The sequence below is a fragment of the Manis javanica genome, chromosome 3 (assembly GCF_040802235.1).
Source record: "Manis javanica isolate MJ-LG chromosome 3, MJ_LKY, whole genome shotgun sequence".
Classification (NCBI taxonomy): domain Eukaryota; kingdom Metazoa; phylum Chordata; class Mammalia; order Pholidota; family Manidae; genus Manis; species Manis javanica.
This window is the reverse complement of record NC_133158.1, coordinates 149,009,088-149,078,404: the sequence shown is the minus strand read 5'-3', so window position 1 is coordinate 149,078,404 and position 69,317 is coordinate 149,009,088. Positions and strand designations below refer to the sequence as shown.

At 35.1% G+C, this 69,317-nt stretch overlaps 1 protein-coding gene across 1 annotated transcript; it reads right to left on the bottom strand.

Annotated features, from left to right (window-relative positions):
* Positions 1–8,570: 8,570 nt before the first annotated feature.
* GPR149 (G protein-coupled receptor 149) lies at positions 8,571–64,376 on the bottom strand. Its single transcript, XM_017650195.3, has 4 exons — positions 62,825–64,376; positions 61,706–61,898; positions 56,223–56,680; positions 8,571–10,256 (listed from the first exon to the last, which is right to left on the bottom strand). Exons 1-4 carry the CDS (start codon positions 63,815–63,817, stop codon positions 9,684–9,686), a joined length of 2,217 nt encoding a protein of 738 aa, XP_017505684.3. The 5' UTR covers positions 63,818–64,376; the 3' UTR covers positions 8,571–9,683.
* Positions 64,377–69,317: the final 4,941 nt, after the last annotated feature.

The following is a 69,317-nucleotide window of genomic DNA, read 5'->3' as shown; positions in this document are numbered from 1 at the left end:
ATTTTTTTTTCTAGGTTTTGAGGAGGGTTGAGTTAATGTGTTTTGTTAATATATACAGAGCTTGAGGAGCCTATGAAACATACAGATTGAGATGTTTAGAAAGCAGTTGGTTATATGAGTTAAAAACAGAGCAGGCTGAGGTTATACATTTTGGTGGTCTTTGGCAAATAAAATAAAGAAGATAAGAATGAATAGGTCCAATATGTATATGTTGGGCACACCTGATATGACAAATATGTGAATTGTTCAATAGGTAAGATGTGGTACACATATTGCAGATAGTAGGAGCAACTTGAGAAGGCAGTAGTGTGGACTGTTAACTGTGAGAGTGTTATGGATTGACTGATTTCTCAAAATTCCTATGTTGAAGCCCTAACTCCAAGAGTGTTTGTGTTTCTCACGGGACCTCTAAGAAAGTAATTCCATGAGGTCATGCAGGCAGGACCCTAATCCAATAGAAGTAGTGTCTTCATAAGAAAAGACACCAGAGAGCTCACTCTCTCTTTCCCCAGAAGAAAGGCCATGCGAGGACGCACAGATGTCTACAAGCCAGGAGGAGAGGTCTCACCAAGAACTGAATCGGCCAGCACCTTGATCTTGGAGTTCCTACCCTCCAAAACTGTGAGAAATAAATTTCTCTTGTTTAAGCCATTGAGGCTTTTTGTTATGGCAGTAGACTAATACAGAGAGAATAATGGGGAAGAGGACTAACACTTACCTGTCACTTAGCATTTACTGGATAATTGGGTTAGGTGATTCACATTTGTGGTCAGCAGAATAATGATCCCCAAAAATGTCTGAATTGTAATCTCTGGAACCTGTGAATATGTTACATTACATGACCAAGGGAAATTTAGGTTGCTAGTTAGCTGACCTTAATTAAAATGGTGAGATTATCCTAAATTATCTGGATGAGCCCACTGTAATTCTGAGGGTCCTTCACAGTGGAAGAAGGAGGCAGAAGAGAGTTCACAGAAATGTGATAAGAGGTCTCAACCATCTGCTGCTGGCTTTGAAAATGGAGGAGGGGCCATAGCCAAGGAATGCAGGCAACCTCTAAACTAGAAAAGAAAGTGGATTCTCCCCAGAGCCTCTAGGAAGGAATGCATCCTGCCAGTTTTAGCTTGGTTATTTTAGCTTGGTGAGGACCCTTGTTGTAACTTCTCTACTACGGAATTGTAAGGTAGTAAATTTATGTTAATTAAGACACTGAGTTTGTGATAATTTATTATAGTAGCAATAGGAAAGTAGTATGATATTCCGTATTTCACAGAATCCTCATGATGATTCCAGAGAAGTAGCATTATTTCTATTTTCTGATGAGTTGCACTGTTTCTCTTCACCTTATGCTTGTTGATCCTAAGCAGAATCTTCATTACATATGTAAAATACTAATTGTCCCTGACTTCAGTATGAAGTAGTATTGCTTGAGGCTATTGCTTTAGGCAGACACTTATAACAAATGTGACTGTAGTAAAAATCTGTACGAAAGGAAGATTTTCAAGGAAAGACCTATATTGGTGGGAAGAAAAATGTCAGTTGTTACTTGGGTTTTGGGGTTTTTTTTTTCTTTCCTTGGTTGGAGCCATAAGAATTCTTAAGTCACCAAATGCCAGAAAACAGAGTGACAAGTTTTTTATAATTACCGTTGTTACTCTTACTGGGGCTCTGTTGTGTGCTGTGCTCTGGGTGGATTAAAAGATGTCTCTCTCAAATGTCCTCTCCATTGATCATGGACTGGGCCCAGAATGCAAAACTGTTACTTTGAAACCTACAGCACTGCCATCTAACCTACATGAGTATCCACCTGCCAGTTTAACCACCTCTGGAATGCAGGAACGGTGAGCCACACAAGACCACACCACTTTGGAGAGCAATCACATTTTTGCCATTCTCAGGGAATGTTATTTTCATCTTCTTTCCCCCATTCCTGTGAAATCACTATAGCGTAAATTTTCATGAATCTAATCTTCATGAAGGCCTGGGTGGGGATTTGTTTTTCAATATTCAGCTTAGGAAATGGAATGCTTAACTGACTCCTACTTCCAAAGATTCAGCTGTTTGGGGAAAGTGGAGGAGGGAAAATGGAGAAAATGTGTTTTTTCCCCTTTCCTTTTATCAGGAAAAATACAGAAGAACTTATTAAATAACTCAATAGAGTATCTTGTCATATAAAATTTTGGAACTCAAAATGGGAAATCTTAGTTACATTGAAAATTAATTTGTAGGGAACAGCTCTTCTTGACTATAACTGATGTAGTAAAATCGTAAATTTACTTCAAGTACAACTCAGGTGGACAAAGAAATGTAGGGTTTTGTTTATTATTATTTTTTATTATCATTATTACTCTTATTTACTTCTTATCTAAATTACTGTCTAAATTCTCGCCTTGCTGGGCAATAAGGGAATAGAGGGAACATCTTAGCATTACCAGCTGATTTTCCTTGCTTCAGGTAGTTATCAAGTTTCATTCTCTGTTAGCCCTTTTTCTCTTTTTCTTTTCTCTTTCTGATGAGAATACTTAATAGCTGGGGGCTGGAATCATTTGGAGACATCTTCACTCAAACATCTGGCTGTTAATGCTGGTTTTTGACTAGAACAGTGCTTGGCTATGGGCTGGAACATCTACACATAGCCTCACAGTTTGGTTTCTCTGTGTGGTCTAGTTTTAGCCTCCTTACAGCATGGCAGGTAGGTTCTGAAAGCATGTGTCACAAGGCAAGGTGGAAGTACAATGGCATTTTTGTTAACTAGACTCGTAAGTCACATAATATCACTCTACTGTGCTTTCTTAGTGGGAATGGTTACAGATGTCCACCAGGTTGAAGAGCATTTAGGACCCACCACACTGTGCAAGGAGAGCCAAGGTCACATAAGAAGAGCATGTGGGATGGGAGGTATTCTGCCCATCTTTGAAAGATACAGTCTGCAGTAAGTGCTATAAGTCAGGCTCTCTCCAAAGCCAAACTGTACCACCATTTTGGCAGTTTTACAGACTTCTCATGTTGCATCAGACATGACTGCTCCTGTCCTTATAAGAACTAGAAATAGGGAAAGGGATTATAGCACTGTAAGTAACTTATTGGGTGCGTATTATATGTCAGGTACTATAAGTAGGCATTATTTTCTGTTTATTTTAGTACGGTAAGACCAAGAAACTCAAGGAAAGGAAGGATTAAAAAGAATGAGGCCTGCGAGGAAAGGATACTGCTGTTACTGATACAGTTAATGAACAATAATGCATTCTTAATGAAAGTTAAAAGAAAACTAGGTGTCTGCAGCATTACTTATACATCCTTGCTTTATAAAGCTCTCATTCTCAATCACTGGAACATCACTTATCTGTTTATTAGAGGTATTTTAAAATACCAAATTGACGTATTTTCAGTCATCTCCCCTATACGTCATGGTCCCTAGTAGACATTTCACATTGTAATTTCAGAGAAGGGAGGGAGAGAAGTCTGTCATGGGAAGGATGATATGAAGAAGTGGAAATTCCTGACGCACACAAAGTAGAAGAACCAGGAAGCCTTACTATAGGAGAACGTGGGGGGAGTGTGAGGGAGAAGGAAGGGAAGAAGTGTGTTTGTATTTTGACCTCCTTCTGCCATCTCAGCTTTTTCAGCTTTTGCCACACTTCCTGCTTAGAGCTCTGAAAGCAGATCATATTTCAAAATAGATGTTTTTCAAAAGTCTCTAGTTACAACCTTCAGTATAGCCATTATTTGTGCTAACATTACTTATTGAAGCCTTGTACTCCCCTGGAATTCTAGGAGGTTTACTTTTTCATTTTCTCAGGTTCATCTGTCTTTATACCAGTTTTGTCGGTTCCTACCACCAACTTCTGCTGCTTCATAACCTTTGGGGAATCTTTTAGACAAATAAGCATTTTCTGCTGGTCTTTATCCTAAAATTAGTAAATACTGAGGTCTCTTGATCCAGAATAACAAAGGTGTGCTCTACCCTAATCCATCAAGAGTATTCTTCTTGAATCAAGAATTAGAATCATATCTTCATCAGTGTATGGTTTCTGTAAAACACAGAAGGCACTGAATCCATAATATTCATTTAGTATTTTACAGATATATATACATATAAAATGCTATGGCTAAAAGGTTTTAGAGATAATCTAATTTACCGGGGCTCACCTCATTCCTAATCTTTCTAACATCCACTCTATTATAACTGAGTTGAGAGAGTTTAAGCATAGACCAAACAGTGGTAGAGTCCAAATCAGAATCAGATTGAAACTAAGCCTTCTGATTCCTAGCCCAGTGCTCTAGGCTCTAAGGTAGTCATTCACTAGGAAAGTTTATAAATTGTGAATATATCAGTTAGGGTCCTTAAAGAAAATAGATAGCAAGCTTAAAAGAGGATAACTCAAGGAGCATTTGTATACATACATATAAAGACACTATAAAATATTTCAGTAAACTGGGGTTAGTAGCAACATTGGGCCTATATCTAGACCCAAATGAATGAAGAAAGGGATTAAATGTTGGCATCCTGAAAGAAAGCTACATAGAGTCAGCTACTTAGAAAGAACAGTGACTGTTGATACAGGGCAGATCCAGTCCAAGGTGCAGAAAGAGAGAGATAAATAGCCTGATCTCGCTCTCTGATCTTTTACTGGAAGTCCTTGTTGGCCAGACCTCATGAGAAGCAGAGGGCATTTGCTTCTATCTATTGCTTCCTGCTTAGAGCTCTGAAAGCAAAGTTGTTGCCTGTTACGGTGCTGAAAGTGGGGTCAAGAAGAGTGAAGTAATCTGCAGGAGAAACTTAAGATAACCCACACTCTGGTCTGGAGCATACTTTGGTGCTTTTAGTTACAATGAACTATATATATTCCACCAAGAGGCAGAGATCAATCAAAGAACCCTGGGCCTTTATTATAGCAAGTGCAGATATTTCCTACTTTTAGCCTCCTGTTTGAATTTAATTGACAGAACATTCAATGGTTCCAGAAGACATTCATTTCTTTGTGATTTGAGGGCATTTTACAGTTAGGAGTGGGAGTGGTGGTGTCCTCACCTTTAAGTTAAATTTCTGAAGGCATGAGTTGTTCGTCCTCCTTTTATTACCTTCTCTCAGGGTAGATCCTTAATGATACCCGATCTTATTTTCTTGTTTCACTCAAAATACTGAGAGGGAAATTCTTTTTATTCTCTAATAGAAACATGAAAAGCAAATAAGAGATACTTTCAGCAGGGGAATTGCAGATGCTACTTAGTATCCTTTTTAGTTGTAATATGTATCCTATGTTGGGAGAAAAGAGCATATAGGTATCACTTGCTTCAGAAATGTAAATAGAGTGACCATATAATTCATTGTCCAAACTGTGACACTTTAATACTGAAAGAGGACAATGTTATTATGCCAAGAAAACAACTGTAAACTGGGACTATCCCAGGCAAACCAGATATTTTGTCATCGTAATGTGAACAGTTGCTGCTAGCTACTGATGTCATTTGTTTCTCACAGAAAGGAGAACAATATATGACTTGGTTATTCCAGGATCCATGTTAAAGATCTTGAGTATCTCCCATAATATACTTTCCCTTGAAAACTACAAATCTCATCAAATTAGTAATTTTCCTCAGCTCAATTTAAACACACAATCTTAGAACTTAGAAAAAATATAGTATGAATGAGTACTTAGAAAAAATTTTTAATCAGTAATTTTTTCCAAAATTAAGAAAAGATAATGAAAGTAAAAAGTCTTAAAGGCTTCAGTTAGTATATAGATATATATCTTTATTACTATAACCAGGTGACCGTGTATTTACTGAAACCCTAATATTTTTTGACTCTAACATTTTGAAGTTTCTAGTCGTATTTTTGTGAAGTGGTGGAGACTGAAATTTGCCTCTGAGACAGTTTTTTCTTTTTTTGGAAAAATTAGTCTGTAATTATTGGAATTATGCTTACTAAAGGTTGTGTGAAGATCCTCCTCTGTAACAAAGTATTTCCACTTAATGTCTTCCAGGAATCTAAATTGTTCCATATAATATAGCAAGAGATTATCATCATGGTTGTTCTATATTTGGAGTTTTATTGCTCAATGCCAACAAATTGCTGCTTATTCTTGAGAATAGTATGTATTTTTGTATATGTGAGTCTTTGTATATGTGTTTCCTTTATGCATTTGAAGTTGAGATCCTAAGACAGTAGGGGAGATGTATAAATATGATTTTCTTTGCATCATAAGCTGGAGAAGAGATTGTATAAACAGACTGATGTAGGTATGTTGATGTCCAGAATTCAGAATCAAGACCAGGTAATTCCAACTTGGAAAAATGTACCACTGTTCAATTATTGTGTGCTGCATCTATGCATCATATGACACCAGGGAGTGGGCACTATTCACATTCTATTATCATATGGTTTATGATCATCTCGTTGGAGTCATAGCATGTGGCAGAGACTGGCTAGCGAGCTGTTCATCAAAGTTGGGTATCTTCTTCCTGGGCACATGAGAAGATCTATTTCTTAGCCTCTTCTGGAGTTAGGTGTGGTTGTATACTGAGCTGTAACAATGTAGCAGAAGCTGCAGGGACTGAGTTGCTGTTCTTCTAGGCCATTCCCACTGAGTGCCAGTACAGGATCTTCTATGCCCTTTGCCCTTCTGCTAGCTTAATGCAGATGAGCATAATGATTATAAAAAATGAAAATGTGAAACTACAAGATGGAAAGAGCCTAGTTTCCTGAACCATGTCTGAGAAGAGAAAGGCTTGCTGGTAAGGAACCTTGCTCCTTCTCTTCAAAACTGTGTGTTCTAAATCTTGTGCATATGCCTTTCATTGGCAGATGCTAAACATGAACCTTCCTGGCAAAGGCCTTGAAAATATTCAGCCCTCTAGCTTCTGTGATGCATGGGAGACTTCAGAAACACTGGGCTATTCCAGAATATTAACAGGACATAGATGCCAGAGGTAATTTTTCCCTCAAGTTATAGATTCCATAGACATTTAAGAAATATGTAATTTATTTATTTTACCAAGGAAATCCTCCTATTTATGGAGTCAAAGTATAATACTATCATCACCTCCACTCTTACCACCCTAATCCTAGCTAACATCCTCTCTGACCCAGACAATTAAAATAGCTTCCTGTTCCTTCAGTAACCATATTTGTACCTATTTAGTCTTTTTGCACCTGAGACTAGATAGTGATTTTGTAATCAGATTAGCCATGTTTACCATTACCAATACTCTGACCATGATGGACCCCCAGTAAACACCCTGGACAGCAAGATTTGGATGAGTTTTCCTCATTGGCAGGACTCCATGCATGTTGTCACACACTGATGCCAGGAAGGTAATGAGGTAATGCTGAGGAAAGGACAACAGAAGTTCCACATTTAGACTTTTCCTAGACTTTGCTGTATGTGCTTCTTTTCTTGGCTTATTTTAATCTGTATCCTTTCCCTGGGAGTTCTGTGAGTCCTTCTAATGAACTTTTGCTACTGATAGTGGTTTTCAGAACACTCTGAACTTGTAATTGGGATCCAAAGTGAGAGAAGTCTTGTGTGGACTGTTCTCTAAACAGTATATATATTTGTTTCGTTTTGTTCACTGTTATAATTCTCAGTACCTACAACAACTTCTAGCATATAGTAGGTATTTATTAAATATTATAATGATAAGTGAATGAAAGTAACTGAATAGTATAAGAAATTAACAGTAAATATATTTATGAAATCCAATACTAAAGATCCATGTTGAGAAAAGCTTCCAAATAAGGCATAACCAAATCATTTTCTTTGTATTCTGAGTAACACAGTGATCTTTGCTGTCTTCAAAATGGTTGCCTCTGTCAGTCACACCTCTTGGACATGTTTGGTTTATAAATTATATATTTATATTAATTGGGAGTTTTAGAGAATATGTCTTTTCACTTTATAGTAGTCACCACCAGATGGTGATATTTTTATTAGGTAACAAGTAATTTTTATCTCCAGATAAGTCAATTTAGAGAGAAAAGAAACAAGCTACATGAATATAGTATTTATTAATAATAGGAACAATACAGCAATATAAGGGTAAGATATTTAAATATAGTATAAGATACATACAAAGATATTTCCTATACCAAAAACGCATTTTTTAATCATAGTCACTTTAAAGAGTAAGTAGACTTTATACTGGTGTAGCTTAACCTTCCTCTCTCAACAAAGATTGGGAGGAGCCAGTCATGCTTAGGCACAGCCCCTGCAGAGTTTTCTTTCAGATTCAACTACTGTTGGCTTGAAGTTTGAAGTGGTACACTTATTAATGTAATAATGATTAGTCTCTCAAACTATAGCTTTGGGCTAAATAATCCTGGTATTGTGTCAACATAGCAGCCCTTTTAAGTGTATCCATTGTATATAGGAATAGGACATAAGATATGTTGTATAAAGTGGGGTTGCATTAAGTTAAAAACAATGTAAAATATCAACTCAGTAACTTTGGAAAATAAACATTTAAGTAATACATTTAATTTATATTTGTAGAAATTTGTAGCAATTTGACAAAAATTCGCAACATAATTTTTGAAGTATATATTACTAATATTATGACAAGGTGATTCCTGCATTTTTGCTGTGTAACGCATTTTGAAATTAATCTTGAAATATATACCTTACAATCATTTAATAACATATATTCAATTGTTTTTTATACTTAAAAAGCACTTAAACTTGGAACAAGATTTGAACTAAAATTTTCTATGCTTCAAGAATGGCTAAGTTTGCCAAATCTGCAGCTTTAGAAATAGACACTTTATTTTGGACTTAGAGAATTTTCATCTGCTTTACCCAGAAGTCTCTTACTTGGGTGCACATCACAGAACTTAATCTGGCAGTGTTTTCCCCCAGTTTCCATTCAAATAAATAAAACAATTCTGGAAATCATGATAGATATACACTTACAGCCTTTTCCATTAATATATGAGTTAAGGACTACTTTTAAGTCCACTTTTAACATACAATGTACTTGTTTTAAGGGCAGCCTTGACATAGTGAAAAGATAAAAGGAAAACACTGTTACATTCAAGAAAAATAAAAAAAATTCTGTGAACAGTTTGTATGTTATAGAAATGAAGGAAACAACTATTTACAGACTGGGCACATGCGTGTTTTGAAGTTTGAAGCTAGCTAATTTGCTATTTTACACAAGAATATATTTCCTAGGCATCAGTGTAAAGCTAACACAGTAATAATAATAAGCTTATTTTGCTAGCTGCATGTAGGCAACTCTCTTCAAATACAATTCAGAATTTTGCTACATTTCTTCCATTCCTAAAATCTTTTTTACTGCTTGCAGTAAAGGACAACATCATGTGTAGAAACATGTATAGGAAGAGTATATTGAGTTTATGCAACTTTCTGCCTACTCTGAAGTTGACAAACACAGACAAAAACATTAGTAAACTAGGTCAAGATTTGATATAGAAAATATTTTAGAAATTGACTAAGAAGTAACATTTTTAAATTACCACAGTGTGTGACCTATAGGTAATACATCAAAAGCACTTGAGTGTTTGCACAAGTTCCAGCTGTTTGCACTAAAAATAATTAGCTGCTAAATCTGTATAAAGGGTATGTAAAACAACAAATAAAAAACAAAATAGCCTCAGAACAAAAGTGTTCAGCAGTTTGAAGTTGCAGAGCCATTCTTGCCTCCATTAGATCAAATCATCACTAGTTACCCTTGCTTTCTTCCTCTCTTTTTCTATAAGCTTTATTTAATAACTGGATTTCCTCCTGGTAGCCATCCTTTTCTTGATGCTGCCGTTTGCTGTTCTGCCTATGTGCTTCAACGGTGTCTGGAATTGATATGTTGATATCACCATCAGGATTACTCATGGGTAAAAAGAGTGAGTATGAGGCTGTTTCCCCTAAATCACATGAAACAAATCTGTTTTCTTTTCGTGAGTAGCGTAGAGATGGAGACCTGACCTGGGTGGAGGACTGACTGATGTTGCTAATGATTGACACAGTGTCCAGGGCTTCTTCATTATCACAGATCTCAAGAACTTCCAAGTGTATTTTCACACTGGTGTCCGCAAATGTAGAGGGAGAATCCTCTGTGTTTGGTTCATGGCCAACACTTTTGGATCGATAGACTTCTATTTTTTTGGAGGCTGGGGTTATTTTTTGTCCTTCTGCACTTACCTCATAGGTAGAAAGAGAGAGGGTTTTCCCTGTAGGCGCCTGGAGAGACACAGTGCCCTGGAATGCACACAAGGGAATGGCGAGGGCACCACCAGAGCGCTGCAGACAAAGACACAATTATTACTAATGAATACTGGTTTCTGAGATTGGGCCATTTAGAAGTTCATTTTATTCATCAAAATGGTTAAAGTTTTTCTGTTTCACACCCATTTCCCTAGAAACCTTCTAAATATGGAATTTAAATTCAGCCATCAAAGTCCTGTACCTCAGTTTCTCTTATAACATTTAAATGAAGGCAATCAGGAACCTTTCTTAGAGGATAAGGGACCTATCATTATTGTTATTGTTTAAGGCAACATTTGTGTATGGATGGATAGCAGTAGATGTTCCAAGAATTTGGGCAGAATTTGGGCACAAAACTGAATGCATACTTATACATGTTCATTTACACTAAAAAGTTTGCATAGGATGAAGGAAGTGCAACTGTGTTATCAAAATATACTTTTTTCCCCTGTTTAGTATGTCAGAAAGAATGGTAATTGTGAAACTATGATTCAGATTGAGTACAAAGAATATTCCAACTGTTGGGTTTGAGCAAGCAGGAGAGGAACCAAATGGCACCAGAACTGGGCAACAGTGTACTTACTTTTCCACAGAGAAATCCATCATTAAAGTAAATCCTATTATAGAGAACTCCCCCACATCTCTGCAAAAACTTGCCTGGAAGTTTAACCTTTTATATTATATTTAAAACTTTGAATGTTAAGATTTTTTGAAAAGCTGTTCTCACCATTGGGAAGTGCTTAGGAAATGAAGAAAATAAGGCCAATTATTATAATAGTCTGCATTTTGTTGATTTCATGCCTTCATTCTTTCAGTCGACTCTGTTTATGTTAATTTCAGAAGATAGTAGTATGCCAGACTTGTAGAGCAGTGGTTCTTAGACCAACATCATCAGTGTCACCTGATAACTTGTTAGAAATGCAGATTTTTGAGCCCTACCTCAGACCTACTGGATTAAAACCTCTAGCAATTTGTGTTTTAACAAGTCCTTCAGGTGATTCTGGTACATGTAAGGTTTGATACCCATTGCTATCCAACTAATAAAATATAGTCCAGAAAAAGAAAGGAAGGGAAGATGTGGTTAACAGACACTTTTTATACAGTGCCTACCACCTATAAAGCCAAGAGTTATTAAGTTGGCTTAAATATGTCTTTCCACTAGGGGAGTTGGCCAGTTTGGGATGATCAACCTTCCTAGCATGCCTGCGAGTTTGTGTGTTTAAGAACTGAAATTTCTGCATCCCAAAAACCTTTGTCCCAGGGAAGCCAGGATGGCTGGTTACCCTATTGGCCATTGACATTTATTTATCTGGATTTAATTGTGGCTAAAGGAAGACCAGGACCAGAGTCCCATTGTTGCAGAGCAGTTTGGATTCTCTGATACTTAGAAAAAATTTTAAGTGGGTATGTATCATGAGCTTCATTCAGGTGCCTTAATGCCCCACTGTTTGATTTAGGACCACAGAAAATACAGTTGAGAATGTGTGAGACATGTCACCGGTCTTTCCATTATTCCCTATGTAGAAGTCTTGAATTCTGTTTTTCCATAAGGGAACCTGGAAATCTCACTTAGGGCCTTGTAACCTAAAAGAATGGAAACTTCGAAAACTTACACTGTGAAGTTCACTTTACCCTTCTGCAGAGGGAAAGAACTTCATCAACTTCCCATGTGTGATGTTGACTGAAGCAGGAGAGATGGGGACTGTACTTAGGTTCACTCTACCACCATTATTTGAATGGTGATAACTTTTGGCAAAGGCGAAGTGGCCTTCAATTTGTGCCTTATTCATCTGTTTGTTAAACAGTTGTTTAGTGCTTATTATAGCTGCTCTCCATTCTCTGTGGTTTCGCTTTCTGCAGTTTCAGTTGTCCATAGCCACAATGCTCTGGAATCCAGTGACCCTCTGTAGGCAGAGAGGGTATAGAGGAAATGAGGTAGAGATAGTTCTATGGCATCCAAGGAATGACTACCTCTGGTAGAGGGATTCCATATCAGAGTGGTGTTTGATATGGATCTTAGAAAATACTTAGTTTTAAAAATCTTGCTTTTCTGAGTGGTCAGAAAGCAAAGGGCCAGAAAGTTAAAAGATTAAAGTAAAAGCTTCCCATTCTGTTATCAGAGAGGGAAACTTTTATTTCTTTTTTAAATAAAAATTGACTGAAATATTTAATCAGAAAATTTGACCATCATTTAATGTTAATTATAAATATAGCCTTAGTTTCTAAGAGTTAGTTTATATGAAAGCTGAACTACCTTATTTTCAAGAAAAAAAAACACCTTATCTTTGTGCTTTTAAAGTTTTTATATTTTCTCTTTGACATGGTACAGTGTATAAACAAACTACTATGGAGCATACTCATTTAAAAAAGAAAAATATGATAAGAAGACTGAGTTATCAAACAGCAGTTTTGGCATGTCTGTCTTGAAGGAACCTTCACTAGAGTATTGGCAGCATAACCATGTCTTTATATGTACCAACTTGCTTCACTGATGAGCAGTTAATATAAAAGTAAATGTGATAGAGGGTTTTTATTTTTGCATCTGATATTATACATCCGCATAATGCAGATTTTAGTAACTCCCCCTCTGTTAACCTTATGTTCAAATGAACAGACAAGCTTTACTGAGTTATCAAATGACAGTTCATTAAAATTGGCATTTGAGAACTGCACAGTGCCAGAGTTTAGCTAAGTATGAAGTCTGATATTCTGAAATAACACACAAAGTCTTGAGTTATCACAATTATTATGTGAAATATTATTATTCAAAAGGGTAGTCTCTATTTGAGTCACAAGTAAAAACATAGAGATGGATTATATAAAAACAGATTTGGGTATGTATCTTTATACTATTAATCTAAAATTAACAAGTTAGTTTCCACAAGTTGGTTTCCACTGATAGTACTATCAGTTTAAATAGATTTAGTAATTTTATTGATTATGAAAGTAATGTATAAATTTGCCTTGGTTTTAGATTTGTATAAGAACTGTATGTAAGTGCAAGGAGTTTATACCCAGTACTGTATATATGTCTTTAAGCAAAATCATAAAAATTTGATTTGACAGTGAGATTCATATAATTTTTTTTAAAGAAACTTGTTTATTATTCAAGTTAGAGAAGCATTGCACTAGTTGTGGGAAAGTGGGAGCTTAGTGAAGGGAGCAATATTAGGGCTAGAGACTTGGGGAAGCTGACAGAATTTGAGTAAAATCAACAGAATTTTCTGTTTCTTGTAGCATATGGAGGGAAGGCAAATGGAAAGAGACTGGAAGCTAGGAGAACAGACTAATTGAACTGCTGTTACATACTAGGACTGGGTTAGTTGGTAGTTCTGTAGCAATGAAGATGCCTTCATGCTTCAAGAGCCTATAGAATACACAAATACCAAGTTCATAAATAATTGCATTTCCATGTGACTTGGGCTATAATAGACCCAGGATGGAGTATGATAACAATATGGACTAAGAGCGCCTAGCCTAGTAGAGTGAGGCAAAAGGAGACCTGTGAATCCTTCCAAAGCAGGGTTCCATTTCTACAGATGGGAAATACCTGATATCAGTGATATAGGTTGGCATTGTTCTAGAGCTCCTACCTGGCAAAAATCAAGGAAAAGGAATAAGAAATACAAACATTGAACAGGAAGAGACAAAATAACAATTTTTAAATATTGTCTACCTAGACATTATGCAGAAGTAAATCTAAAAGAAGACTAATTTGCGAGTTGAGTAAGGTGGCAGAATTCTAGGTAATGTTTAAGACATCAATAGCAGTTACTAAGCAAAAATATATTTGTAAAAGGTCTCATTCAAAATAGAAACAAAACTATTAAAATGTGTGAACGCTCTATGAGGAAAGCACTAATAGAAGAAGTCTGAGTAAATAGGAAACAAAAGAATGTTTTCACATGGAAAAGAAAACTCTCCATTGTAAATATGGCAATCTTCTTCTACTTTATTGATTTAATACAATTTAAATAAAAATCCTAATGGAATACCAGGGAATTGTATTTTGGAACTTGAAAAGGTCCTTCCAAGATTTATTTGCAAGAATAAATCCTTGTGAATTACTAAGAAATTTTGGAAACAGGCTAATGAGTTGGATTTGCAAACATAATATGAAGCTCAGTAATTAATACAGGTTGTTAATGGCAAGTTGATAAATCAGTGTCAACAAACCTGATATAATATTTTACAAAAATGGCAGTACAAAATCAGTTATGATTTAAATGAGCTTTTACATTATTACTGGCTATCCATTAAAAAATTAGATTCCTTTTCATGTTATATGTAAAAATAATTTCTTGAGCCTTAATAATTCTTTTAAAATCCTGGGTGAAGATCTTTCCAAAGCTGGGATGAAAATCAGAAATGACCAAGTGAAATATGGACATGTTTGACTGCAGAAAAATTTGAATGTCTGTATAGAAAAATATGTGCCAAAAGCAAAGGTAAAAGACAAATGTCAGCTCAGAAGAAAGTATTTGTAGCATACCTAAGACAAAATTTAATAGTCATAATATAAAGAGTTTCCCCAAATCAATAAACATCTCAGCAGAAGAGTAGAAAGAGAAGTAGGCAAAGCAACTGGAAAAATACAAGTGGAGAATAAACAAGTGAAAAGATAATCAATTTCACTAACAATAAAAAAATTATATAAAAACAATAGATCATTTTTCACATTTTAGATTACCTTACACCAAAAAAAAAGAGAAGATGAAGAAATAAAAAGAAAGATACCATCTTTGAGTTACCGTTGGGTTATATTTGACTGTAAAAAAAAAACACCTGTACTTAACCAGCAATCCTATTACTGTGAGTCATTTTATTATTGAATATCAGCAGATAGTGTTTCTTTCAGCAGTTCAAAATTGAAAAATGTCCATCATTTGGAAAATAGTTGAATATACTTATGTACTGGAAAACTATCTTGCAAGAATGAAGTAAAGCTGTAAATTCTGCCTGGGTAAAGTGATTTCAATATATTTTAAATTATAATAGTAAACTGCAGAACAATATGTATTGTGTGATACAGTTTTCTTGTAGAAACCGCCCCCCCAGAAAATAACCCAGCATATTAAACATTTATACGAATAAATATACATACAGAAAAATATTTCAAAGGTTACAAACCAATTATTTTCTCTGGGAGCAGATAGGGGGAGGATTTCACTGTTTATATTTTAAATCTTTAAATTGTTTCATGATGAAGATGATTTTCTTTATGGACATTTATTAGGTCATAGAGAAGTAAGAGTGTACAAAATATTACCACAAGAGCATCCAGGATGTGAGTGTGTGATGGTAGTTAGCCTCAGAGTTCAACTTGGTAGTCAGGTTGGAGTTTGTGCTGCACTTGGAGTTTGTGAATCAATAGTCCACATTTAGGGTTCATGCCATTTTTAGATTGGAAGAGGAGACAAGCTGGATGGAGAACACTGCCTAATAGCTTGCCCTAATAGTTTGGTTGATTTGAATGAGAGCCCCAGTTTTCCATTCACATTTTAAAAGAGTAGAGAATGGCACTTCTGACAAGAAAAAAAATTTCAATTTTCAGAAAGTAAAAGGGTCCTCTGGTTCTGGCAGACAGAAATTTATAGCGTTCTCTAAGTAGCCAGGGTTGGTAATAAGCCAGAGTCTCCTCACTAATTTGGAAAAACTATTACAAACATTTGAGTCCAACAAGCTGTCAATGTAAACATTAAACTCAAATAAACACAGAATCCCATTTCAGAAAAAAAATAAAAAATGATATACTATTGAATATCAATCAATAGTTGAACTTGAATTGCAATCCACAAATGTAGCTCACAGATTTGCAAAACATTCAAGAGGTTCAAGAATAATTTCAGAAAGAGACTAACAGTAAAAAGCAATAAAATCTTAGGAGAAACTAACAGTTATGAGGAGGAGATAATACAAAAGACTATCAATATTATTTTAATTTATCTTTTGTGCTGGATTGAATAGTGTTCCCTGTATCCTCCAAATATGACCTTATTTAGATTTATGGTCATTGCAAAAATAATCAAATTACGATGAGATCATACTAGATCAGGGCAGGCCTAAATCAATAACTGGTTCCTTAAAAAAAAAAAGTGTGAGTTTGGACATAGACTCATGTAAAGGGAAGATGAGCATGTGAAGAAGGAGACAGCCGTTGGACCATTGGAGTTACGCTGTCCCAAACCAAGTAGAAAGGAGCCTTCTCTGTAGCCTCAGCGTAGCATGGCCCTGCTGATACCTTGATTTTGGACTTCTGGCCTCCCAAACTATGAACAGATTTTTGTTGTTTTAAGCTATGCAAGTTTGTAGTAATTTGTTGCAGCAACCTTGGGAAACGTAATAGAATGTTTTATGCAAACAGGTAAAAAATACATATGTAAATAAACATTTTGTAAGTCTACAACTGCCCACTTTATTCTGGAGACTGGATCTTTTTTCAAGTCTGCATCGAATGAAATCTCCTCAAGGGCAAGGAACATTTCCTTGTTGATTTTTGTTTTATCTGCCATGTATAACAGGACCTGGCACATAGCAGGCCCTCAAAAATATTTGTTGAATGAACAAATGTGTACATGAATGAATGAATCTGGAACAGTGACCTTGTAGGCTTTTTAGGTTCCATATTTTAACTTTCCTAATATGCAAAAAATAAAATCATTTAAAAAAATATTACTGTTTTAAATTTATTTTTTATATTTTAACAACCCTAAATGATGATAGTTTTAAGTGCATCAGGTCATATTAGGACATAGTCTTTTTATAAAAATAGAATATTATGGAACTGGATTTTATGTTAAAGTTTATTGCATGGTAAAAAATGATAGAGAACTAAAAGTAGTCATTTCATAGTCTGAGCCTTTTTTCCATTTAAAAGTCTGTGGATTAGCATTTGCTGTCAGGAATAATAATAATCCATTATTGTTGTATTCCTTAGTACAGGTGCTGGGAGCTTTTTCATTTGGAAATGAAAAGCAGTTTTCTAAACCTCATAAATGCTTCAGAAGGAGAGAATATGCTCTGCAAACACATTAGCACAAATAATCTGTTGTGATAATTGATTTAGACTTACTGACCTTGGATATATTGAACTTTTTATTTCTTCACTACAAGCCTCTAGGTGAATTCAAGGTGAAATCACAATATGAAACATATTCCAAATTTCTCTCCTAACAAGTGCAGTATTTTGTTGATTACCTTAAATGCTCAGTTTAAGAAGGACATATTGCAGTGTATAAGATCATAGCACTTACCAGGACCATGGAGTTCTAATTTCTCATTTTATAAAGGGAGAACTGGCAGCCAGAGGGGTTTAACTACTTTCCCAGCATCACATAAGTAATGGTAGTAGGACTCAGATTCTTAACTCCCAGTTTAAAAGAAATCTACTATAACCAGGAGTGGATCATGGGTTTTCTGCCCTGGAAGCTAGAATTCTATCACTGACTCATGAATAATTCAAGTGACTAACAATTTTATTCTAATTTAAATCATTTAGAGGATCTTTAGGTGATTTATGTGACTTTTATGCATCTAAAAGTACAGACATTGAGGAATTAAGTCCAGCTGACTATCTAAGATTGTTTGAGGGAGATGAGGGACACTAAAAAAACAGGTGTGCTTGAGAATTTTGTGAGGAAAACAATTGATTTTAATAACTTACTTTTTAATTATTTTAAGCTATGTGACTACTATATTTTCATATATTCAACTCCCAAAATATCCCTGTGTCATTCTGTCACCTTCATTTAAATATTTAGTAAACCAAAATGAAAAGACATGAATTGCTCAAGGAAAAGAGAGGAGGGCAAGAAAATAAGGACCTTTATAAAGAACCTACTGTATGGCATGGAAAGTGCTAGGTATCAACACATTTCCTACTTAATCTTAAAGACTTTTGAGCTATCAATTAAGCTTTTTCTTTTAATGTGCGATGAAAACTCCCACAAATTAATAACAGATTTAGGATTGATACTTATCACAACAAATGTTTATTGACTAATGAACACAAGCCATGTATTAGATTTCTTACTAACCACTTTACATACATTTTCTTACTTAATTTTCACATCAATCTTACTAATAGAGGCACTAATCATCCTTATTTTATGATAACAGAATTGAGTCATGGGGAGATAATTGAAGTTAGAAAATGGCATAGTCAAATCCAAGAGCAGGATTATCTATCTCAAACCCTCTTTTCTTACCCATTTTGCTAATTCAAGGCATACTGTTAGGGGATAAAATATGAACTAACACCTCACTCTGCTAATCTACAAGAAACCATAATATCCTGTGGGAACAAGGTGGGTGAGGAGAGGGATTTATTCATATTAGGAAGTGAAGGGAGTGTATAGAGAAGATAGTTAAGAAAATGGCTCCTAAATAGGGCCCTGAAAGACAGTTTCAGTAGACCAAAAAACAGGAAAAATGTACTCCAGGATGAGGGAATAGTAAGAAAAAAGACAAGCCCAATTTTGATGCGATGAAATAGTAGAGAAAAATGAGAGTAGAAAGAGAGGTTGGGCCCAGGACTAAGAGACCTGTACATCAGGATAACAAATTTTGATTATGCCCTATAGACAAGGCAGACCTACTGATTTCTGTTTTCACTTTTAATGGAAAGGAAGGAAATTAAGATATGTAGAATGTCTACTATGTGCACTTGCCACTTTATGTGTGAAATCTGACTTGATATAATCCTTAAGGGATATAAAATTATTTCCATTTATACATAAGGAAATTGAAATATGAAAAGGTTAACTAATTTGCTTAGGTTACATAAGAAGTTAAGTTTTGAATTGTGATCTAAACTGAGCTCAGATTTCAAATGCTTTTGTACTTAAGGTCTAAGAAGATAATTGGAGACCTTGTGGAAACCAGATTGGAGGATGGAGAGCGTGGCAGTAGGGACATTAGGAGGTTTTTATAATCACTGTGTGCAAAGAAAAGGACATCTGAGCTTCACTACTGGTAGTGGAAATGGCAGTGTGGGATGGACTGAAAGGAAATGGCAGAGACAAAACTCAGGATGCAGATGGTTGTGGTGAAGTACTATGGACTCACATACACCTGCCTTCAAACTCACTTGAGTCACAATCTCTGTAATCCTTACCTCAGTAAGCCTTTGTTGTCTTATTTGCAAAATATGAGGAATAAATGAGTTTACGCATATAAAATTATGAGCTGAGTGCCTCGAACTCAGCTTCATAAGTAAGTGCTTCATAAATAGTAGTTATTATTGGGAGGTGAGTAAGAGAACAGAATTCATGATGTCTGTGATATTTTAGTACTAGTGTCTAGTACCAGAAGTTGAGATAGGGAGGTCAGGAGGAGGTAGATAATACAATGCTACATTTACATCTTCATCTCATAATCAGGTAGCATATTCCTCTGCAGTATTTTATTCTAATGGTCTAAATATACTAAATAAAACCCAGTTATTACCAAAGTGGATTAAAATCATGACTCGACTATATACTATCTACAAAAAACTCACTTCAAATAAAAATTGTACAAGCAAGCTGAAAGTAAAAGAATAAAAAAAGATAAAGCATGCAAACATCAATCAAATGAAGGCAACAATGGCTGTGTTAACATCAGAAAAATAGTTTTCAGAGCAAAGTAAATTAGTAGAGACAGGGGGTATTATTATATAGTGATAAAAGGATCAATCTACCCAGAAGACTTAGTAATTCTAACTTTATACACCAAACAACAGCTGCAAAATACGTTAAGCAAACTGATATAAATAAAAGGAGAAATAGTCAAATTCATGATTACAGCTGGACTTCACCACCATTCTCTCAATAATTGATAGAACAGTTAGACTGAAAATCAGCAAGGTTTTAGAGGTACACCATCAGCTAACAAGATCTAATCAACATCTATAGAAAATTTTATATGAAGAAAAATTTTTATTTGTAGAAAACTATCTAGTAAGAGCAGAGTACACATTATTTTCAAGTGTCCATGAGCATATACCAAGACAGATCATATCTGGGCTATAAAAAACCTCAGTAAGTTTAAAAGAACTAAAATTACACAAGACTGTGTTCCCTAGCCACAGTGGATTCAAGGTAAAAATAAATAACAAAAAGATAACAGGAAAATATCCAAATTCTTGGAAATTAAACAAAACACTTCTAAACATTCCATGAGTCAAAAAGAAAAAGTCTCGAAACTTAAAAAAATACATGAACTGTATGAAAATGAAAGCACATTTCAATATTCAGAAATAAATTGATGTTGTCCACCAAATTAATAGGCTAAAGAAGCAAATTCCCATGATTATATCAATTGCAGAAAAACAATTTGACAAATTCAACATCTTAAGACAATAAAAATAGGAATAGAGAGTAAGTTCCTCACCTTGATAAAAAGCATCAATAAAAACCCTACAGCTAATATAATACTTAGTAGTGAAACACTGCTTTCCCTGGAGATGAAAACAAGGAAAAGGTCAATTCTTACCATGCCTATTCAACATAGTGCTAGAAGTTCTAGCCAGTGCAATAAGTCAAGGAAAGGAAATCAAAGGTATACAGATCAGATAGAAAGAACTAAAACATCTACAAAACCTGCAGATGAAAAGATTGGTCTAATTAGAAAATCCCATGGAATCTACTGATGCTCCTAGAGCTAATTAAGGTTGCCTGCCTGCAAGGTAAAAATACAAAATCATTTGTATTTCTAAATACTAGCAATGAACATATGGATATAAAAATTAAAAATACAGTCCCATTTGCAATTGCTAAAAATAAGTGAAACATTTAGGTGTTAGTCTAACAAAACCCATAGAAGACTTATATGCTGAAAAGTATATGACTCATGAAAGAAATCAAAGATCTAAATAAATGGAGAGACATATTATGTACATGGATTGGAAGATTCAACATAGTAAAGATGTCAATTCTTCCCAAGTTGATAAATAGGTTTAGTGCATTTCCTAATAAAATCCAATCAAGATATTTTTTGCAGATATAGACATATTATTCTAAAATTTGGAAAGACAAATGAACAGAACAGTAAATTTATTTTGAAAAAATGAATATAGTGGGAGTAATCAGTCTACCTAGTTCAGTATAGCTACAATAATCAAGGTTGTATTATTGGTGAGAGGATAGACACATAGGTCAATGAGGCAACTCAGAAGTAATAGAACTACAGAAATATGCCCAACTGCTCTTTAACAGGTGCAAAAAACAATTTGATAGAGGAAAAGATAATCTTTTCAACAAATGGTGCTGGAGCAATTGGAAATCCATAGGCAAAAACAGTTAACCTAGAACTCTCATTTTTAATTCAAAAATAACAAAATGGATCACAGAATTAAAGCTATAAACCTTTTATTAAAAACACAGGAGAAAATCTTTGAGATCTAGTGTTAGGAAGAGTATCTAGAGACCTTGATACTCAAAAATATGAACCATGAAAGGAAAAACTGATAAATTAGACTTCATAAAATTTAGAAACTTGTTCTATGCAAATACACACTCTGATTCAGTAGGTCTGTGGTGGTCTGAGATTCTGCACTCACTAAAAGCTCTCAGATGATGCTGAAGCTGCTGAGGCTGGGTAGCAGAGAACATAAAACTGTAAGGCTCCTTATAATTCTTAAATTACATGATTTCGTGGGTAAATAGATTTTGTTATTTTTTTAGTGCTAGCAATTTAGAGAAGTAGTGGAGATAATTCAAGTTCAGTTAAAAAAATAACAGAAATCCCCTGAATGATAGCTTTATAACTGAATGAAATGAAAGTCAAAATCTTAAGATTCAAAATCTTTTTGAATACATTTAATATATTCTACTGCTTTATTTAAATGACACATATTTCAAATGATGAACCATTTGATGAAAAATGACCAAGTTTCAGCATAAATCTTTATTTTACATGGATCTTATGGCCAAAATGTAGACTTCTGAAAAGAATATATCATTGTATTTAAATTATTTTTTTAATGGAAGTTGGTATTCTCATATTTTCAATTCATACTTTTTGATTTCATCTGTTCCCAAGAGCATAACTATCACTGGCTACAGGATATCCTGTGGGAATTTTGAATTTAAATCTGTTGTTGCTCTTGGGATTATTGGATAGTTTTTTCCATTCTCTGGTCTAATAAAAACTAAATCTGTTGTCCTATCTCTAATAATGACATTTCAACTCAGATACGATGTTTATCCAAACTTATTTCCACATGTTACCAATCTTTCCGTTTTCTTAATCAACAAAGAATAACCTAACTTGAAAGGATGCATGCATTGACTCCATTTTAAAAAAAATAAGGCTTTATTAGGAAAAAAATGGGTCCTAAGAAATGAAACACTTTTTCTATCTTAATGATAAATACTCATTCAATTTGGTATTATATCAGGAATGTCCTACTAAAAACTGGTTGCATGCTTTTCTCATAAAATTTTTCTCGTACCCAGTTAACCAGAATTTGGTCAGAAATGAAGATGTATTGTCATTTGTAAGATAGCTTCAAAGGATAAATACAGTGCTTTTAGTAAGATTATTATATTCCAGAAAGGTATTAAAATTCAAGTTGATGGAATTTATAAAAATACAGAAGACCAAATGTTTTTTATTAGTCAGCAAAATATAGTAAAAGTTCAAGCCAAAAAAATATCTATGGACACAGAGAGTAGATGAGGGGTATCCTGGGATAGGGGATGGTGTTATGATGAAAATGTTCTAAAACTGATTTATAGTGGTGATTGTGCACTTGGTAAATTTACTAGAAATTATTGAATTGTACAACTGAAATGGGAGAATTATATGACATGTAAAAAAATCCCTTAATTAGAAAAACACACTTAACATATTCAGGAGACCCTGAAATGAAGTATTGCTCTGCTACTAAATAAATAGCTGTGCAACCTTAGACAAGTAGTGTACTCACTATAGACTTTTATTTCATCTTCTATATAAAGGGTGGGTCAGGCGGATGATCCCAAAAGTGTCTCTTGTATCTTCACATTTACGACTCTATTTTGGCAAAGTTAGCCTTAAAGAAATCACTTTTGTTCCTTGAAAAATATCTAAGGACAGATGCCTTTCTGAAAGAAATCAAAATCTTGACTTTAAAATTGACTTTAAAAACTTAACAGAAGAAATTATGGATTCATGTGCCTTCAAAGACTGCCCCCCTTTTTATCAATAAGGCATTGTTGTCAATGCAAGATTTTTTATGCTTTTGAAATATATGAAATCTAAGCCACCATGCACTCTGTACAATTAAAATGTCTTTTGTACAAACATAAAAAGAAAAAAATTGAAGCAGATTATAAACCAATGTTTAGAAAGAAACCTGTAAGGAGGGTTTAGTGACACTTATATAGATTTTATTTTAATCTTCAATCATAGGAAACATTTATTAAACACTAGATATAAGTAAGAAACTATGCGGAATCCTGCACATACAAGTATATATGGGATTGTGTATTTATGTATTATGTGTATGTGTGCATAAGAATTTATAGTTAACTTTTTCCTGATAAAAATAATACCTTACTGTTTAATTTTTGTAATTAAAATTATACCCAAAGAATATGCACCAGCAGTCCTGAGGTTATAGATAATTAAGGATGGCTTCTGTATGACTATAATAAGAATTTTAATCCTTTTGAAGGAAAAGAATTATTCAACTCTCTCTCTCTCTCTCTATATATATATATAACCTATATGGATATTATGGGTTATCTAAATTTAGGGTTTTCTAATTTTTTGCAATTTATTTTTCAAAATTCTTTAAGAAGTCATTTTATACTTCTTATCTAGAAAATTATTTGGTAAGTCTAATATTTATACCTTTAAAAAAAAAGGACAATACATACCATTAGTCTCAGATGGCTTGTGCTGTCATTGTAGCTAAACTGGGAATTAAATTCGATATAATTCCCGTCCTTGTATGCTTCCAGGTTAGAGTTGGCCAAGACAGGAATTTGTTCAATATTTGGAAGTAGGAAAAAGGCTGTGGCCATAGCCATCTGAAGCCCTTTTCACAGGCAGATAGAGTCAGTCCAAAGAAGAGATAGCAAGCAGCTGCCAGCTTGTCATCTCCCTGTCCTGCCCCACAGACAGCTTTCCTACCTGACTACTGGCATTGTTGACCAACAGTGGCCTCACATCCACTCCCAGATGCTTGCCTATGGATCCACAAATGTAGATTATTCAGAGGCAACATTTTTTTTATAGACTTCTACACCAATTCCCTCTTCGTGTTCCTTCACTGGGACTAGACATACTTTGCTTCTCAAATTGACTGTTAACTCTATCTCAAACTCTCCAAGTTCTCTTCCAGACCTTTACTTCCCCTGCTTTTTCCACAATTCTAAATGAGTCTCTTATCACCTAACACTAATAGTGCTTCTTCTCCCCTGATGAATATAAAATCCTATTCAATGGAGAGAAACTCCAATCTTAATTTAAAAAAGAAATTATTTTTAATTAATTCAAAACCCAAAAGAAACTTATGGTGACATACTGTAGTCCAAATGCACAGAATCCTCTCATTCATTAATAAAGAAAAAAGAAAATAGCCGCAGATTCAACAGCAACCAAAACAAGAAAGGACTAAACTTCATGTGTAAACTTCTAAAGGTGTAACCACAAAACAAAACAAATTATTCACCCAGTTCTATAAGCAGTTATACAGAAAAAAAGATGACTTGAAAATATTCTGAGAATTCTGGCCATGGACTCTATTTTGGCAAGAGGTGGTTTGACACAGTGGTTCTCAAAATGAGGGGGTCTGTATAGTCAAACTATCATTATAATAATACTAAAGCTTTATTTGCCATTTTCACTGTGTTGACATCTTCACTGATGATGCAAAAGCAGTGATGGGTAAAACTGTTAATACTTTAATATGGATCAAGGCCATGGCACCATAATCCACTAGTAGGCATTATATGTTTTACCACTGAATATGTAGCTGGGCACACACACACACACACACACACACACACACACACACACACACACAGTCCAATTTCACTTAAGAATGTCCTTGATTAAAGTGAATAGTATTAGTTACCCCATTTTACAGATAAATTAACTGAACACATAGCTATTAAGTACCTTTTTCAAGGTCAAAGAGATACTAAGTGGTAGAAATGATATTCTAATCTGAGCAGAATAGCTCTAGAAAAAAAATTATACAATCCAATTCATTCATTCACTGTATTTTTGTTGAGTAACTAATATGAGCCAGACACAATTCCAGGGACTGGGGATATAAAATGGTTTTCCATCCATCCACTCGAATCCATCATCCATCCATCCATCCATTCATCCACCTAGTCACCCACCCATCCATCCAACCATCCATCCATTCATCCACCTAGTCACCCACCCATCCATCCAACCATCCATCCACCCACCCACCCATCCATCTATCCATCCATCCTTCTCTCTGTATATGTGCACAGAAAGGTATAGTTCTTTCTCAGTAGAATGATTTTAGTTAGTTACCTTTCTCTTGTTGGTATTTTCTGTACTGCTTGAATTTTAAAAATAGTGAGCATGTTATTTTTATAAAAAACAATAAAGTAGTTATTCTTAAGACAAAACCTAATGCAATTCATTTCTTTGGAAGAAAATACAAAGTAAACTTTCAAATCTTAAAGGAGTATGAAAAGACTGCTCCATTCTTTCTTTTCACACTTAAATTTTCTTTATTCTCACTACTTAAAAAGTAATAGGACATGGCATGTGAAAACTGTTTTCTAAGACTGATTCAGAAAGCAAAGTCTCCAAAATCTTCCCAACCCACACAGCAAATACTAAAGCAATTCTTTTTAAAAACATTATTACAAAGATTCTCTGGAAAAAATGAACTAAAAATCTTAGTGACATTACTGGATCTCAAAAAAGGAGAATGCTAATGATGTAATTATACATACAACATATTCCATATAAACACTCTTTGGAAATTAACCACTTGCTTTCAGAGGAAGTGACTCCTATAGAAGTGAAAATGTTATCTGACTAGTCTTATTCCTGGGGAGAGAATAATATGCATATTTATAATAACATCATAGGTGAAAGTACTTCATATAAAATTTATATATTAGTAACATGCCTGGTAATGCTTTTTTAATTGATGGAATTACTAAGATACTTACATATTTTTCCTTGACTTTTGTTTTAATTACAAATTATTGTGTCCCTTTATCCCCCTCCACCTGCTCCCCAACCTTTCCTTACCACTTCCCCTTGGTAACCACTAGTCACTTCTCAGTGTCTATGAGTCTACTGCTGTTTTGTTTCTTCAGTTTTGCTTTGTTTTTATATATTCCACAAATAAGTGAAATCATATGGTATTTGTCTTTCTCTGCCTGGCTGACTTCACAGCATAATACCCTCTAGATCCATCCATGTTGTTGCAAATGGCAGGATTTCTTCTCTTTTTATAGCTGAATAATATTCCATTATGTACATATTACTATGTATACCACATCTTCTTTATCCACTCATCTTTTGATGGACACTTAGGTTGCTTCCATATCTTAGCTATTGTAAATGATGTGGCAATAAACATAGGGTGCATAAATCTTTTTGTATCAGGGATTTTATTTTCTTCTTTATATTCCTAGGAGTGGAATTAGTGAGTCAAATGGTGTTTCTATTTTTAGTTTTTTGAAGACCCTTCATACTACTTTCCACAACAGTTGAACCAACTTACATTCCCACTGACAGTGTAGGAGGGTTCCCATGTCTCTTCATCTTTGCCAGCCTTTGTTATTTCTTGTCTTTGGGATGGTACAAATAGCCTGATTTTTATCTGGCAGTTTCAGTTAAAGAAAACCCTTTCTTGTCACATGTGTTTATATTTGTCAGAGGTTTTAATAATTTTTTTGTTGTTCAGGAAAGACAGTCACTGTATATTTTAGAGAACAAGCCTTCTACATTCTTGTATTGTGGAGGCCTAAAGAGAATGTACATGGCTTGGTCCCAGAATTCTGTATCTTTTTCTGCTCCCCTCAGGGCTCCTTTTTTCTGGCATCTATACTTAAACTCTTCTGTACCAGGATGGTATGTAGTATTTTAGGTAACAATAATAAGCCACAAAGAGAAGTAGACCACTATTCATTGCTACATTCTCAGTGCCTAAGAGGGTGCCTGGCACATCGTGGACCCTTAATAAATACCAAATGAACGAATGAAGGAAAATGGAGGAAGCAATTTTAATCTTCATGTCTAAGGGAAGAGTGAGGGAAAATCACTGCTATAGAAAATGTCTTTTGGGTGCTTAGAGTTGTTTGACCAATTTAAAAAAACTAGAGCTCTTTGAGAGCTTGACCGCAGTATTTAAGTGGCTCACACAAGTCTTACCATTTTTCAAGAGTCCCCAAATGACAAGCAGTTGGCAAGGGCTTTCATTTCTCAATATCCAGGAATAGAGGGGTGTTCCAGACTCACAGTAGGCTTGGTCAAAATGCACAAAAATGAATATCCCAATAGTTGGAATAGTCAAGGAGAAGAAGCTTGATATGTCACATTTGATTGACTTAGTGTTTTACAGCCCAGGGGCATGTTTTAGTAGACGAAACCACTCTTGGCAAATCTTAGGAAGCAGGGAAAGATTGAAAAGCAGTTGACTGTTGGCCTATCTCTTACTTTCGTGGTACCAATGGCAAATTTACTGGCATATCCAACCACACACCCATCCTTTCAGTAGTATGTTATTGCAGAGGTGCTTAATAGCCCTCTTCTCTTCAACTACCCTTCCAAGTCTTACAAGATGCAGTACCGTTTGAGCAAAGACAAATATTTGGAGCTAGCTATATAGCAGCTTTTGACAGAGCTTTGTTTCTGGTTGTTCTAATATCTTTTGCTCCTTAGGAAAGATTCAACATGAAATTTTAATCCAGTTGTTCATCCAAGAGTGCACTGTTTTAATATGCAATTTTATTTGTGTTAAGAAGGAAACATTAACTTAAAAAAGTTTAACAAATGACTTGAGAATATTTTGTTCTAAAAGGTCCATGCCAAAATACTACATTGTGGAAATATTCTATTTTTTTCAAATGACTTTCACCTTTAAAAAAAAATTTTCCCCCATTGAACCCTATTCAATATGATCATCAGAACTCACCACAGGGTATCCTAAATCTGTATATATTCCTGTCTAAATACCTCTAAGCTATTTTGTCAACTTGAAACTAGGATATTATTTTCACCAGAGGACTAGATGTGCCAGAACATTAATTTTCAACATGCTGAACAGATCCTAATCCTGAAAATTATCATGAATCAAAGTATATTTTCAATAATTTATAATCCATAGTGGCAGTCAATCTGAAAAGTACTGTTAATGATTGGTTATACCAAAATTGGGTGTAAGTTCATATCCCTTATTATGAAAAGTATAAAATAATTTCGTGTTTTTATAATTTGCTCCTTAATTATTCAACCTTTAGTTGGTGAAAGAGGTAGTTCTCACAATACCCATCTCATTGTTTGTAAAGAAGTCATATAGTCAGGCCTTTAATTTTCTTGAAGAGACCCATATCTTCTGCTTCAATCAAAGTTTCTAAAAATCCATCTATATTAAGTAGCTTTGTGTTTTTATAAATCAGTTCTGTCCAACTTGCTCCTCCTCAAATACATGATACATGTCATGTTGAAGCAATGTATAAAAAGAGATTATTATTGGGATAAAGTTCAAAGTTCTACCAGAAAGTAAAATAATATTTGAGCATTATTCATATTGTATGTATGTGTTCTTATAACTTTTTCTAATTACTAATGTCAAAAAAAATATTATTTTGGAGGAATGGATAGCAAATTCATTTCATGGTTTGTGTTAGGGAAACTGGAGGGAAGGAGCAGTATACACTTAACAGGGCATTACTGTTCTACAGACCTTTAGCTAAAAATGCACAAGGAAACAAGGCTACTGTAATAGCAATAGAAAGTAACATGGAAAACACTCTCTCTCTTGCAATGGTCCTGAGAGGTGCTTCAGCTCAGTGGTTAAGAGGTTGGGCTTAGGAATCATATCTTGGCTCTACCGCCTTAGATATGGGTGACCTTGGGCAACTTCTCTGTGCTTCAGTTTCCTTTAAGATAATATAGGGATAACAATACCCACTTCATAGGATTATTTTGAGAATTAAATGAAATAAGGTGAGAAGTAATTAAAACATGTGCAAAGTAGTTAGAAGATTGTAGTTTAAATAAATGTTAGCTGTTATTATGAGCTCTAACCACTAGTACTCCTGATTTAAAAAAAAATAACTAACAGAAGATAATAGTAAAATACATAGGGTAGATGAAAGTAGTAAATTGTGGCAGGTATTGAGAAAGTAAAAGATGTAAATTGGCAGTGGAACATAATTTTAGAGTGGAAAGAAAATATGTTATATGAAATGAACGTTTGATAATATGGCCCTTGAACAAGAATAAAATATTAGGAGAGAATTTAGGTAAAATGTGTTTTGGTTTTAAGTTTATTATGCGTACCTGTGTAAGCCAATATGAGTAGTGTGCTCTGGGCTAGAACATGTTCGTGCCCTGTTCTGCAGTTATTTTTTATTTTTACAAACAGCTTTATTAAGATAAAATTTACATAGTGTTAAACTTACCCAGTATAAATAGGCAATGTAGTAATTTCTAATAAATTTATAAAACTGCAACCATCTCCACAATCCAGTTTTAGAACATTTCCATCACATTCCCCCACCTATAAATTTCCTCAAGCCCATTTGCAGTTAATCCCTGTTCTGGCCCTTAGCTCCTGGAAACCAGTAACTTCCTTTCTGTCTATATAGATTTAAATTTATGGACATTCCATATTAGTGTAATCCTATAATAAGTAGTCTTTTGGGTTTGTTTTCTCACACTTTGCAAAATGTGTTTGAGGTTTTTCCAGGCGATAACATATATTGGTAGTTCATTCCTTTCTGTGGCTGAATAGAATCCCATTGTTTGGGTATACTACATCTTTTAGCCATTCTGTACTTGATGAACATTTGGATTGTTTGCAGTTTTTGGCTATTATAAATGATGCTGCTATAAACATTCATTTTCATGTCTTTGTATGAACATATGTTTTCAATTCTCTTGGATATAATCCTTGGAGTGGAATTGTTGAGATGTTTAACTATTTTGGAAACCACCAAGTTTCCAAAGTAATTGCACAATTTTATATTCCCACCAGCAGTATATAAATGTTCCAGTTCCTTTACATCCTTAGCAACACTTATTATTGTCTATCTTTTTTGATCATAGCCATTTTAGTGGGTGTTTAGTGGTATCTCATGGTAGTTTAAATTTTGTTTCTCCAGTGATGTTGAGGATCTTTCATTTGCTTATTAACCATTCTCTATCTTCTTTGGCTAAGCATCTGTTCAAATATTATGCTCATTTTAAACACTGGGTTGACTTTCTTCTTATAATTGTTTGTAAGAATTCTTTATATATTATGTTAAATAAGTCCTTTATCAGATGTATAATTTGCAAATATTTTCTCCCAGTTTGTGGCTTATTTATTTATTAATTTTTCTCAGTGTAATTTATTTACTCTCTTTTGTAATTAAAATTATTTATTTATTTTGATGTTCATCTTTATCAATTCATTCTTTAATGAATTCCCTTTTGGTATCATATCAAATAACTCTGCCTAATCCAAGGTCCTAAATATTTTTTTCCTGTGTTTTCCTCTACAAGTTTTGTTGTATTCTTGCATTTATATCTTTGATTTATTTTGCATTAAGTTTTAGGTATGGTATAAGGTAAGAGTCTAAGTTCATTTTTTTGTTTTTACATATTGGTATTCAGTTGTCAGTACCTGACATTTACTGAGATGTCTACATTGTTTATCCATTAATTATTTGGCTTCTTTATAAAAAAATTAATTTCCCTTTAACGTAAGGAATTTTTTTCTAGACTATCAATTTTGTTTCATTTATATATAGGTCTATCATTATGCCAGTATCAAACTATCTTGATTACTGTGTCTTATACAGTTAAGTCTTGAAATCAAGTAGTGTAAGTCCTTCAACTCTATTGTTCTTTTGTACTGCTATTTATAGCATTGTTTACATTTAAAAAATATAAGATTTAAACACAAAATAAATTTTAGGGTACCTGTGGAGAGTATGTGTTCTCTATTCATCTTTTTGATAGAAACAATCAAACAAAAAACAACGAAGAAGAACAACAAAAGAAACCCAACCTCTTCTATTTTCTAGAAAATGAAAGGATTAGGTGCATATGGTAAATTAATGTATATGTTTTTTGTTTCGGTACATAGTTTACCTTAGCTAGCTCTTGTTCATTAATACCTCCAACAGAGTGTGTGTGTGTGTGTGTGTGTGTGTGTGTGTGTGTGTGTGTGTATTTTCATATTGGCTAAACTTGCAAGCATTGATGGTGTGCAGTTCCTGTAGAATTGAACTTTTATTCTGTCTGTTTACTTCCAGGGAGTTAAGTGCATGCATTATATTGCATACAGAAACCCAAATAATTAATTTTAAAATTATTGTTTGGGAGAAAGATTTTTCTGCCATTTGAACTGATGCCCATTTCTCCAAACTTCCAATGTTGTCACAGTCATTTAACACAAATACGGAACAAAACTAAACTAAATAAGCAGGAAAGATGTCCTTTTCATAAAGGAATTGTTTCTACATTATTTATTCTTACAGTTATGTAATTGCATTAATTTACTTATGTGATTTGTAGAAATAGCACAACTTATTTCATCTAAAGCCCTATTTAAACTCCCTTTTATATGGAAAACTAAGAGCTTATTATGACTTTCTTTGACTTAATTATTGCGTTCTCCTTTCCCTCTCACCTCAAAGTATATGGTATATGCATACCATATGTCATGTTCAGTTTACTGTTAAGGGATCAAGCATGAGCATAGTGCCACTGTCACAGAATAGAAATATTAAAGCATGAATAACTCAAAACATCACTCATAGTGATTTTTTTATTTAGATGCCTGTCTTTATTATATCGGGCATATCCAAGGAACTATGACCAATTTATTTGCTGAATCTTCTTGAAGCACTTTGTGATTCTCTTTGTACCTTAATTTAACTAAATACAGAGACTACTGCTTATTAAAGATTAAAAACAGAAATAAACATTTATACTGATGAGAATCATGTGGATCCTACTGTGGCTGAGAAAAAGAAGTCATTACTTCATCATGTGCTTCTGTAAATAGGCTCTTGTATTCTGCAAATAGCCCTGTAATACCTCCCCAGATCATTTTCTCTTTTTTCCATCCTTCTTTTAGAAATGAATATGTTTTTTATTTAATATTCTGAACTAATAATTAACATAAAGTAATTATTTCAAGATCAAAATTGTTATGCTTAAGTAAAATAAATCCAACTGCCAATATCCAATTCTATAAAATATTTAAGGGTTAGATTATTCATAGTAGAGTTTTTTTTTTAAAGCCCATTAACTTAACCACCTTTATTAGGCCTTGTGTTTAAGTAAGTCCCAACCACACAAAGCCCAGCATCTTCTAAACTATGTAGGGACCTTAAAGCCACTGACCAGGCCCCAGGGAGAGAAAATGCTGATGGAAAATTCCAACAGTTATTTCATTTTTTTAACCTAGCAGATATTATTTCTGTATATCAGTGGTTCCATATCTAGATATTCATCAGAATCTCTTCAGGAAAATTAAAAAAAAATACAAATACAAGATTCCACACTCAGAAATTTAAATTTCATTTAGATTTGAAAAATAGAGTTTTTTCAGGTAGTATTTTTCTTGAATGCTAACAAAATAAGGTTTTACTCTTTGAATTGCTGTTTTTAAATTAATTCAGTTCTCTTGGTTTCCAAATACTTAGGATTTAGTTTTTCTTATAACCAGCAATTATTTTGAGATGTTCTCTACTATGCGAGAAATGTCTAATTGCTTTAAGATATTTAATGTAAGAAGTCATTATATTTGGTGGTGGTGAGGAGGTGCAAGACAAAATATACTTTATGGTGTGGGACTAAACAACTTACAAGATGTAATTGGAGAAATAAAGATAATATGCTAAGTCATAAGCATTCAAAATTGAATTTGGTGATACATACTATTTTAAAAAAATACATGATTTTACTTCCTAGCACACATTTCTTAGGAGTATGCACTTGTTTTTACAAGAGAGTAAGAGGAAGTATTATTCTCAACCTAAATGAATCAAATTGTTGCTAAAATTGCTTATTTTGCTGCCCAATGACCTCTATCATACTCAACAATAAGAAAACTTACAACAGAGGTTATTCTTCTAAAAGCCAGAAAGATATTTTTCAACATAGGGAATTAATATATTTCCCTGTGGATTTCCAAGGTTTCTTACAACTTGGCATTATTATGAGAGACTAGGAAACATTTAAAAACTGGGTGTTTGAAAGAAAAAGATGATAGTCCTTTGCTCTGTTGTATCTTGAGATTTTTCAGTGAAGCTGAGCAAGAGAGAGTGGCTCAGCACTGTAGGGCTCCATTTAGGTAAAACAAGATGGCCAGCAAGGGCACTGCAGTCTTATAGGTAAGATCTAGCTACTTCAGGAAGTGGTATTCTCCAGTCAGCAACAAGGGCCAGACATATTAGAGCTCAGCCAGGGGTGGGTGGTGTAGAAAATACTCAGAAATCCAGGAAGGCTGACCATCGGTTTAGGAGCATAGACATAGCATACAGTTGTCTCTCAATCTCTTTGACAAAATCATTTTGCAGAAAGCCAATTTATTAAAAGATCAGTTTGTCAAACAACAATCTGATCAAATTAACCAATTATCAAAAGCTCATAATGAGAAATTGGCCTCTTAAATATATTCAATGGAAATATTTCACTCTAGCTGTATTTTAAGTGGTGTTCATTCTATTAAATGCTGAGGGTCATAAGGGTCATTAAGTTTTCTTATGAGTTTGTTCATGAAGCATAGGTTCATAACAATAGTCATAGTTAATATATTCAAGAAGAGTATATTTTTGATCATATTCAAGTAAAATATATTCTTGAATATATTCTCAATAAGAACATATCCCAATTCCTTTAATATATTCGAAAAGAATGTTCCTTAAAACAGATTGTTGATATATTAATAAATCTGTTAAATTCAGTGAATTAGTCATTCAGAAAATTGCTCCTTCAGAGAATTTGTTTTTGGTGAGTTGCTTTGTCTTCTATGTGGGCTGAAATTTGGAGGGTACGATTAGAGCTGTGTTGGGAGTGTTGAGATCTGGTAAGAGTAGAAAATGACTATAGTTTAGATTGTAGCAAGGGCAACCCAGGACATGATGCCTATATTCCATATCTGGGGCCAGCCTGCTAAAAAAGGAATTCTATAATGAGCCTGGATGAATGGAGGCATTGAGCCTGAAGCTGTTTATTTATAGCCTACAAAAATCCAAATTGCTCTGAAAATAGTGTGGCTGGATCCACAGAAGATGAAATCAGTTGACCCAGCTGTGGAGAATGGGGGTAGGTGGAAGTTTGGAAAACGGTCCTAGAGCTAAGAAATTCCATTTCAGAGTACACACTGTGATCTCTGTCTGCTTCCTTTAAGTCATGGGTTGTCCCATGATGGGATATAATTCAAACAGGGTTTGGCTGAGGCTGCAGGAACCTGCTTCTGTACAGATTTATTTCTTCCCTTGAAAGGAAGCAATATTTTCAATTCTTATTTTGTTTTAGTCCCTGAAAGTTAATACAGAGAGCACAGTACTGCTGAAGCAGGTTAAAAAATTCTTGTTGACTAGATGAAGTTATATGTGAACTCTTGAAAACTCTCGTCAAGTGACTTACAGCTTTCTTATGACAAAGTTCTGATTCATGCTTGGTATGTCAAACTCCCCATTCTTAGAATCCCATGTTCTATGGACTTATGTTTGAGAAAAAGAGATTCAACAGCTATACTTTGACCTTTGAGGAGAAATGAGTTACATTCAAGGTAACTAGATTGAAAACATATCCTCTGCACTCAGAGTACTGGAAGTTCAGAAGGGGTTTAGAAATTTGTAAATATTAAAAGGTCCAATTGTTTTCTTGAAGACTCAGATGAGATTTTATTTTCAGTAAACTAAATTTAAAAGAAGCAAAGTTATAAATAGCTAATACTAGTAAAGCAAAGGTCTAGCTATTTTCTTGTGTATAAACATTTCCTGACTCTTTAATTATATAAAGCAGTTGGGAACACCTCAAACATAAAGATAGTTATTCAAAACCAAAGTCTGTTTGCCTCAACAATAACTGCCTCAAAATGCATAGTTTTGTAGTAGATATAAACCAACTTCAATAAGAAATATCAACTGAGGTAGTTACACAGTTGCTGTGTAAGCCCAGCAGTTGGGAAAACCTGGAGAGAGAACTGAAATTTGGGGACTGTGAATGTAGGGAAGAACTATAGACCATAGTGTTTTAGGGCCAGAAAAGACCTGAAATTATCTAAGTTCAAACTTTCTGTTCTTCTCAAATGTCTCATTTTTTCAGACGGGAAAACAAAGGCAAAGAAGCTGCCCAATGTCAAATAGTCCCAGAGCAAGAACTAGAATCCAAATGCTGCCCAGCAACAAGGAAGCTAACCAAGGTTCTCTGCTTTATGTGCCTTGATGTGGCTCTTTGGTGCAGATAAGCAGAATGACTAATGGCTCATAACAAATATTACTTGAATGAATACATGAATAAATCCATATTTAATTAACAGCAAACACCTAATATTTGAAAGATGCTTCATACTTTTAGCTTGGTTCACTTCAATACCCTGTGAGGTGGGTATTTTTATCTTCCTTCTCTGCTGAGGGAATTGAAGATCCAAAGACGTGAAACAATAATTGTGGATCAGAACTAGAAGGCTCCTGCTTCAAAGCATTAGTTCTGACTCCAGAGAACCACAGTTAAAACTTAAACAACTGCAAAGAGCTAGATGTCTTTTCTGAAGACTCAAGAATACCTGTTTGTCTTTGTTTGCAACACCGTCGGCTCATCCTGACAAATTCCACCAGGAAAATGCAGACCTGGTCAATGGAATACTCTGCTGAGGGAGAAGGATGGTGCTGTCTCACTGTGCAACTCCATGATCAGAGAAAGGGCTGTTTGTACAGGTGTTATAAAAGAGATCAGGGTTCTAAGTGGAGCCTGTATTCATTTCCCTGACTGCACAGGAAGCCCTTTGTAGTGTAAACCAGTTCTTTAGGTCAACATGCATTTATCCCCCCAGGAGAGACCACCTATCACTCTGATTTCACCTCAGAAGGACTGTGCATTCCATATGAGCAAGATACCCCTGTGAAAGATGTTGCTGAAGAAAACTCAGAATCGGAGACAAAAAGAGAAATGGCCACTGTCAGTAATCCTCTGGCATTATGATTTGGTTATCTAAAAAATAACCAAATTTTTAAAATTATGTGTCTGCCACCTCCATTAGAGTTATGATTGAATCTTTGTGTCATACATACGGTGTTGCAAACAAAGACAGTCAATTCATAATTGTTCTTGCAAAGGCATTCCCAATTAATAAAGTTATAAATTTCTTAATAGGGAAGTCAATATTTTAAAAATATGATAATAATCTATGTATTTCCCTCCTATTCTTTAGGAAAATTCAGTTTTCTTTTTTGGAAAGATGAATTGCAGTGCATTTTCCTTTTTCCCTTTAAAAGTAATAGCCAAAAGAATCTCAGTTTTATGCTCACCACATATTAAATTCTTAAAATGTGTAATTGAATATATAAAAACAATATCTATCATTGCAATTTTTAACAGAAATTTTATACCTAATGAAGTATGGAAAGTTCAGGACTTTTCGTGTCTCTCTGTGCTGAAATGTGCTCTCTTCCTCCCACGCTTTCTTCAGGGTGAACCATTATTCCTTAAGGCTCACAGTAAAAGCTGTAATGATTTCCATTCACTTTTCACAGAATTAGCTGTACCTTTTGCACTTTTGTACCATAGTAATCAGTTATACTGAGATATTGTCATTGTCTTTGCCTTCCCAACCTTCCTGATCTCTGAGTACTTGAGAGCAAGGGCTTTATCTCACTGCCTTTGAATATTAGTGCCTAAGTCTTGGGCTTAATATTTGTTGCGTGAATAATTTTGGCCCAGTCAGAATACCCTCACATTCTCCCACACTACCTAAGATCAAGATGTAGTGAAGAAACTCAAAACTGACTGAACACAAGCATAGGTCAGATCTCATATCATCTTTAATTTGGTAGATTAGTAGTCAGTGACCTTAAATTATTTCTACATATTTCAATCATACACTATCTCTGGATATTTTTAAACTTTAAAAAGCTGTACCTTCTCCTTCCTCATGGGAATGGTGGGAAATAGTGAAAACACATCTAAAGAACCAGGGTTTCTTCTTAGAGAGTACATTATTATCATCACATCAAGCAAGTTCCTTGTACTTTCTAGAGTGCTGGACATCTAACCTGAGTAGAAAAAAACAACCTGGAAACATTTTCACTCTACCTGTGTGGTTTTCTATTATTAAACAGTACACATCCTATGAACCACTATGGTATGACTTTAGAAAAATGAAGCAGAGGATAATATAAACAGTGAGCAAAAATAAGCCTGAGCATTTTTGTGTGTGTGTATGTGGAGGACCACTGATTTCTGTAACTTGCCTCAAAGTGCAGAGGTATTTAAAATAAATAATAATTGTTTTGCCTATTTTTAATTGCAAGAAAGCATACTGATGTGTGAGTCATACACAGTTTCTAATAAATTGCATTTTAAATAATACCACCGGCTTTTCAGATTGTTCTGGAAAATCATGTTTCAGTTAATAACTTATTTGGAAAATCTCAATGACTCTGTTACCTTACATTTAAAGTATGTTTGCATTTAGTTTTCCTCATCTATTAAATGAGTCATGGAAAATTAACTGTAAATTGTTGATTAAATAGCAGCATTCCAAAATTTTTGCATTCTGATGAACTGTAGTTTGTGGGAAAAGTACCAATTTGGAGTCCATTTTTTTTTCCTGATTATATCAGAATTTCAAACAATTTATCTGTGTCTCTGTCTCTCTTTCTCCCCAGTTTTCTACTGCATCCCACACTCTTATTTCTGAATTTTCTGAGTTTCTAAATATGTGGGTCTCCAACCAAAATCACTGCTAAGCTAAAAACTTCACATATATAAACGTGTATTCAAATAAAGTATAATAGTCACTTTATCCATGTGAGGGCACTGCCTGATGATGAGTGGGAGTTAAGCACAGGAGAAGAACAACAAATGGGTTTCCTCAGAGTTCCAAGGAAAGGTAGACACTGGTAGGAAAATCTGAGAGAATGGTTGAGCCCCAGATTTAGATCATTCATTCATTTGATTTAGATCATTTTAGATCATTCATTCATTTGATTATCATTATATAGTATTCAGTTCACACCAGGCACCATACTGACTCTGAGAGACACAAAGATTCAATCATAACTCTACTGGAGGTGGCAGACACATAGTTTAAAAAACACATGATTAAATACAGAGTGCAGAGGGATATATATTAAAAAGGGCACAAGGGAAAGATTACTTATGCTGAGGATAGAGTATATCCAAACTTACTGAAGTCATTTGGGAAATGGGTCCATATCATCTGGGGAAATGACCTTCTCTCCTTATGAGACTTCTATTTCAGAGATGACCAACAGAAACACTGGATCTCTTGGAATCATTACATTTAAAAGCAAATGTTTTGTAGATGTTTTTGTGAGGACTGAAGCCTCCTGGCTTTGGGTTGGCGCTTATCTTGGATTGGGAGTGGGTAGGGTGGAATTTGAATCCTTAGTCTCTTTGATTTCTGCTCTGTAATAACCTTATTTTGGCAGTAGCAGATGAGAAGAAACAGTTCACTTCAACTATTTACATGTGCTTTAAACCATAGAAGCTATTGAGGAGCTCCATCCAGCTTTTTGCAATGATAGAAGTGTTCTATGATTTCACTCTCCATTGAAGTAGCCACTAGACACATGTGGTATTGATCTCTTAAAATTTAAGTTTAGTCACATGTGGCTAGTGGCTATCTTATTGCACAGTGATCATTATTGGACAGAAAACTGAGATGAAATGTTCAATTTAGATTAACAACTTAATTAACAAGTATGAGTATTCTAGAATACAGTTGGAAGAACATTTTAAGTACTATAAGACTTTTAAACCCAAATCTAAATGTTTTAAACATTCCAATTATACAGATATGGGGATGCCTATTGACTAGCATTAACCAGTCAGCTGCCAGAGGCCTTATAATTGTCTAATAATTTGCATTCCAAGTCTCCAATGAGTAGTTTCTGGCTACTAGTTATCATTCAAGCTGATTCCTCCTTTCTTGCTTTGTAAAAAGAGTGATTGCTTTCTTACAGATTCCAGATCTGAAATATATTGTCTTAAATCAGTGAGTCTGTAAATTCAATATGTGGAAAACAATAATGAGAAAGACATATAAAATGAAGATATTTTGAAAGAAAAGTGAGTGCTGGGATACTAACCTAGGAAACTAAAAAAAACCTTAAGAATGACCTAAAAAAGAAAAAAAGCAAGTAAATAGAAGAATTGACTTTTTCTTAGGATGTGAGCAGAAAGGTAAGGAGGAAGACTAGGGGAAATACCTTTAAAATCATATTGTTTAGTAATTTCTAGAGCAAGAGTAAAACCATGGATGCCTAAAAAATCATATACTTTGTTAAGTAATGTTTTCCAAACTTTGATTTATACAGCCAAAAAAAAAAAAAAAAAACAGATGTGGGAAAGCAAGACATCATGCAAAAATAATTTCTTGATAAGAAGACATAGCCAAAGCCAAGAGCTTCAAAAGATTTATTTAATATTTGAAAGTTGTAAGTTTCTTGACTATTAATGCTTTTCCTGATTTCTTAGGTTCGGGAGACACCAGCTATCAAGAATTAATAAGTGTGCTAATGTGTGTCTGGTTTTGAACCTAAATCTAATGAGTACTGAGGTGATTAAAATTCTTTAAGACTCTCAGTAGATTATTTCATTCAAATAAGTTTTTTTTTTTACATTGCCCAACTGAGTTTCAACTTATAAATTATATTTAAATCTTTTCAGACCAACCCTCCATTTGTTATTAGGGTATCTTTGTTTAGTGCAGATCCAATATAACTATTGTCATTCTGTAAGTCGGGGAAGTTAGACACTAAGAAATACAGTCAAGCAGCTAATTAATTGTCAAGGAATAGTGGAGGTCATGTGTTACTAGTTTCTGTTACTGAGGAATTCATATTTTAATCCATAACAAAAGAAACAGTATTCTGAATTATGAATTATATGCTTAAACACACATACACACACACACATTCTTTTGTTTTATGACTTCCACTTACTACAATGGGAGGCTTAAAATTGTTTCTGTCTGTAAGAAGTTGACTTTATTACTCTTCTTTTGCTTCATAAACTCCCTAAATCTAAAACTCATTGTGACTCAGTATATGAGCCTCCATCTAAATGAAAGATTCTATAATTTGATGGGGAGCCATATTCAAAGGGTTTAAGAATCTAAATTATATGTGAAGATAAACAAAATATATTCTTTCTAAAAACACAATTTCAAATAAAGCTTGATATCAATAAATATTTTTAGGAATGTAAATACTAAGGTCAGATTTTTATTATGTATGTAAGGACTTCATTGGGGGCTAGAGATCCCTTCTCTCTTCCCTTTCTCTTTGTTATCCCCTTATATCTTCATCAGTAATTTCTACCAGCCTAGGGTAGCGAAGGATTCAAGTGAAAAAAAAAATGAGAATGACTCCTTTTTTCTGCCACTTAGTTCCTTTTTATTTTAATTAATATAGTTTTTTAAAATGACTACTAAACATTGAACTAGAAAATATGGCCTTGAGTTTAAAGCTTATAATACTAGCCATGTAACTTGGATATCTGAATCCTTCCCACAGTTCTGAATGTCCATTGAGAATTGTGGGGGGAGGGAGGGAAGTAAATGTTTATGAATTTGAGATTGCATTTGAAATGGAAACAAATCCAGTCCCCATTACTGATAAAAGGACAGAGTTTGAGAGCCAGGAGAAAGAATTTATAAAATGATGACACAGTATTAATTCACTAAGAGGATGTCTCATGAGTCCAGTTCCTCCCTCCTCAGAGTTGCTGGACTTACCACTCCATTCTCTGTGGTCTAAAAACATATTGTCTATACTCTGCACTCTTTCTCACCAAGGTGTAGCTATTTGCTTGAAAGCCTACTTCCTGTACTTGGCTGTGAGTAACTTGAAGTCAGGGAGCTTTCATCTTTATAGCCGTAGTATTTCTGTGAATAGTATTTGTAGAAAAAATAAACTAATTAATGGCAGATAAAATAAATGCATCAGAAATTTTATATTGGTATTTCATTAAAGCATCGCATATCCTAATGATATCCATATGAACAAGAGGGAATGAAAATGTACTGATTGCAAGGGCAACTAAGGGGGTTAATAACTATAGGAACCAGAATACCAAAGGTATTTTTAAATAAACCAAAATGAACAAGAGAACTTGTTCCTGTTAGTGTGCAGGAGGTTTCTGCTTTTGGCCGTGTCTTGCTCCACATTTTTAATCAACACTTTGAATAAAAATATGAAGGGTGACTTATTAAATCCATGGGTGACCCAAATTTGGAATGACAGTATAGAAGTCCGGTCTTATAGTCAGCATCTAAAAGCATTTTTGATAGCATTGGGAAAGGCTGTCAAAGGAATGGAAGAGTAGGTTAAGTGGAACAAAATAAAATTAGAGAGAGATTAGATATAATTGGGTCCAAACAATAGACTAAAAATGTACAAAATTGCCAAGCATCAGGATGAGCAAAACAGGTTTACGGGTGTTAGCTGATGTTAACACACAAGCAGTGTGATATGGCTACTGAATAAGTGAATGTGTTCTTAAGATGCATTAAGAGTAAGTCATAGAGTAAAAGAGGAAAGATGACTGGAATATTTTGTTTAATTCTGAGTTTTACATAATTAAAGGGCTATAGGCTATTTTAAGTGAATTTGTCATGAGGGAGGTTAAGGAAAGTAACAATATTTGGTTAGCAGTACTGAGAAAAAACAGCAAAGTGAACAAGTGGATAATCACATCACATTAACAGCAAGCAGGAGAGATAACAGAATGGTTCTGGATGGGCCCAAGAGGCAGAATCGGAACATGGTGAGATTCTCATCAGAATCATCTGAAGAAACTTTATGTACTTTTAACTTCTTTAAAATTGCGACATATGCATTCAGGAGAGCATTAAGGGTAACTATACAGTGTAAAAGAGTATACTCCCTAAGATGAGCAATAGAAGATTTCCAGCACCCCAGGGGACCCCATGTATACTTTCTTGCTCTCTCTCTTCCTAAAGACAAACACTGCTCAGATATGTTGTAATTACCTCCCAGCTTTTTGTGGTTTTACCATTTTTGTATGTATCCCTAAGCTATTTAATTTATTTGTGTATGCTTTCAAGATTTATTCAGTACAATCATAGAGTGCTTGCTCCTTTCATTGTATTTTCTTTCTTTATATTATGTCTGCAAAACTCATTCACATTATGTGTAGCTTTAATTTGTTAATGTTCATTGTTGAACCAGATTTTGAGGGGCTTGAAGCTTATATTACTTGTGTTCTATAAGAAGAAAGACTACAAAATTCTTGTTTTTGTTGATTTTATAAAAATATTTATCCTCTGAATGCATTGCTAGGGCCTGCTTCCTGCTTTGGAAGAGATCAGGGCAAGCAGAGGGCCTAAAGTTTAAGCTTCATTGCTTCATGGAAAATGGAAAATGTAGTTCTGTATGTGGTATTTTACTGTAAAAATATTAATTTTTTTACCAATGCTAATGCTGATGGACTTTTGGTCCATCCCTAAATGCTAGGGCAATTATAAACAGAGCTTCCAGAAACAAAAATGTGTCCTAGGGTAAGCACTGTCCAAGAGAACTGCCCAAGTGTGAATGCTTCATATTTGTGCTAAGCCACTAGTCACATTTGGGTGTTAAGCACTCAAGCTGTGGGCAGTGCAATGGAGGAGCTGAATTTTAAATTAAAAAAATTTTTAAATTTATTTAGATATAAATAGCTACATAGGACTAGTGGCTACTATATTGGTTAATGCAGTAGCAGGGAGTAGAATTGCTGGGGCACGAGCATGGGTATATGGAACTTTTGCAGATGTTGCCAAACTGTTTTCCAAAGAAGTTTGAACAATTTACTCCACCAACAGTTTATGTGAGCTCCTATTGTTCTACATTGTTAGACTCTTTAATTTCAGCTGTTCTAGTGGGTGTGCAGTGGTCTCTCATTGCTGTTTTCATTGAGATCTCAAGATTATTAATGATGTGGTGTATCTTTACGTAAGTCTGCGACCATTTGGATTTCCTCTTATGAGTGAAGTACCAGTTTAAACCTTTTGCTCAGATACTATTGGGTTGTTTGTTACTTTCTTATTGATGTATTGTTGTTCTTTATAAATTATATATTCTAAATATAAGCCTTTTGTTGATTATATATTCTGCAAATATCCACACATAGGGAGTTTTAATAAATATGGGGTGCTTAGACCAGAAATTATACAGGGGATAGGTGGGAATAGGGTATCAAGAATGGGAAAACAATAACAGGGAAGAGGAAATGAGGGAGGAGAGGAAACCTTCATGTAGTTCTGACTCTCGGAAACATGGTGGTGTTTCATATACCCAATATAAATAATCAAAATCAATATTTGGGAGGATCTCAAAATGTAACGTAAAATTAAGGGAAATTAAAAGAATTTACCTAAGTGTGGAAGACTGTATTTTGACTATAAATTATTATTAAAGATAAAAAATAGCATACAGCTGTTATACTCTAATTAATACTTCCTCCCATCCCCCACAGGGATGTTAACAATTTTCAAACTACTTTCTGTGTATATCAGGATTGAACAAATAAGTAAATATATTTGTGGTGAAGGAGAGTCAATTTTCTCACTCTTAGAAAAAGAAGTAACAAACACAAAAAGGGAAAGGCATGAATGAACCCTCTGGTATTTGATTGGATTGGGAAGTATCAATATAAACTTATCATTCATAAATTTATACAGAGAAGTTGATACAGAAATATAGATGTGCTCATATACATATATGTATTTCTTAGATCTGTCCAGTGATAGCCTAGAAACAAGACACCCCAAGAGCAATGAGCACATCAAGTACCCAAATGTTGGTTTCTAAATGCCATTCTCCTATAAAAGGAACCAGAATTCCTTGGAAAAATGGTTGATTGTAGGGATGTGTCAGGAAAAATACAAAATGAGGCTGGAATATCTTGTGCTGCCAGAAAATAAGGATGTGCTAAAAAAGATGAGGATGCTATGTTGACTGGATACAGGCATCAACCTGAAAAAGCTACTAATGATCAATATAGAACAATTGGAGTAACAAAATGATTAATAATATGGCTTATAAATCATAAATTAAATTAAATATCTGTAAGCCATACTGTCATAAAATGTAAATGGAGAAGAGATAGCTCTTTCCAATAATTCCAATAATAAATATGGAAGGAATGTAAAAATAGAAAATCACGTCCACATAATAATTGTTGCAGATAAGATTTATCAATTAATGATAAAATAGTGGACAAAATTATGCTATGAAACAGAATATTCACATAGTCTCAGAATGTCTCCACAGAAGACACTTATAAATTACAAAGAGAAAGATAGTAACTTTACATGGAGAAATCTGGCAGACATCACCTTTATAAAGTGATCAAAGTTTACATCATTATCTTAAGACAAGTCAACATCATGTCCCTCTTGATGTAATGCACTGGAAAAGGCTAACATCACTTCTATGGCATTCTTGCGAAAAATACCTGACTTCAATTTAACCAGTAAAAAACATAAGACAATTACAAGTTGAAGGATATTACAGAAACAAAACAAAATAAAATAAACTTCTTCAAAAGTGTCTAAGTCATGAAAGACAAAGAAAGATTGAGGAACTGCTATAAATTGGAAGAGACTGAAGAGACATGACAACAAATGCAATATTGGTTCAGGGATTAGATTCTGGACAAGGAAGAGAACATCCCCAAGACAAATGACAAAATTGAAATAAGATCTATAAATTAGTTTTTAATTTCCTGATAATTACATTATCGTCATGTAATATGTTAACATTAGTGGAAGTTAGGTGAAGGATATATTAGGACTCTGTACTGTTTTTTAAAACTGTTTTATAAGTCTAAGGTTAGTTCATAATCAAAAATTTTTAAAAAGTAGCAATTTTCCAGCCACTTGAGTTCCAATAAGAGATAACCACTCAATAGGAGGTTTTAGAAGAAAGTCAACCCGTAACTAGGTGTTCTGATTTAAGGTCTCATTATTTATGAGGTTGTTTTGAAAATGTTAATGGAATTCTTAGCTTAAAAGGTAAGTTACAGGATTCCACACAAGTTCTGATCCAGTGCTAACCCCCCTGAATTTATAGGAAGTGAACAGTTAGCTCAATTTTACTCATTTAGACTGTGAACATCACAAGATGTGTTAAAAACTATTTGATTTTGTTTACAGTGAAATTACTCTAGCCTCAATTTCAAAGACTTGATACTTGAGAACAAATTTACATTAATGGATGAGTTTTCAGCTACACTAAAAAAAAAATAACCATTTTGCTCTATACAAGATTTTCACAAAAGGGGCCCAAACAACTTACATTAGGTGAAAATTACACTCAGGTGTAGCAAGGCAGATTCCAAAATAGTACATAAGAGTACATTTTTTTCTCACAAGTAAAAATATATGCATAGGAAAGGACCTAAATTTTAATATGATTAAATGTAAACAATGGTTAACTCCTGGTGGCCAGAAGTGGGTGTTTTTTCTTTGTTTACCAGCAATTTTTAAATTTGCTACAATAATTATATTACTTTCTAATCATAAAACAGTAAAGGTTTTAATGGTTATAATGTTCTAAAAACAAAGCAATGTAAAAATTTTTTAGGTCTGTGAATAGTGAATAATGAACTGATCATTCCAAACAAATGAATATAGCCAAATGTAAAATATCTATACTCTAGAGGGTCATTTGTATTAGGATGACTACCTTAAAACTACAAAAAGGAGGTGGTATGTGAGTTTTTCTCCTGTGGTCACTTCTGTTAAAAATGTCAAAAATTATTTAGAGACAGGTTTAAGCATTTGCAATTATTAAGCTAACATCATCACAGGAAACACTAACATCTTATACCTGATTTAATTTTTTAATAGTTTTTTAAATGACAAGGTAAAATGCACTTTTTTAGGGAAAGATATATACTGAATATTTTCTTCTAGTCTTATTTCACTTTATGGGGCACATATTAAATAGAAAGGATTAATTTGCCATGTTATTTTAACTACTATCCATCTTCTAGTGATCAGTCTCTACAGGAGTACTTAATTTTATTATGCATCTGAACCAAGTAGGATTCTGATTATGCAGGTCTGGAATGAGCTTCAATTTTACGCTGGAGTTATATGAAGCTTTGTTAGACATGCAGAATTCTGGACCCCACCTCAGATTTACTCAATAATAATCTACATTTTAATGAGGTACTTATTTGACTTATTTCCACATTAAAATTTGTGAACCTCTGATCTAATGAGCCCAAAATAGTCCAGCATGACTTTTGGTTTTTACAGTCTTCTATGAAAATTATTTAGAGAAATAACAGCATTAAAAAAAGATAATAGAAACCAATGTTGCCACAGAACTCTGTTAGAAAACTACACAACTTTGATTTGTAAACCTATTTTTAGATAGTTAAAACATTTTTCTTAAAATGAAAATAAAATTTCATTTGATTCTCAGACAACTTTTAAGTTAATACTTGTTGGTGTATTCAACCTTATGCTAATTGTTTTGTTTAGGTAACTCAGATACAATTACTTCTCCCTGCTTTGTCTCTCATTTGAGGATTATTTCAGAATCTTTTTTTCTATATTCTACTGTATAATGGAGGAACCTCACCTTTCAGATGCTATGATAGGATTATAAATGTGATTATAATGCATAGTTACAGCATATCCTTGTTTATGATTTACAATAATAAATTAGTTTCTAGAACTCTAAGACAACACAGTAAAATAAAATGGGGAGGTGGAGCCAAGATGGCAGCATGAGTAGAGCAGCAGAAGTCTACTCCCAAAACCACATATATTTTTGAAAATACAACAAATACAACTCTCCCTAAAAGAGAAACCAGAAGACACAGGACAACAGCCAGACTACATCCACACCTGTGAGAACCCAGCGCCTCGCAAAGGGGGTAAGATACAAGCCATGGCCTGATGGGACCTGAGTGCCCCTCACCCCAGGTCCCAGTGGGAGGAGAGGAGTCAGAGCGGGGAGGGAGAGGAAGCCCAGGGATGCTAAACACCCAGCCCCAGCCATCTGCACTGGAGCACAGACACAGTGCGTGCGTGGGGTGCTGGAAACTAGGGAAACAGGACAGTAAGACCTGTGAGCAGTTCCCCACAGCCGGCGCCCTGGGACAAAGAAAAGTGAGTGCTTTTTGAAAGTCTTAAAGGGACAGGGACCTCACAGCTGAAAGGAAATGTCCCGGGACACTTAGCCCAGCAGCTGGAATCCCGGGGAACTCTGGGTGCCCTAACCCTCTGGGCAGCAGGGCAGCTCACAGGCCTCTTATGGAAATAAACAGCCTCCCGGCCATTTCCCCTCCGAAGCGGCTCTGCCATATCGGAGCAGCAGCCCAAGGCAGGCCACGCCCACAGCAACTGCAGAGCTAAACTCCATAGTGGCCAGGCAAGAATCAGAGGCCCTGTCTGCACGCAGCTGCCTAGCACAAGCCGCTACAGATCACTGTTCTCCAAGGAGAGGAAGGCCACAAACCAACAAGAAGCGACGTTCTCCCAGCCATCACTCGCACCATCTCCGCAATCTATCTCTATCGCCATGAAAAGGCAGAATCTGAGACATAAAAAAATCACAGAGACAACACCTGAGAAGGAGATTGACCTAACCAGCCTTCCTGAAAAAGAATTCAAAATAAAAATCATAAACATGCTGACGGAGATGCAGGGAAATATACAAGAGCTAAGGGATGATGTCCAGAGGGAGATTACAGAAGTGAAATAATCTCTGGAATCATTTATAAGCAGAATGGATAAGATGCAAGAGGCCATTGATGGAATAGAAACCAGAGAACAGGAATGTATAGAAGCTGATGCAGAGAGAGATAAAAGGATCTCCAGGAATGAAACAATATTAAGAGAACTGTGTGACCAATCCAAAGGAACAATATCTGCATTATAGGGGTACCAGAAGAAGAAGAAGATACAGAAAAAGGGATAGAAAGTGTGTTTGAAGAAATAATTGCTGAGAACTTCCCCAAACTGGGGGAGAAAATAGTTGCTCAGACTATGGAAGTACACAGAACTCCCAACAGAAAGGACCCAAAGAGGACAACACCAAGATACATAATAATTAAAATAGCAAAGATCAAGAACAAGGACAGAATATTAAAGGCAGCCAGAGAGAGAAAAAAGGTCACCTACAAAGGAAAATCCATCAGGCTATCATCAGACTTCTCAACAGAAACCTTACAGGCCAGAAGAGAATGGCATGATATATTTAATGCAATGAAACAGAAGGGCCTTGAACCAAGTATACTGTATCCAGCACGATTATCATTTAAATATGAAGAAGGGATTAAAAAATTCCCAGACAAGCAAAAGTTGAGGGAATTTGCCTCCCACAATTCACCTCTACAGGGTATTTTAGAGGGACAGCTCTAGATGGGAGCACTCCTAAAAAGAGCACAGAACAAAACACCCAACATATGAAGAATGGAGGAGGAGGAATAAAAAGGGAGAGAAATAATAATCAGGCTGCATTTATAATAGCTCAATAAGTGAGTTAAGTTAGACAGTAAGGTAGTAAAGAAGCTAACCTTGAACCTTTGGTAACCATGAATCTAAAGCCTGCAATGGCAATAAGTACATATCTTTCAATAATCACCCTAAATGTAAATGGACTGAATGCACCAATCAAAAGATACAGAGTTATAGAATGGATAAAAAAGCAAGACACATCTATATGCTCCTTACAAGAGACTCACCTCAAACCCAAAGACATGCAAAGATTAAGAGTCAAGGGATGGAAAAAGATACTTCATGCAAAGAATAGGGAGAAAAAAGCAGGCGTTGGAATACCAGTATCAGACAAAATAGACTTCAAAACAAAGAAAGTAACAAGAGATAAAGAAGGACACTACATAATGATAAAGGGCTCAGTCCAACAAGAGGATATAACCATTATAAACATATATGCACCCAATACAGGAGCACCAACATATGTGAAACAAATACTAACAGAATTAAAGGAGGAAATAGAATGCAATGCATTCATTTTGGGAGAGTTTTACGCACCAAAGGACAGATCCACCAGACAGAAAATAAGTAAGGCACAGAGGCACTGAACAGCACACTAGACAGATGGAACTAATAGACATCTATAGAACTCTACATCCCTAAGCAACAGGATACACATTCTTCTAAGGGGCACATGGAACATTCTCCAGAATAGACCACATACTAGGCCACAAAAAGAGCCTCAGTAAATTCCAAAAGATTGAAATCCTACCAACCAACTTTTCAGACCACAAAGGTACAAAATTAGAAATAAATTGTACGAAGAAAGCAAAAAGGCCCACAAACACATGGAGGCTTAACTACGTGCTCCTAAATAATCAATGGATCAACGACCAAATTAAAATGGAGATCCAGCAATATATGGAAACAAATGACAACAACAACACAAAGCCCCAACTACTGTGGGACGCAGCAAAAGCAGTCTTAAGAGGAAAGTATATATCAATCCAGGCATATTTAAAGAAGGAAGAACAATCCCAAATGAATATTCTAATGTCACAATTATCGAAATTGGAAAAAGAAGAACAAATGAGGCCTGATGTCAGCAGACGGAGGGACATAATAAAGATCAGAGAAGAAATAAATAAAATTGAGAAGAATAAAGCAATAGAAAAAATCAAGGAAACTAAGAGCTGGTTCTTCAAGAAACTAAACAAAATAGATAAGCCTCTAACCAGACTTATTAAGAGAAAAAGAGAGTCAACACACATCAACAGAATCAGAAACGAGAAAGGAAAAATCATGACAGACCCCACAGAAATACGAAGAATTATTAGAGAATACTATGAAAACCTATATGCTTACAAGCTGGAAAACCTAGGAGAAATGGACAACTTCCTAGAAAAATACAACCTTTGAAGACTGACCCAGAAAGAAACAGAAAATCTAAATAGACCAATTATCAGCAATGAAATTGAATCGGTAATCAAAAAACTACCCAAGAACAAAACCCCTGGGCCAGATGGATTTACCTTGGAACTTTATCAGACATACAGAGAAGACATAATACCCATTCTCCTTAAAGTTTTCCAGAAAATAGAAGGGGAGGGAATACTCCCAAACTCTTTCTATGAAGCCAACATCACCCTAATACCAAAACCAGGCAAAGACCCCACCAAAAAAGAAAACTACAGACCAATATCCCTGATGAATGTAGATGTAAAAATACTTAACAAAATATTAGCAAACCGAATTCAAAAATTCATCAAGGGGATCATACACCATGACCAAGTGGGATTCATCCCAGGGATGCAAGGATGGTACAACATTTGAAAACCCATCAACATCATCCACCAGATCAACAAAAAGAAGGACAAAAAACACATGATCATCTCCATAGATGCTGAAAAAGCATTTGACAAAATTCAACATCCATTCATGATAAAAATTCTAAGCAAAATGGGTATAGAGGGCAAGTACCTCAACATAATAAAGGCCATATATGATAAACCCACAGCTAACATCATACTGAACAGCGAGAGGCTGAAAGCTTTTCCTCTGAGATCGGGAACAAGATGGGGATGCCATTCTCCCCACTGTTATTCAATATAGTACTGGAGGTCCTAGCCACGGCAATTAGACAAAACAAAGAAATATAAAGAATCCAGATTTGTAAAGAAGAAGTCAAACTGTTACTATTTGCAGATGACATGATATTGTACATAAAAAACCCTAAAGGCTCCACTCCAAAACTACTAGAACCAATATCGGACTTGAGCAAAGTTGCAGGATACAAAATTAACACACAGAAGTCTGTGGCTTTCCTATACACCAGCAATCAACTAATAGAAAGAGAAATCAGGAAAACAATTCCATTATTCACAATAGCATCAGAAAGAATAAAATACCTAGGAATAAACCTAACCAAGGAAGTGAAAGACCTATACCCTGAAAACTACAAGACACTCTTAAGAGAAATTAAAGAGGACACTAACAAATGGAAACTCATTCCATGCTCCTGGCTAGGAAGAATTAATATCATCAAAATGGTCATCCTGCCCAAAGCAATATACAGATTCGATGCAATCCCTATCAAATTACCAACAGCATTCTTCAATGAACTGGAACAAATAGTTCAGAAATTCATATGAAACCACCTAAAACCCCGAATAGCCAAAGCAATCTTGAAAAGGAAGAATAAAGTGGGGGGGAATCTCACTCCCCAACTTCAAGCTCTACTACAAAGCCACAGTAATCAAGACAATTTGGTATTGGCACAAGAACAGAGCCACAGACCAGTGGAACAGAATAGAGAGTCCAAACATTGATGCAAACATATATGGCCAATTAATATACGATAAAAAAGCCATGGACATACAATGGGGAAATGACAGTCTCTTCAACAGATGGTGCTGGCAAAACTGGACAGCTACATGTAAGAGAATGAAACTGAATCACTGTCTAACCCCACACATGAAAGTAAATTCAAAATGGATCAAAGGCCTGAATGTAAGTCATGAAACCATAAAACTCTTAGAAAAAAACATAGGCAAAAATCTCATGGACATAAACATGAGTGACTTCTTCATGAACATATCTCCCCGGGCAAGGGAAAGAAAAGCAAAAATGAACAAGTGGGACTATATCAAGCTGAAAAGCTTCTATACAACAAAGGACACCATCAATACAACAAAAAGGTATCCTACATTATGAGAGAATATATTCATAAATGACAGATCCAATAAGTGTCTGACATCAAAAATATATAAAGAGCTCACACACCTCAACAAACAAAAAGCAAATAATCCAGTTAAAAAAATGGGCAGAGGAGCTGAAAAGACAGTTCTCTAAAGAAGAAATTAGAAATTCAGATGGCCAACAGACACATGAAAAGATGCCCCACATTGCTTGTCATCAGAGAAATGCAAATTAAAACCACAATCAGATATCACCTCACACCAGTAAGGATCGTCATCATCGAAAAGACAATCAACAACAAATGTTGGTGAGGTTGTGGAGAAAGGGGAACACTCCTACACTGGCTGTTGGGCGTGTAAATTAGTTCAACCATTGTGGTAAGCAGTATGGAGGTTCTTCAAAATGCTCAAAATAGAAATAACATTTGACCCAGGAATTCCACTTCTAGGAATTTACCCTAAGAATGCCGCACTCCAGTATGAAAAAGACAGATGCACCCCTATGTTTATTGCTGCACTATTTACAATAGCCAAGATATGGAAGCATCCTAAATGTCCATCAGTAGATGAATGGATAAAGAAGTGTTGGTACATATACACAATGGAATATTACTCAGCCATAAGAAAAAAACAGATCGTACCATTTGCAACAACTTGGATGGAGCTAGAGGGTATTATGCTCAGTGAAATAAGCCAGGCGGAGAAAGACAAGTACCAAATGATTTCACTCATATGTGGAGTATAAGAACAAAAGAAAACTGAAGGAACAAAACAGCAGCAGAATCACAGAACCCAAGAATGGACTAATAGTTACCAAAGGGAAAGGGACTGGGGAGGATGGGTGGGGAGGGAGGGACAAGGGCAGGGAAAAAGAAAGTGGACATTACAATTAGCATGTATAGTGTGTAGGGAGCTTGGGGAGGGCTGTGCAACACAGAGAAGACAAGTAGTGATTCTACAGCATCTTACTATGCTGAAGAACAGTGACTGTGAAGGGGTATGTGGGGGGGGGACTTGGTGAAGAGGGGAGCCTAGTAAACATAATGTCCTTCATGTAATTGTAGATTAATGATACCAAAAAATAAATAAATAAATAAAAATAAAAGAAATAAAATGGGATCCATGAATAATTTGATGAGCTTAATATTAAAAGAGAAAATTAGAATGATCACTCACAAGCTGCTAAATTATTTTATATTTCTCACAGATGACAAAACTTTTGGATCCTGGAATATCATTATTTCATTTGAGGAACAGTCATACCATGACCACCACATTTAAACTTTGTAACTGAAGAACTCTAACATTGCTGTTTTCTTTGAACATTTTAATAGAAAATGCTTAGGATCCTAGCTACCAGGGGTCCAAAAAAAGAAGTGATTGTGTGACCAATTTAATACTGAATTTCAGTCTTACACTCTCGATTCTGATAAATTCACTTGTATTACATTAAAACCTACTGAAGCCTTCCTACTTCCATTTTCTTTACTACACCTTAATGTTGGTCTGATATTCTCACTCTCACCAAGATTTCCAACAAGATACACTGAGAATTTGTTTACCGACATAAACTCTAATGAAAATTAAGCAACATATATTGTAAAAATAAGTAAAATTCACTAACTGCATTTTAAATCAAACCTGCTTCTTTTAAAGCCCAAGAACAAAGAACACACACTATTCAACGAGGCACCGTTAGATACATGGACTGATAAAGTGGGTCTAAATATTTGAAAGTATAAGCATAGAAAATTGAAAGAGATAGTTTTTCAGACTTACTGCAGTATATACTACAGTTTAATGTATCACTAAAGATACTAAGTTAACATTGTTTTCAGAGTGAAGGCACTTGGAAGAAAAGAATGAAATGAAAGTGCTTTCTAAGTCACCATCTACTCCTGTGAAATATCTGCTGGTAAATAATAGAGTTAAAATATGCCTTTGGTCACAGGAAAGTTCTCATATGCTTTTCAACCCTAAGTGTATTTTGGTTATAATGTTAACCTTAAAGTCCACAGGCAATTTTGCTAAGGAAATTCATAGCAATAACATCAAACTGTGGCTTAAGAATTTCTTATGTTGTTTTTAAATAGTTAGGCAAATAATCTTAACAGATAAATATTTGTAGTTGAAAGACATCTTGATTGATCAAAGTTTTGTGCTTCTCATATTTCATTTTGTTTTTTGGATTACAGTGGTTTGTGGATAAACTGTGGTTGATCATTCTCACAGGACAATATACTTATGTGTAAGCAGTATCTGATCCCTTCACATGTTTCTAGGTGTAGTTAATTGATTATATTCTCCAAATTATAACCAACTTTTAAATGACAGCTATAAATTGGTGTTTTAGATGATAATTCCCAAGTTTTGAGAAAATATGTAAAACAAAGTCATTTAAAGTAATATTGAGTGGAAGAAAAGAAAGACCCAAGACTAAGTAAATTATGACCATCTTTAGAAAACTCAAAATAACAAAACTAAACTATGTTTTGTTAGAAGTATGTTCATTTGTGATAAGGCAAGAAAAAAAAGCATGAGCAAAATTCATGTAACCCCTAAGGGATAAGCATGAGGATGGGATAGGGGAATAGCACATAGGGCAGTTGCAGATTATTGGTACAGAGATACACACACACACTATGCTTCATCATGAATTTTAACAGTTTTTAAGTACAAGAAAACTAGGAGATTTAGATTATTCAGGAACTTGATAATGAAATTAAAGGGATGTCCCTCTTAAGCATTTTGTTATAAAAATATTGAGCATTGTAACCTATCAATAATATATTTTTCACTGTATTATTCAATTTATGGCAAATATTTAGTGATATTTTACTGAGTTACCTAATCACTAAACATGAATAATTACATTTAGTAATATATTTTGTATATTTTATTAGCCAACTTGCTTTTCAGATAATGTTATCACAGTAAGACTGGTAGTCAATTAAATAATGAGAATAAAGGAAATCTCAGATTATTCTGCTCATATTCATAGTTGGTGTTATGGGATCATATACTTTTGATCACTGAATGAATCTATTATTCTGAGCAGATATTTCTGGAATAACGTTCGACTCTAGAAACTAAGTGCAAGTTGGCTTTGATTCCCATAAACTCATTTTTAAAAAGGCTCCTCTTCCTAGTAATCAGTAGTGTGGAATGCATGGACAACTTTAATTACCAGATATGAGAGTTGGAGGAAAGAACAATCTCATGTCAAAATATCACAGTGCATTTTCAATGAAATAAAAAGTTTCCCTCATTATTTTAGGCAGGCTGTAATCTAGGAGAGAATGGGATGAGATTAAGATGCAATTCTTTCAGTTTTATGTAACATTATAAAACCATTCCTCTATCCTTAAAGGGACAGAACATTAAGCAGGGCTTGCAAAAGCAAACTTGGGTGTGTTCTGGAACAGATCTTTTTAAACACACACTCACACACACACACACTAGTTCCAAACTTGGGTGTGTTCTGGAAGAGATCTTTTTAAACACACACACACACACACACACACACACACACACACACACACACACACACACTAGTTCCAAACTTGGGTGTGTTCTGGAACAGATCTTTTTAAACACACACACACACACACACGTTCCAGCAAGACTTCTAGGCAAGCTTTCTAGTACAGTTGCAGCAGAATTGCCCTCTTTACCACTAGTTATATAAATATTTGCCTTTAGGTAAACAAAGAAAAACCATTTTTTGAGTGAGGGAAGAAAAAATAAAACCTACAAGTTAAATAATTTAATTTGTTCAGAGAGTATAGTCTGTCTGAGATTAGTCTGAATTTAGACATTAGTATTATGGAAATGAATCAAGTCAAGAGAAACTAACCTTGGACTTGATTGAATGAAATAAGCGACTGATAATTTTTTTCATGCCCATCCTATTTGGTCTCACTTTTAATTTCACAGGGAGAACAACCTTTACTGTACCTGACGAGGGTTTCTTTCTGATTTACTCCTACACCATTCCCAGTCTGAAAGGTCTGGTTTCTGACTCTCCTCATGAGAAAGTCTTCTTTCTGGCCCTTCCAAAAATGTACTTTCTTCATAGTTAATAGCACCTCCTGTTTTTCCAAAAAACAGTGGATCGATGCCCTTTTCACTGTGGGAATCCCGTGTAGCTTCTGTAATATCGGTATTTGTGCATTTGTTGATGCCTTTGAGTGTGGAGCTGTCCGGACAGGGTGTGGTGCTGATTTCTACTTTTATGGCATTCAAAATATTTTGAGTGTCTCTCTGAGAGTCTTTTGTAGTTTTGCACTCATCGTTCATAAGATTGTGATAGGATGTAGAATTTTCATCATGATCATAGTAATCTTCATGTGCTATTTTATAGATTCCGTAACTTCCTTGGAATGATAGATTGAATTCAAAGCCTCTCCTCTTGGCTAAGTTAAAACAAAAATAAAATTACATAGTTAGGAAGGTAGATATAAACAACAGTTGGAAATGCATAGTGAATAAAAATAGCAAAGCACATTCAGCCTGGTTACTCTGAACTTAAAAACTACTTTAACTTCTTGTCAATTATGCAAAGCAATTTTGCCTCACAAATTCAAGTCATTTTATCACTTTGGACCTATCTTTTTCTCACTTGCACAATGAGGGGCTTGAAATACATATAATCCTAAAGATCCTTAAAGCAATTTTATTCAACAAAAATTTAACCATAAATTAGAAAACTCATATACATTCAGCTTTAGTTTTACCTTTTGCAACCTACCAATTATCTGTACATTTCTTTATTTTGGGATAAAATATATTGTTTATAACTTCTATTTTGCTAGAAATTAATTATTAAGTAGCTCTTAATATTATATGAGTTATTCAGCTGACAGTACCACCAACAGATTAACTGCTTTAAATATTTTGATGTATACTATTCCTAACATGTTTATAAATGCATTCATTAAGAATTAGACAATGCTGTGATACGATTTTTAAACTTTTTAAAAAAACATCTATTCCTGATACAAATTTTGGAATGAACTGTAAACAAGAGTGAATAGATTTATATTTTTGTGAATTGAAGCACTTCACAACATGTCTATAAACCTCATTAATTATAGGATGAGTTTAGCAGGCATGAATAAAACTTTTTATTGTTTAAATCAGGTGAAATGTGATGATATCTTAAATGTAGTACTTCTATTTGGTAGATATGGTACAAAGTCTTAGTAGAATAACAAGTAAGAATGTAGCAGAAAGTGATAAAATCTTTGAGTGTGAAAGTCATTAAATATTAGTTTTTATGTATTATGAATGAAATTATATCAAGATGATAGACAAAATGCAATTTTATGTTTTCATTTTCATGTTTCAAAGCATGGCTCATTTCAGAAAAGAAAGTTCTACTTGGATAGATCTGTATTTTGTAGCAGACATTTAGCTATCCTTGATGGAGAAATTTATAAAAAGTTATAAAATTTCTATGGGAATAATAGGTAAAATTTTATTAAGTTTACCATACTTGTTATGGTAAACATTTGATACTTGTTAACATTTGATAGAATGTTAGAACTTTCATCTAGTAAATGATTTTCATGTGTTTATATGTTCTACGTGGCTCAAAAAGATTTATTACTTATTAGTGTCATTCCCATGCTGATTCTATTAGTTAAATTTCCACAGAACTGAAGATTTACAAACCACTGCTGCTGACTAAATAGAATTTTTAGGTGTCATTTATTATTTCAGCCAAAACATCCATTATTTGAACCAGAACACAAAAAGATTTTCTCTTCAAAGAAAATGGAAAAGTAGAAACAGATGTCAATATTTTATACACAGTCTCATTTATTGCTCTACTTTTTCTAGTAATACGGTCCAGTAAAATAAATTAGTATTTTTAACTTACTCTAACAGTGTGAGCTAAAGGAATTAAAAGATGTTTTAATTATTGATGAGTTTCCCTTTTCTCTAAAAAAAGATATAAAGTGACAAATTGTCATTTCAGGGATATTAAACAAAAACTTTATAAAGTCATAAAATCCCAACTTTATCATGTAACATATATCATGTAACAATGTTTGAGACTATACATTTTATTAATTGCATATTATAATTATGAAATATATAAAGCAAAAACAAGTACTGTTTTTGAAGGAGTGTGCAGAATATGTCAGTGGAGAATCTGCCTCTTTATCATGAGGTGCCAGAGGCATTCTGAGGTAGGCTATGTAAGGAAGTGGGATTGTAACAGATACATGAATAGAGCATTCTAGAGTCGTTATGCACATAGGTTATGCCATTTAGCACAGCAACAATTCAACATAATAAAAAGCCTTTGGTTCTATTTTATGGTTGAGAAATCTGAGGCTGACAGAGGAAACCTACCAAAGGTTACTTATGTGGTAAAGAGATTTGAATTTAAAGCTGATTTCAGAATTGGAGTTACTAACAACTATGTGAAATGCTTTCCTGCTAATCAGACCCATGGGAGAAATATGTTAATAGAAGCAGAATGTCCTAGCTGTGCTATCTTTTAAGTTAGGTGAAGTACCTTAATCATGAAGTATAACCAATAAAAACATTTCTTGTTAGTGACTTTCTTTAACACTTACGGTATTCTGACTGAAGTAACTAATGAATATAATAGGTTATAACAATATAACAGAATTGACAAAGTTTGACTAATAACTTGCAAGAAACTTTATTAAAGACCGCTAGAATATAGTCAAAATCTTCTGAGGTCACTTCCACACTTATGAAAAAAGTAATATAACGTATTTGTTCTGAAAAGCAAAACTCTTGATAAAGCATGAATTAGCTCTAATCCTTTGCTTTTAATCATGTCTTGCTAATTATAATTTCAGACATAAGTAATTACAGCAGCTTATAAAATAAATAATTCTTCAGAACTATATGTTATTTATCAAATAGTTTGATTTTGTCAAAAAATAAAAGCTGGAAAGCTAATTTACTTATAAAATATTTAACTATTTATTTAATTAAAAGAGAAAACATCATGTCATGTAAACAAAATGAGTGTGAAAGCCATATCTTGCCCCTATATCTTCCATCTGAAACCTCTGTATTAAAATCATCTTTTTTTTAAAAAAAAATTTGTTTTGAGACACTAATAAGATAATTGTTGGAAACAGGAGAGAATTATAATTTCTGCAAATTATTTTCCATTACTGACACTCATTTTCTGGTGTAAATCTGTTTCCATTCAGTGAAGCTGAGATACAGAATTATATTTACATCTGCAAAATTCAAATAAGGCAATTATAAGTTATGAAAAATTAACTTCCTTTCCTTGTTTAGTAGGGTTGTTTGTTTTATCTTCTAAAGAATGTAAAGGGGGATCTTAGTTTTTTAAGGAGAAAAAGGCTAAATGTGAAACTGGAGCCATATTCCCAAAGTATCAAAGTACTATAACTGATCAAACACATGCCCATCTGAGAATGAGCCATTTTTGAAACTTCAGAATACCATTGGCATGTCATCCTAGCAATAGGAAAACTTACGGTGGGGTCCTTGGACAGTGGAAACCTATGATTCTTATTCTTGGAATTTCTTATGGCAGATTCTGGGATCATAAAAGAGAATGGAACCATTTGAACTTAAGCATTTTAAACTAACACTTCTCACAATGTTTCATTCTTGAAAGCCATGCCTCTCTATAAGCCTACGTATTTCAGTGGCTTCCCTGGAATTTAAAATTAAGAACAATGGTAATTTTAGAGGAAAAATATTATTTTGAAAGTTATAGTTCTAATTCCAAACATCAGGTATTAATGTGATTGTTGATTCTGCCAGCTTGCTCTAGGCTCTTTGCCTTGTGCAGTACCAGATCAAACACTTCTAGACCATTTGCAGTAATGGCTCTGTTGTGTTGCATTGTTCTCAGCTCTTATAACAGGCATCCTTTACTTCTTGAAAGTGCCGCCCTAAACCACTTCCCTAGGACTTTCCATTTTCGCTGGCTGTAGCCTCAATTGCAATTTTAAATACTACAAGACAGGGCTAGAACACTAATTTAGTGGCAAAATGTTAACATTTGATAGAATGTTAGAACTTTCAGCTAGTAAATGATTTTCATGTGTTTATATGTTCTACGTGGCTCAAAAAGATTTATTATTTATTTTCTGTGTCACTGTTGCTCTGGATATTAACTCCAAAGCACATAATTATTATAAATTCTGTGGTCATTTTATTTTAAAGACATAGATGAGAATGGCTTCTGTTAACAGTAAAACTTTATGGCATCCTTAACACTGAAAAATACCTAGCCATACTAAATTCTAAATGTCATTAATATATGATAAATGGCCAGTTCATGACTAATTAATGTTTATAAAATAACTCTGTTGTAACACTGATTGCAGAATATACTTTCATGGTCTCCAGTATTTACAGCCCTAAAATAGTCTTGAGATTAGCTGTTTTTCTTTACTTTTCTCTTCTATTAAAGGTAATATACTTGCTTATTCAGAGCAAAAAGTCAATGAATAGAACAGTTAATTCAGCATACACTAATGCACTCTCAGGTTTACTAAATAGTAGAACATCCCATCTTTTGTCTGGAATGATAGGAAAAAAAGGATATTTTTTCTGGAATATCCTTTTCCTTCCTGGCAGAGTCAAAATACACAGACCATTCCTCAACTTTTCCTGTCTCATTATGGGAATAGTTACACTCTAGTGAGTTTTATAATTGACCCCACTCTCATTCTAGGTGTACTCTTTAGAACATAGTTGTTGTTGTTTTTTTCCCCAATAGCTAGCATGGCTAGATTCATGCATGAACATACATGTCAAACTCTGTCACCTTTGTGCTTTCTTGAAACTAAAGGCTTTATTTTTCAATTGTTATTTTATGTGTATATGTGTGTGCTTTCTAAATTCAGAGGCATCCACTTAAAATTTGTTTGAAACTGTTTTCAGTCACTCCTTACTTTGAAAGTTTTCCAAAATCCTGGAAGAACATAAGCAGCAAAATAATGAGAATGCTGTTCTTTACTGTGTTCAATTAAATAATCATGGGCTATAATATAATGAGTTTTTAAGTCTTTAAAGAGTTAATTTCTTTTCAGATGCTAGTTTCTCATATGTAGATTTGGGAGAGGGATTTGTTTTCTATTCTGAGCTAAGGGCTATGGTGGATATAATAACATCTAAGGCCCTTTGTTGACTTCATGCTGTGTGGAATGAATTCTGTCTCATCCTTTCTTACCTAAAATAATTATTCAATGTACAAACACTTCACAGAGTTGTTTTAAGCTTGCCTCATTTAAAGTTCACTTCAACAGTGTGCTAACAATTGCTTGCATTGTAATTTCTTCCCATCCATATGCCATTTATCTTGGACTCTTCATCCCCAACTTAGGTAACTTTGTCAACAGACCACTATACTGTATTTGACTATATGCACATTGTTCCCAACCATGGCACTGTTGAGGACTTACTTTTTTTCCCATCGGATGCCACTGCATATGTGTTCTGCTTGCAGTTGATGATGCAGCCACAGGGCAAGTGGGCCCAGCGTTTGGAGAAGACAAACACTGGAGTTACAGTCGTGGCCAGCAGGGTTAGCAGAAAGCTGAGTGTCTCAAAGGGAGGGCTCTGAAACCCCACCACGTGCTGGACCATCATGTGTATCTGCAAAGGCAGAGAACTTCAGATCTCTCCCAGGATGGTATTTTCCTTTTCGTCAAACCTTTTCCCCGGTCATGTTTCTCCAGCCCCCTCCTCCAGGCCCCTTTCCTGCCTGAAAGCCAGAAGCTCTGCTCCTGGGCTAGCACATTCATTTTGGTGGTAGACTGATGGGACCCCTTGGGACAAGCCCACTACCCTAGATCGCCCAGAACTTTGGAGATTTCCACCCTTTAGTGCCTGGTCTATGCCATTGCCAGCTTAAGTCTCTACAAGGGAAGCAATGTCCCCAATGTTGGGGGTGTTACCAGGGAAAACAGGCAGCCTTCTGTTAACCCTGCACCTGGTGTACCAGCTGACTTTGTCACACCCCTGGACTCACCTCGGCCCTACGTCTCGTCAAAGCAGGACACCACCCTATCACCTCTCAGCTGCGCACCTTCCTGGAGGCTTGAACAAAAGCTTGTTTTGTCCCCTCTATTCTCTATTTCTGGATTGCCTCTCCTATGCCTCTTCCTGCAAGAGATGGGCGGAGTTCTTACTAGGCAGGAATGGAGCGGAGAGAGGTGGAAGATGGGGTGTGGGGGAAGCTGTTTTACTACCTCCCTCTCTACTCCCAGATACTGCTGCAAGAGGAGAGAACATCTTTGGCCAAGTCAGATCTAGGAAAACTGTTGCCTGCGCCCGAAAACGCTCCCGCCCTCCCTTGTTTTGAAACGAGAAGCACTTAGTAGCAAAGGTTTCCGGGCCAGCTTAGCCCCACCGGTGAACTGCCTGCCTCCAAGTACATCTCTAAAACCCAGCGAGATACATTTGGAAGCGGACTTAACTGCGCCCTCTTGGTGACTCTCCAAACCAGGGACGCTCTTCCCAGCACGCACTCACACTGTCTGGCACACACACCCGCGCGCTCTGAGCAACTGCACTTTTACCATCATGGGCAGCCAAAGGATGACTTTTGTCAGCGCTAGGATCAGAGAGAAGCGCTTCTGGGCTACGCTCACGGTGAAGCTCTTGGTGCCATAGAGAGTCCCCCGGTTCTTACGCCTGCAGGTTCCCACCGCAGCGGCGGCCCCGCGCCCGGTTCCCCGCCCCGGTCCACACACAGTGTCCGCGCTCGGAGAGCATCGCCCAGAGCGCCGCGGGGCAGGGCCCGGAGCGTCATCTGGGGACAGAGAAAGCACTCTCCCCCCCGTTGGAGGTGTCCCGGGAGTGGAAGCTCTGCGGGAAATTTCCTGGTAGTTGGCATGGAGTCTCGGCGGCTCCTCCGAACACAGCAACTGGTGAGTGAGTGGAACCGAGAGGCCGGCGAGGAGACCGAAGGCCAAAGTGTACACAGAGAAGAGGAGCAGCACGTATGAGCTGGAGCAGTCTGCCAGGCAGCCCCAAGGCGTGCGCACGAAGGCTCCCCAGCCGCACAGCGGGAGCGCGGAGAGCAGCAGACTGGCTGTCCACACGATCAGCGCCACGCCTAACACCTGGCCCGATCTTCCGGAGGCTGCTTGGCTCCCCACAGCCCTGTGCAACGTGTAGAAGTTGTACAAGACCAGGAGAGTCGCCTTCAAGTTGCTCGAGAGGCCCTGGCATAAATATAGTAAGGCAGAGGTTGTGCACAGAGACTGGGAGTAGTCAGGGATCTCGTTTGCCCACTGCAGAAACATGAAGATGGTCACGGAAAGGACGCTTAAGAGATCATCCCCAGACCAGGAAGCCACAAGCATGGATACAACAGTTCTGTTCTGCATTTTCAGCAGGGAAACTAGTGAATAAATGCTGCCTGCTAGGGCTGCAATGGTCATTAAGCACGTCAGGCAAAAAAGATAGACATTCAGAGTTCCTGGTGGATTTAAAAGATCGGTCGAATTATGATATTCTTTCCACAGGCTAGAGTCATTTGTTGATAAGTTACTGAGAAATTCAGACATCGTCTTTGGTCAATATTTAATTTCCCTTCCAATGAGACTATAAATATTCTCAAAATAAAGCATGACTGTTAATTGCAAATCAGATCTCCTTTTCTCCTCCTCAGTTTCCCTCTAGATGTTCCCCCATCATTCCAGCAGAAATGGTCAGTCATGTCTCCTTTAGATCTGACTCAACCCATATTTAAAAACGGGGTTCCATTTAAAGCATTAATAAGAAACTTTTCAATATTCCAATTAAAAACAAACCAAAACTCCTTCTTGAACTCATCAAGTTTCGGGCATGCAAGCAAAAGCTCCTCATGTAGGTTGAAAAACAGTGATGTCTGAGTCCTTTTGTGTTCTTCTTATGGAGCAAAGCAGATTGTAGCTTGAGGTAATCAAACTCTATTCACTTTTTAGAGCAGTAAAATGATGCATTTAGTTCCAGAGCTGGATTCAAAAGCAGAGTGGTTATCAGGTAAGTTTCAGCTTTGCCGATTCAGTGAGAGGAAGAAGGGAGTGGGGGAGAGGAGGAGAAAGAGAAAGGGAATGAGAGGGACAGGGAGAGAGACGGAGAGAATGAGAATGAGAACAGCTCCCCGTCTGAACCGCTGTGTTCTTCAATCAGTCTGTGATCCTCAGAGCTGCAGGAAGGAGGAGTCAGCTCCAAGCCGGAGAGAAGAACAAAAGGGAGGGGAGTTCAGCGTACGAGCAAAATGATGTACATCTTCTCAGCCCGCCTCATTCGAAGCAAGAAACGATGTACTTGTGAAGCCTTCCCCTCTGGTTTTGACATATGAAACTAGCCCAAATACTTGCTCAGGCTTTATGTGAAATGACAAATATCATCTTTGCGAGGTCCAAGCTACTTCACTAAGGGACTGCTTTTATTCTCATTTAAACCTCTTTAATTCATAGTCCATTGGAGGAAGAATGCTACCAATGTCATTTTTAAAAGAATAAGACATATCATCTTTGTTTTAAAATATATATTGTACTTAATAATATTGTATGGTCCTCATTACATTACACTAAACCAGATTTTCGCAGAATCTTTGGGTAGGGCAATACTAGCTTTAGATATGTAAGTATTCCCTGTCCTTGTCATCCAGGAAGCAAGCTTCCATTTGAATAAATAATGTTATTTCTAGTTGTTAAAGTGAGATGACATTATATAGGGCCTAAAATGGAGGTCCCCCACAAAAATATTTTAAAGTAGAATATATGGTGTATTGAATACGATAATTACATCTATGAATTCATTTTAAGAATTGGCAGGGTTGCAAGATGAGTGGTTGAGCCAAGAAGTAACTGATGGCAGTAGTTCTGATCAGGCATTTCCCGGGATACTTTAGGGCAGTATTCCTCCTCAGCTCAGCCTCACGACCTGAGGGCTGCCTTTCCCCACACAGTGCTGGGGTCTGATGAAAGCGCTGGAAGGAAAAGGAGAAAGTTGATATGCTGATCATCTCAATGAACAGAGTGGTACTAGAACTCTGATCGTTCCTTTCATTGTAGAGGTAACTGAAGCTACATTTTAAACCTGTACCTGTTTTGAGTGGAAAATGATTGTTATTAGTCACTGCCAACCATACTATTTAATAAACACATAGGTTCTTGCCTTACCTTGACATGTTTGATTCCCCTTCATTCAGCAAATGGAATCAAAACCCACCTAGCTTGGTACTCTAGCTCTTCCTCCTGGTGGTAAATTAGAGTGATGTGTAAGAAGTGGGGGTAAATTCATTTTAAAATGATGTTGCTTTAGAAAGCACAAAATGATAAACAGATCCTTTTTAAAATATATAATTTTCAAAGTTGTGTGACATGAAGTTCTGTCTCTTAGACCTTATACTTTCCTGCCATAAGTAAAAATATTTTTCTTCAGTGTGGTATCTAATCCTGGGTTCTTAGTTGGGTTAGACAATAAGTATCACATTATTAAAATAAATGACTAGAAATTAATAAATAGCTGTTGCAATGTTATTTGAGGCCTGGGGCCATTCCCTCTATCATTACCATTATTTCTCAGTTTTCAATTAAATATAAATTCGGAAAAGGGACACCTAACCACCATGTTGCCCTGGTCTCTAGGATGTAACAGAAGAGGTGAGAATGTTAGCACACTTGTAAAAGTTGCTGGTGGAATTACAGCCAGTAGGGAGCTAGGAAGAATGTCTGAATTTGACTCCAGACTCTGCTGTTGCTGGACAAAAATTCTTATACTTTCTATGGGCATTTCTTTCCACATCTGTAAAATAAGGGGGCTTGATTGGATTATTTTAAGGCTCTTTCAAGTTCTAAAATTAAATGATATAATTCTTAAATGGTTCAGGTTAACTTTATTTTGGTTTTCTTTTCTGTCTACTTAAATAATATTGTCATCAAATAGAAGGTGGAAGCTGTAAGAGCTGATGCTTGGATTCTCCATGCTTTTTCTTTCCTTGCTATGATGCATGGAGGCCCTTATTAATATGAAGATGGTATAAGATTTAAGAAGCCTGGAATGTTGGGCCAACTAAAGGATCATGGCTGCCTTGGAGATCTGTGTGAGCCTACAGTAGTAAGCCTTGTATGAGTGAGAAGTAAAATTTGTTGGGTAAGTCACTGAGCTTTGGGAGTTGATTTTTAGTGGATGGTAACCTAACACATTTCAATGTGGTTAGGTATACTACTGCCTCCACACAGTAAGTAGAAAAGCCAGATTTTAAAATCATAGTCTGACTCTGCATTCTTAATTCCAAGAGACACACATTTTCTAGTTACTCCCACTTAGCATCTCACTCTTGGGAATACTTCCAATCAATGTTGATAGTTGCAAAGTTATGTTTCTGCTTTTCTTTCTCAGAAAGCATCTTTGAAATGTCTCCTTTTTCAAAATTTTCACTTATAGACCACCTTTTACCAGACTGTTTTATAATCCACCTACATTATATATATTTGTGTATATATATACACATATTTGTGTGTGTATGTGTGTGTGTGTGTATATATATATATATATATATATATATATATATATATATATACATATAAAATCATCATACACTCTTATGTTTTTCAAATAACCAGGATAACTTTTAGGAGAGCAGGAAGAAAGATTTCTAAAAAGACCCTCTGTGCCTTAAAAAATTTACTCAGTTCTTGTCAGTGAGCCTCATTCCCCTATCTCACTTATAATAAAGCTTTATGTCTTATTTAAAATTCTGTCTTCAAATTACATAATAGTACAAATTTATATTGATTTAAATATAAGTGATGATTATGCCAGAACAGTTTAGGTGAAGACTTACTTATTGTCACACTGTTGCTTCGGTTACTTTAAAACATATACTGAATATAGCATTATGGACTATAAAACAAGCTACAGAAAATTACACAGCAAAAATCATGAAGTTTTTAGTTTATGAAATCCTTGACTAAATTATACCTTTACAAAGCACTGCAGGAAATTCATTTCTCTAAAAGTCTACATTATATCTGAAAGTCTTCAAAGAGTAGGGAATAGCATTACAAATTCTAGTTGAATATAGCAAAACAACATCCTTATCAATGTGGGACTTGGTAATAAAAATGTAACCACAGGACCAAGTGAAAACATTTAGTCTTGTTTTATGAAAAAAATTTAAAAGGCATAATAGAGATAGTTAATCATGAAGGCATAATGTTCATCTGTTCCTAGAAATATAGTGTTGCACAGCCAAAACATTTTAGAGGACTGGTCAGCTTAAGACTTACAAACTTATCAAAGCTCAAGTGAAAGATCTTGTAAATTATTGTATACATCATATATAGCATAAATAAAATCTAGATTTTATTAATAAGTATATGAGTTTATTTATAATTATATATTGTATTAAATAGTATCTAAATTATGTAAAATACATGCAGATTCTGCTTTAGCTTTAGCTGATGGTTTTTCAAAAAAGTGACAAGCAATTTAGCATCATAAGAGACACAATGCTGTGATTTCTTTTCTTCTTTTCAATGTCTCATCAGAAAACTGCAGCATTTAATACTGTCTAATAACTATGAGTAAGTACACAATTTAACTTGGCTCCGAGTCAAAGAGACTAACTTCAGGAATTTTAATTTTTAGAGTCCTGCTAAATACACTGTTGAATCAAAGATGCTTCTTGATATTTGTAAGGGTTGTTTAAAAGATCTCTCAAATGGGAAATTCCTTGACTTTTTGAACCTGTTTCTTGGGTGAGACTAAAATTTGGAGGTATGTATGTATGTACATACATATGCATGTACATGTGTTAATGTAAAACAGCTACAGAGAGAAATCAAGTTTGTTATTAATGGTCATTCCTTATTCAGTTTTACTCATTCTGGGCAAGGACCTTGACTGTGGTAGTTATGTAAGGTCCATGTAGTGATATAATCAACCAAATATGTGGAAAGAGTTTTTATATAGAGCTGTGAAGCTGTTGAATGGATTGAGAATGACTGAACCCATCCCATAGAAGTATAAGGAATATATAGCTGTTCTAAACATAATTATATAGTAAAGATTTTCATTCATCTATTTGAGTGCCTAAGAGTCAGACAGTGTGTGTTGGTGGTAAGTAGAACATTATACTCTCGTGAAGCTTATGGCCAGTTATTTTACATATTATCTTCTTCCTTAAATTCCATTCTGAAAATAACTTTTTCATCCCAGGGGATTCCATACAATAAATATGTAATACTTAGGATGAAAATGTCCTGATGCTCAACAAATTGACCAAGCCTTAAATTAGTAATTAGGCAATGTAGGGAGACCACTATACCTTATTTTCTCAGGGTCCATCTGCACTACAAGGTTTCAAAGAATTTATTTCAACATCTCTATCTCAAGGATAGAATAATATTCTGAGCAAATTACTATCACTATTAAGTGACATACAAAGGCGTTAGGATATTAATTTTTAGTTTCTTTTCACTAGTAAGCTGGCACGAAGTCTTCAGTAGCTTTGAGAATAGTTCTTGGTTCTGGCCTAGCCCAGATTTCTCTTCATCTTGTATGGTCCATGTCATCCTGATCCTTAATTATTATGTGCTCCCTTCCTTATCCCTCTCATTCCTATCACATACCAGTGTGTGCTGGGATATTGCTTCCTTAAGTAAAGCTTTCTTAGTATTGTCATACTTCTCAGTCTCTACATCTATAAATGCCCACCGTTTGCTTCACGTATCTCATCAACCATGTTCTCAAAGATGGTTGTTCTTCAGAACTCTTTGTGAAATGAATGCCACTCATTGCCCTAGTGGTGGCTTCTCTCCCTGTGCTCAGTGCTATGGCTTCACTTCACTTTCTAACCTGAGCACTTTGATTGTGGGAGCATCATCATCTTGCCTTGGTGATATCCAGGGAAAGGTGATGGGAAATATGTTTTATCTCATATTTTTTGGCAGGAAGAGTCATTTCCTTAATGAGGTTCCAGTTTACTTCACTAAGTAAAAATAATGACCTTGAAAGATTTCTTGATTTATTTTAGAGGTTGGCAAACTATGGTCTGTTTCTGTAAATAGA

Bases quoted from the DNA above. Each gene is read 5' to 3' on its own strand.
- GPR149 (XM_017650195.3), bottom strand. From the start codon at position 63,817: ATGTCTGAATTTCTCAGTAACTTATCAACAAATGACTCTAGCCTGTGG. The intron at 61,899-62,824 runs GTAAAAGTGCAG...CTGCCTTTGCAG, and splicing joins TCCTTTGGCTGCCCATGATG to ATACACATGATGGTCCAGCA. The intron at 10,257-56,222 runs GTACAGTAAAGG...CTTTGTCTGCAG, and splicing joins CAGAAAGAAACCCTCGTCAG to CGCTCTGGTGGTGCCCTCGC.